Source organism: Heterocephalus glaber, unplaced genomic scaffold, assembly GCF_053883595.1.
Source record: "Heterocephalus glaber isolate CG9 unplaced genomic scaffold, H.glaber_assembly_v1.0 deba00000621, whole genome shotgun sequence".
NCBI classification, from domain to species: Eukaryota; Metazoa; Chordata; class Mammalia; order Rodentia; family Bathyergidae; genus Heterocephalus; species Heterocephalus glaber.
The window spans coordinates 34,881,917-34,954,005 of NW_028258153.1; the positions used below are offsets into that span (position 1 = coordinate 34,881,917).

General features: G+C 41.5%; 1 protein-coding gene across 1 annotated transcript; it reads right to left on the reverse strand.

Annotated features, from left to right (window-relative positions):
• Positions 1–26,831: 26,831 nt before the first annotated feature.
• On the reverse strand, positions 26,832–59,329 carry Diras2 (DIRAS family GTPase 2). Its single transcript, XM_004870057.3, has 2 exons — positions 59,186–59,329; positions 26,832–31,582 (listed from the first exon to the last, which is right to left on the reverse strand). The coding sequence occupies exon 2, from the start codon at positions 31,548–31,550 to the stop codon at positions 30,951–30,953; it is 600 nt and encodes a 199-aa protein (XP_004870114.1). The 5' UTR covers positions 31,551–31,582; positions 59,186–59,329; the 3' UTR covers positions 26,832–30,950.
• Positions 59,330–72,089: the final 12,760 nt, after the last annotated feature.

Genomic DNA, 72,089 nt, shown 5'->3' on the forward strand with positions numbered 1-72,089 from the left:
AGCAGCCTCCCTTTGGGGGCCATCTACGTATTAGCCATAACAAGTGCTGATTGAACTCAGGAACTTGGTACTGGGGTTGCATCCCCAGCTGACTTTAATTTTTTTAAAAAAAAAACAGGGTCTTGCTGAATTGCTAAATTGCCCGAGTAGAACTTGAAATTCCAATCCTCCTGTCTCAACATCCTAGGGTGCTGGGATCATAAATGTCTGGCTTCATTATTATTTTTAATATTATTGATAGTAGTAGTGAAATCTGAACAAAGGTTTAGAAAATATGCGCCATTAAAGGGACCCAGAATGAAAAGCAACAAGCATACTCCAGAGCCTTCCTCCTCACCTGCAAACAATACCAACATCTTATGCTTTCACTGAGGACTGGCTCCTATAACTCAAGAAAATAAAATGAACATATTCTGGTATTTTTGTAGAAAACTGTAATGGACCTATAATAATTATATGTTCAGTATGATGTTCAGTGTGATCATTTCAAACATGTATACAATCTGTAATAACGAGATAAGAGTAAGAAGCATTCCCATCTCATTAAACATTTATCAACCCTTTGTGTTGGGAACCTTTGTACTCCTCTTTCAAGGCCACGCCCCAAGTGACCCCACCTCTTCCCATCAGGCCCCACCTCTTAAAGGCTCCACCACCTCCCAATAGCACCACAAGATGGGAAACAAGCTTTTAGCACATGGGGCAGATCTGAGATCCAACCATAACAAACTTTGATTCAAACACAGTAAGAAAAATGTAATAACACTTATGAAACAATAGGAAACATGGACACTAATTGGGCTTTAATTATATGAATGGGTTATTGTTCACTTTTAGTTGTAATCATATTATTATGACTATTTAATAGTCCCCAATCATTTTACTGTGACTATTTAATAGTATTTCTATTTAAAAATATGTTCTGAAATAGTTACAGCTGAAGTGACCTACTATTTGTAATTTGTTATGAAATAATAGAGAGAGAGTGGAGGAAATGCGTGAGAATATAAATGAAATAGGATGGAACATGAATCGATCACTTTTTAAGCTGGTGATGGGCATAAGTGGGGACTTTTCTTGTCATATGTTTCAAATTTTCTATAAAATTTTTAAAGCCTTGAAAAAAGTACAAATGCTGATAATTTTCTTATACTTTCCTGCTTGAAATATATGGAATTAATAATAAGCAATAGTTAACAAGACAAAAGAAATAAAAAATAACAAAAATATAGCCCCCTTCTACTTTCTCTTTTCTCAGACATTTCCTTACTTTTGTAAAATAATATTTTGTGGAACGTTTTAAAATTTTTTAAATTACAAAAAAAAATCAAAATGTATCACCAGTGTCTGAAGAACCCTCCTTGAATAGGATGAAAAGGAAGTAACATTCAACCCCAGAAACATTGGAAATAAGTGGATTCTGTAAGACTAAAGGCAAAGAAACTACTCAGTCCTGCACTCTGAGGGAGAGAGCTGTTTTCCATAGCAGGTACTGATTGATAATTTTGATATTACTATCCATGTGCAACGGAATTGAACAATTATATAAAGGATGGAAGACCATAGGAGCCACTCACTCTTTGGACTCAGAGGTTACAAATAAGTAAGACAAGGAAACTAGAAACTAGAATGATGTTCCACTAAAAATGGTTTGAAGTTGCAGACATCAGCAGGTACTCACGTTCAGACTAATGTAGATGTGTTCATCCACGTGTGTACAGAGACTATAGCACATACATATACATCCTGGTTCTTTCAGCTGAGAGAGCCCAGAAGCAATAAAACACCTCTGGTAACAAATACTCCTAGTCCAGAATCTTGGTTTCTTGTGATGTATGCTGTTAAAAATAAATCAGAGCTCCTTGGAGAAATACTGATTCTAAAACAGGAAATACATGAGGTGAACCTGGAACAACTTGTGCCAAAAAGGAAGAAAATGTTCCCCCAAAAATGAAAATGAAAGAAAGAGAAAGGGAAAGAGAAAAGTTTGTCAAAGGGATATGTACCATAGTCAACTGAAGGAGCTGCCAACAGCTACAGCTGGTGGAAACTGAGCACAAATAGTGATACAGGCTTATATCTGAGAGTGTAAAACAATATACAAAGTCCACCCCAATGTAATTAAATGATGGAATAAAAAATAGAAAATAGACAAGAGCCCTATATGGTAGTATTTCAAGCAATTTCCACAGATAAGTCAGCCTTAAGGAGATTATGCTAGCTGTGCACCAACATGTAGGCTGCACTTGGTGACTTCTTAAGAGTTCAGAAAAGAAAGCATGAAAAGAATGAAGAAACAGAAAAGAACTCATGGTGAAAGAACTTCACTACCTCTGCCATGTGGCCAAGCTTCACATCAGTAGGGATATGTTATGTTGATAAGAGCCACTCTTGATTTGGTAAGTTGGTGTTTATTACAATTCTTATTTTAACAATTTAATTATGTGTATTATAGATGTGTAATTATATTTAGATATATTTACTGATCCAATAGCTTCGTAATGCACTGAAATCCATTTTCTCTAGCATATTGACTTTTTCTTTCTTTTCTCTCTGTCCTGCCATATCAATTTTGGGGTTTTATTACTTGTTATATTTTTTAGATTTCCAACATATACATCTATTTTTAAATGATACTTATTTTTTTAAAGATTTGTCTATATAACATGAAAATTTAAACCATGGCAATCACAATATTATTGTGGAAATATTTATGTAGAGCTACATGTACGGTTAGAAAATAATGTAAAAGAAATATGATTATTTTTCTTTCTTAATTTAAATCAGTATTTATTAAACATTTTTCCTAGCTTCTTTTAATTCTTTCCTCACTTACTCTTCCATCTTATGATACAATATTGGACCCTCTATCCTCTCTCCCTTTTTAACTGTCATACTGTCTCAGTAATTTCTAATTTATACAGGGCTTGCAAGCAAACAGTTACATTTACATATTGGAATACATCTTTGCTTTGACATTGGCTTTGTACATAGTTTGTAATAGAACTCTCAAAGAATATATTGTTTTCTCTCAACTTTGAGCAACCTTGTGGTTTTTATCCTTTATTAATTTTCAAACTTCTAATTGACATATAAGATTGTTCACATTTATATTTTAGAACCTATTTTTGCTGAACAGAAATCTTGAATAAGCTTGGAGATTGTTTGCTATATTTTTACTGCTGCTGTTCACAGAAGCATTTAGGGCTATCTTTTTATATGCTGAGTTATAAAATTGTCCTAGGAATGTTTGGGTGAGGGCCTTTCTTATTTTTATTCGATACCCATGTCATTTCAACATGCAAGTGCTACTTTATTATATTTAACACTGTGTTTATCTCACACTCTTGCTATTTATTGTTTTTTCCTTTCTCTTTCTAGAATTCCTGTTAGATGTGCACCAGATCCCTCAAGGAGAGTGCCTATGTGGCTCAGCTCTTTTGTTCAATTCTTCCCGTTCAACACCCCTGGGGAGCTTCGCAACATTTTTCATATCACTGATTCCCTGTCTCTCTGGATGTTTTACTTTGATCACTCAGCCTTTTTACTAATGTTACCAGTCTGGCAACAGTTGAATTTTCAAAAATACACTGTTATTCTCCTATAGTTCTTCCTTCACAATGACCTTTTTATTATTTAGTAATAATACCAGATCTGTCGAATCACTCTGAAAATGCTAACCTAAATGAGTTAAAATTTCCTTCCTCTTTCCTCAATTATTTCTTTCCTCTAGCAAAAATTTTTGTTTGCTTTGTTTTTTAATTAATCATTCTCATTTTTTCTTTCATCCCTGATGACTCTTGGTTCATGCTTAGTGCTTATAAATGAGAATCTACTTTGATTGCTATGGAATTTTAAATTTCTTTGCAATACTGGGGATTGAACCCAGGAGCACTCTGCCACTGAGCTATTCCCCAAACCTTTTTATTTTTATTTTGAGATAGGGTCTTGATAAATTGCCCAAGCTGGCCTCAAATTTTCAACCCTCCTGCCTCAGCTTGTTGAGTAACTGGAACGACTGGTGTGTACCACCACGCCCAGTGTGTTATGGATTATCTGAACTTCTTTTTCTAACATGAACATTTTGGAATGATTTTCTGCTATAGACTGAAGAATGAAATAGTATCTCTTAATATCACTCCTTTGTACCACTAAGGGTTCTATTTTCCACTCCACTCTTATGGATTTCTCTGTTGGCATTACTTGTTACCCAGAAGAACACTGAGCAAACCAGATTATTGGATGATATCTCTAATGACATTTACAAGATTTAGGTGTATGTCTTCTTTTATTAATTTTTTTCTCATCCTATTTCAATGAGCTCTGCTCTATTTTTTGAACATATTTTCATAAAATAAAGTTCCAAGAAAAACCTGATTCTGTTTCTCTATATAAAACCTTTTTTATTGTTTATATATTTTCCTTTATTCTTGAAAAAATCCTTTAGAGCTACTCCAGAGGTTCATTTCTAGTTGTTTTTAATCTAGAATTTAGTAAACTTTTAGAGCAATAGTCCTGGCCCTTTCTTTCTAAGTCATTTAGTAGTGTTTTATTACAAGTGTTCTGTTCTCTGTCTCTGAGGTTGCAGTCCCAGCCTGGCCTGGACCAAGGGGCACACTCCTTCCCCTCTCCCCCTGTTCTGTGTGTGGCCTCCATACAGCCAGGCCTGGAGGAAGAGCTTGGAATGATAGAGGATGCAGAGGATGCAACCTGAGGGCCTGTATTTCTTCATCTTGGGCCCCTCTCCCAGGTCTTTGGATAACTGCATTATTTATGCTCTCATTGTAGTAGGTCATTCTAGGAGTTGCATCTGTGATCACTGGCATTTTAAAAACTACGCAAACCTGCTCATTCCCCAAATCCTGCTGTGGGAAGACAACTCCGTTGTGTTCTAAAGCTTCTGATGACAAGAGAGGAACAAAGGCAGGGACAGTTTGGTGACATGGGCACCAAGGTGAGAAATGAGTAAGACTGCAGAAATCTCTGGGAAACCTTCATACTTGCACACACATCTGAGGACACTGTGGGGTTATTTGCATTTTGTACTACCCTAAAAAGCAGACGCGGGCCAAGGGAAATATATCCTTTTCATAGCTGTTTTCTTTTTCTCATGGTTGCATCCTGCTTTCTCCCACTTTAATATCCATGAAGTGGGTAGTGAGCTTCACTTTGATTAAACATTAATTTTAAAATAAAGTTAGATGTAATACATAGATCTACCCACTGAAATATGACCACATGTGCAGCTGTGTGCGTGGAGGCTGACTACACACAGCAATGTCACATTCTTTATTTTATTTTTCAAGACAGAAGTCTTGGTGTGCAATCTAGGCTTCCCTTGACTTACTATGTACCCCATGTCTGGCTTGGAACTCACCATACTCCTTCCTCAGCCTCCACAGTGCTGGGATTAGAGGTGTACACCACTACTCTCACCTGGTGTCACATTCTTTATGCCAAAAACCCTCTGTATGTTGACCTCAATCTATCTGTTTATGAGATAACAAACACGAAGTGAAACATAGAAGCAAAAAAGAAAAAGTAAACCACACAGAAAGCACTCCACAAAAGAGCAATAAGAACACTTCAATGAATACCAGCACAGGTTAGCAAAAGGGAGGGCAGGACAAGGCTGGACCACACAGAGTCCGAATGATGCAGAGTACTCAAAGGTAGTTTGAATACTCTGAGGCCAAAAGACAAAAGCAAGAATGTGTGGATCGCTAATAAACTCCCGATTTTAATGACTGCATCACACTAACTTTAGAATGGTATAAAATGATTAAACAACATGTGTTAAAGCTGAAAAGTATTCATTTCAACAAAAAATATGAAAGCAGTGCAGATGCTGCAAACCTGACCCTATTTCAATGACTATTTTTTAGATTACGTTAACTTGAAATAAAAGAGTTCAGCAAAGTCTTATGCTTCAATCAAAGCACCACAACTAACGTGCAGGGCTTGGGTGTTGGTGTGCATGCAAAGTATTCTCCCAGAGTCCGGCCTCAGAGGAGGTGCAGAGGTAATATAACCTCTGCTTTTGGAGTACAGACACAAAGCAAGAATAATGTGTGCACTTGATAACGAATGGACATGGTTGTGTGTAATATGATCATGATTCAGTGTGTCGTGTGTTGGAACAGACATACTTAATGCACTCATGTGAAATAAGGAAATATTTTCTGAATTTTGCTGCCTGCAACGTTTCATCACTTTTGTATGGCCAATCATTCTTAATTGTCATCATTTTTGTTATTACTCCTATCTCATAAGTCTTCAGCTGGCACTTGATTTAATGGAAACTTTATGAAGGCATCCTGCAAGAGGTCATGACTTGGATGAAGAATTCATGGGATAAAATCAATGATAGCTATGTTGCCAATGCACTATGAGAAGGCTACACGGATAGGAAGCAGTCATTTATAGAGAGCTCTATTGCTGGAGATGAGAGATTGGTACCAATGGTTCTAAAGGAAATAAAATTGCAAGAAATTCAAGCCAGAATTTGGGGTTTGAAGAGTTGTGATAATGTTCCAGAAGATATACGACTGTATTTGAATAAATGTAGACTTTCGTACATGAATAAATGCAGGGTTTTGGTACATAAATAAGTGAATAAATGTAGAAAAAATAAGACATCTCCGAAAATAAGCCTTCTTGCATCTTGTGAACCAAAAATTTATATATAAGATCTGGTCTTAATTTGGAGGAATATATAATAAAGCACACTGTTGGCTGTGTCTGTGGATGACTGCCACATAGGCCAGCAAACTGAGAAGGGGGAGACTCAACATAAATGTGGGTGGTACCAGCCAATAGGCTTGTAGCCTCTTGGATAAAAAGAGATAGAAGAAAGTGATCCCCTTTGAAGGAGCTCCAGTCTTCACCAGCCTCTGTGGACATCAGTCTCCAGGTTCTTCAACCTTCCAAGGCAGACTGAGACCAGCAGCTGTACAGTGAGCTTCCAGACCTCCAGTCTTGACTGGGGCTGCACTTTGATCCCTCTTGTTCTGTGTCTTCTGTTTTCTGGGGCTGAGCAGCTACTGGATTCTTTGCTCCCCAGCACACCATGACTGTGGTGGAGTCTTCTGCCTCTGATCCCCTAGACAGCAGCTGTGGACTCTTCCACATCTGAGCCTGTAAGCTTATTAAATTCCATACATAATGGTATATAGATTTTCTACTAATTCAGTTCCTCTAGAGATCACTAATACAAATATTTTAGTTTGTTTTTGCTATTAGTGAACACCTGAGAGTTGGTAATTTGTAATGATTAGGAAAGTATCAGCTCACAGTTCTGGAGACTGGGAAGCCCAAAACCAGAGTCAGGATCTGGTGATGGCTTTCTGGACATATGATCACATGGCGAAAGATGGAAGGGCAGAACACGGCCAAATTTGACCCCCCTCCCCCATGAAGGTGACGCCCTTCTGGGCCAAGCTCTGGGTAAGGGTCCTGCTACCTATCGCTATAATGGCAATTAAACTTCAACATGCATTTTAGAATACACATTTAAACCACAGCAAGGAGTGACACTTCTTGAATTGTTTCACATTGGTGTCCTTCTTACTGACCAGGTCACCTTCAGACAATCAAATTTGACAAGGCCCAGGGATTTAGTTCAGTGGCACCGTGTCTGCCTTGTAAGCACAAGGTCCTGAGTTCAATCCCCAGTACAAAAAAAAAAAAAATCAAATTTGACAAAATCAAGTTTTTCTTTCTTTTCATTTTCAGTATGTTTTACCTACAATCAAATAGGGTACAGAACAACAAAGTTGTTGATTTTGATAGTAGTGAGCAACAACTTGCCTCGTGGATCTATAGGATCTAAGATCTGAGAGCCATAGGACACTATCTATCATGTCCTGTGCCCCTGCTGTGGTGACATGTGTACATCTGCCAGCAATGTGAGGATGCTGGGCCACACGGGGCCACTGCTCTCCATGGCTTCCTCAATCCCTTCCCATCTGTGCTTCTGCTTTGTTGTTTTTGTGGCTTTGCAAAATCTCAAACTGAAAACACATCACAGCAGGGACTTGCTGCTTCGAATAAGAGAATAAAACCTGCTCTGTGTGTATCAAAATATGAACTATGGGAACTGAGAGCATTTTGCACAAATCAGCAATGACCACCGTTGCATTCCTATTTTGAGTTCCATGGACCTGTGCTTGATTCTTGATGAGTCAGGGCGTGGGTGATCCTGGAGGAGGCTCAGCACTGCGAGAGACCCTGCTCCTGAGGACTGAGACAGAGAGCTCCGCTTGACAGCGTTTCCCAGATACACAGCCACTGAAACCCTTTCACATTCCAGATACCCCATCCTGCAGAAATCCAGTCAGTGAACTCTGGGCCGTACTGATTGTGTTAAGTACAGAAAACCATCTTTTTCTGTAGACAGGAAAGACAGTGAGGTAGAGAGGGGATGGACGCCATGCTGAGGAAGACGTTCAGGATGACAAATGAGGACTGTGAAAGATTTTGACCTTCAGGAATCAAGTTTTCAGCACTCAGAGGGCCATTTCACTTTACTGAAACACTCACTTGAAAGGTAAACTGGGGAAGGAACTTTAAAATAGTTTATAATCAAGACCAGCATCTTACAGCACCATACTTCCTGTAGCACTCGAACCCCCACCTCACTGTGCACACCAGCTTATGTCATCAGTCATAGCCTCTCCCAGCCCCAACTAATGCTCTTTTGAAATGCTGTCTTTAAATCACCCATCTCATTTCCTAAAACCCTGTAGTCCTCTTTTCCTTCCACTTTCAGGGAATCTGACTACTGAGGTGGCACTCTCTAATGCTACACTATATCTAATAAAGTTAGCTTGACACCATCAACAGAAATTGTAGGAGTGATCTATGTTTGGAAACTGACTGCTGATATTTAGGGACTGTGAAGCCACAGTAGACCCCTACCATTAATATGACATCATACACACATGTGATTACTCACCATGGTTTAATAAATTGACATGTTCAAATGATCTTCACATTAGTCATCCTCATAATGCTGGAATGACCATGTATCCTATACACCCTAGGCCAGTGGTGGCGAACCTAGGGTACTCATGCTTCAGCAGGCAAGACAGAGAGGTCAGTGCTAGACCCAAGTCACCCCAGCAGCCAAGCATTGGATAGTCAGTGTTGGCACTTTGTGATAAATAAGTGGGTTTGGGGTTGTGGTTTGGGGTTTTGGTTTGGGCAACCCATCTCTAAAAGGTTCACCATTACTGCCCTAGGCTTTCAAGGCTCTCCCAGGACATGGAGAAAAACTTAGAAAAGATTGAGTCTTTTAACATGCTGGGCACTAGATGGGCATTCAAAGAAAAAGCACATGAGTCATCTCCTATCCCAGCCCAGCCTAGTTTTTGAAGCCCATTTTCACGGTCTATGTCTATCAGCCACAGGAGGAATGATGATGTGTATTCAGGGAGCCCAGAACACTCCACCCAGCTCCACAGTTTTAGCTGAATGCTCTCCTTGGTAGAAGGCTCAGGTGAAGAAATTGTTTCTATAGCAGTGTCTTCGCAATAAGGAAAATAGAAAGTTATAGCGGTGAGCGTTTACAAGTGCAGATGGGTGAGTGTGTCTGTGTATAGACATGCACATAGGAGATGGGAGTATACATCTCAACTCACGAAATCTTACTGAAGTTACAGAAGTGTCACAGTGGAGGCTAAATGACCACTGAAGCAAGATAGTTAACAATGATTGAAGTTTTGCTTGACTAGCATGTGATTACCTTTACTAAATCTATAAATTTGTTGATCTTTCTCATGTAATACAATACCAATTATCAACTCAGAAACCTTCTAATAATGAAAGAGAACATGCATGATTCATTGATGGTCTGCTATGTGCCAGAAAATTTGCAAATATGATCTTAAGTTGTCTATACCAGTACTTCTCAGAATTTAATATGCTTGAGAAATGCCTGGGGATGTTGTTAAAGTACAGTCTGATTTCATATGTCTGAACTAAGGCCTGTGAGTTTTGTGTGGGCTGGAACTATTCTGAGTCCTAATTATTGTGTGGATTATGGGGACATATGTATGTGTTCAAATTTATACAACTGTTTACCAAGATTAAGTCAGTTTGGGAAATAAAATGTAAAGTCACATACAAAAAAACATATCAATACCTCTTGATACGAGGCCCTGAAATTTCATAATTATCATGTGATGAACCTTCTGCAAATGTTCCTCACGAATCTACTTATAAGGAAACAATCCATTTATTGACAGGCATTCTACAGAACACCTGCCTGAGATTCTGCAAAATTAACAATACCAGAAAAGGGGAAAAACCCCAAAAGACTAGGAACTGCTCAAATTAAAGAAATAAATGCAGAGACCTGATGACTACATGTGAGGTGAGACCCTTGATCATGTTTCTTATGAGGTGGGGAGGGGAGCACAGCCCGAAGTGACAGTGTGTTGTCACAAATGCAGGAATCAGAGTGGGAAGTCTGTTAGGGACACATCCAACAACACTGCTAAGGCACCTGAATGCGACCAGCTTGCAGGGTACAGTGTGAGAATGTCCTTGTTCTTTACTTCATACTGAAATCCTGAGGGCCAAGGTGGCACCGTCTATACCTCCAGTGCTTGTGGCTTGGCAAGAGGTACACAGTGATGTGGGGACTTGGAGCTGCCAAAAGGTCCATCCTAGTGCCATCCACGTGGTATGCATCATGCTACTCTTGCAAATCATCAGAAGGCTTGGGAATTTTCAAACTAAGGAGCAGTGTATTAATTTCCTATGACTGAAACAAATGACCATGAATTTGATGATTAAAACAACACATTTGTTTTCTTGCAGGGTCTTTTGGGTTTCACAACAAAGGTGTCTGAGAGCTGGAATTCTTCTGGACTGTGGTGGATTAACTAATGGTCAACTTGGACCACCCAGCTGAATCGAGTCAGTGAGGTTCTGGGTGTGGAAGACCCACTTGAGAATTGTTGACAATGGCATAAAAGGAAAACTGGAGGGGAAGATTGTATGCTGTGGATTTTCCTGGAGAAGCTTGCTGTGGCTGGTTTTCCTGATACAAACTTGGCTGTTCTCATTGTCAGAAGAGCTCAGGTCCTCGATGTCACTGAGGATGGCTGCTGTTTTCTTCAGGGGAGCTCTGGTCTTTGCCAAGAGCATTGTTTCCTGCCTCCAGTACAGATCGCTCAGTCTGGTGGCACAGACCCTTCACCCCACTGGCTCAGACCTTCTAGCTTCCACCACTGGTGCAGATCCTCAATATGGACTTGCATGAGACATTCCCATGGACTCTAGGCCTCCGGCTGGACTCATAGAAGCCATTACCATGGGCTTTAGGCCTTCAGCTGACTTGTGGAGAACACTGCTGTGGGATCCATGCCCTCAGCTGGATTATTTGGATCTCTAGAGCATGGACAGACCTCTTACACTCCTTTGCATTTGACTTTTTGGGTTAACATTATAAAATAATACTATAAATTGTGTGTCCTGTACTAAATCTATTTCCTTGCAAACCCTGACTACAACACGAGCTCTCAAGGGGAGAGTCACCTCCTTGACCTTCCCTGCTGCTGGAAGCTACATTTTGGGCTACGAACTCTTCCATGTCACCTCTTCTCTCTGTTTTTTTTTTTTCTCTAAGGATTCTTAATTACCTGGACCCATCTGGATAACCCAAGACATTTTTCCATCTCAAGATTTGTAATTTATTCACATTTGCCAAGTCCCTTTTATCATACAAACCAGCAAGTCTCAGGTTCCAGAGATTAGAGGTAGACTCCTTTGAGAGACCAAGTTGGAAAATGAGTTTCTGGCCCTTGTGAAAATATTTAAAGGATGAAAGAAGACAATATTATGGACAGAATGATTGTACATGTGTAATAACATATCTGACCTGTTTCTCATTCCCATTTTTATTTCCTTCTGTAGTGAAGAGGAAAGGAACAGATACAAGCATTGTCAGATTTTGATGGGGTCGCCATGGCTGCTAATGGCACTCATTTTTTCCCTTCATGCAGCATAATGAAGCAGATAGTATGTAGAAAATGTTTAAAAGCCTATAATTACATTTTTCATGTAGGATTAGACAATGTGGAGACTAAATGTGTTTCTTTTCCTTCAGATGATCTAGAATTTCTCTTATTAAAGTGGTCGCACCCTCCTCCAACTAATTGATATGGCAACAAGTTTCAATATGAAGAATTCACTCTCCATTCTGGGATGCTGCTCCAGCATTGGTAACCACCTAGGACCTCCTTAAAACCACCTCTCTCACCTTCCCATATCAGGTGGTACCTTTTTAAATGGGAAATTAAAATGTCTTTCCTCTGTGTACTTCCTAGGGATATTGATACCTGCAGGATCTTGCTCAAAAGGACCTCCTTCTGCAAGCTTCTCTGATGAGACCTTGACCCTTCAATCTTGTCTGAATTCCCACTCAGATGCGTGCTGCACAAAATTGAAAATAACCTGAACAAAATAACTAGTCCATGTGCCAAAGCAGCAAGAGCAACTGACTATGCTGACACTATTTTTCTCATGTTGTATGGATCTCATTTCTTACTTTTGGTATAGAGGTTTTTGCATCCTTTGCTCTAAGTTCATATTTTCAGTACAAAGTATGAATTCCAAGCAGATAATGTATTAGTCAGCTTTCCTGTTGTGGGGACATAATACCCAACATCCAAAATTTAACAAAGGAGAAGTTTAATTTAGCTCACTGTTTCGGGAGATTCAGTCCACATTCAGCTGACTCCAAGGCAGAAACACCAAGGGGGAAAGGTGTGAGGAAAAATGCTGCTTGGTGCCTGGTAACCAAGAAGCAGAGCAGGGAAACGGTGCCAGAGAGGAAAGGCCCAGAAACACCAGGTAGGGTGCTTTATTAACCTCTTGGGCCACTTCCAAGCCAACCAAGTTGACAATTAATCTTAATTAGAATCTACACATAGAGGGATTAGTTCCCAGTACCAGTTGTGATGATTATTTTGGGATGTCATCTTGACTAGATTGAAGGATGCCTAAAGAATTGGTTAAACACATGACCATGTATAGTGTGAGAAAGATGGTGATCCTGTGACCATATTTTTAGGGAGGATTGGCATATGGGTCAAAGCACTCCTATCCTAGCTCCTGTTGGGAGGAGCACCCCAATAAGGGCACAGAGCACAAGTAACAGGATAGGAAATAAGCATTTGTTGTTTGAAGGAACTGAGATTCTGGGGGTGTTTGTTATTGCCATGTAACATAGTCTATCCTGACTGATGCAAATGAGAAGCTCACTTCTTAAGGACTATTTTAAGGATTATTTCTAGATTTATTTGCAGACATGAGGCAAAGAGTTGGTTTAGATCAATGAGCAGGGAAGAAGCTGTAAGAGAACATTCATCCAAGTATCATTCAGGGGAGACCAACTCTATCCACAGGCACATGAGGTGAGCAGTCAGTGCTCCGTTGCCTGAGGCACAGGTGGCTGCATTAGCCAGGGTCCATTTTCCTCCTGGGAGAGGAGAGAGAACATCCTCTCAGAGTCAGTGTGGGAAGCACACAGTTTGACCAAAACTGCAGCAAACACAAAGATTGCCCCTGCCTTCCTCCACTGCTTTTCAGCGGGAGACTCTCAAGCCACAAAGGATATGGAGGAGATGCGTGATGCTTAGTTTCTCAGAGAATTTGAATCAGAAAATGCTAGTGTTAAAATAATTATACAGCAAAATAATGAAAAGATACTTTCACCAAGAGACTGGAAAACTCATTGCTGCCTTATCCCCGATCAGCTTTTCTGGTGGGCTGGACTCTCCGAAGCTCTCCCTAGACTGGTTTCCAGACAGGAGAACACAGCCTGCCTGTTCCTTCCTCCTCTCTCTTACTGCAGCCCTCTGCACATGCTCTCTGCTTAATGGTGGCCATAAACTAATACCCAGTGCACTGGGTCCCTGATACAGCTGTTTGATTCTCAAACATTTGCATGCTGCTGAAAGGGCCTGGCTCCCTCCTTTACCGTCTTCATCCTTGTTTTTTGCAGATTACAAGTATACCTGGAGCCTAATCAAAGCAACACCGACACAAGTTGCAAGTGTTTCCATATTTTCATGTACTTAGGAACACTTCTTGTACCAGGTAATTCCTAGGAGAAAAATGTACTGGAAAGGTGGAGAAGGACACAACCAGGTCACCAAATGGCAACCAGGTCACCAAATGGTAACAAGGAAATTGTTTATCATTAGCAAGAAGGGAATGGAGACCAAGTGGCATCTGGTGCTCTGTGCAATAATGATATTTTGCACCAACTTGAAGGGAGATAATGATAATGGAAGAAACACAGAGCATCCTCAGCCATGGGTGCCACACAAGAGTAGAACTGCAGCCACTGAGACTGAATTTAACTGAAAGCACCCATAGAAGAGGGAATAAATCAGTTTCCTGTTAAGCTTATTATGCTAATTTGATATCACAGATTGCATATTTTCATTTGAAACTGCAGTGGCATCTGATTTTTAAGTTTTAGAGAAACTGTGAGCTTAAGAAGCCAACCAAGTTCCATGCTTCTATATATTAAGTGACTTGAAAAGACAAATAGTGCAGATCTCTGCCCACAAGTTCAGGATCATTTTCCTTTCAATGCTATCCACTCATTACTCAGATAGAGAAGTGTCATTGGGGTTGGGGTGGTGTGGAGTGGTCATTGAGATTTGGGTGACTGCAGAGGGTAAAAGAGGAAGGGGATAAAGCTCAGAGGCCAGGCTCTGCTGTGAGTAGGGCAGGGATTCCTGGGAAGTTCATGGAGATTCTGGGACAGCCCCAGAGCCAGGATAGGAGGTGAGGACGTCTTCTGTGACGGGACCTCAGCAGTGGCCCGAGCTGCTCAGTCAGGTGTCCTAGGTAATTAAAAGACATTCATCCCGTGGTATCTGTGAGGACTGGCTCCAGGACCTCCAAGATACCAAAGATAGATGTGCTCACAGCCTCCTCTATAAAATGCTGTCATGATTGCATATAACCTATGCGTGCATTTTAAATCATCTCTAGATCACTTACAATGCCTAATACAAGGTAAATGTTATGTAAATAAATGTTACATTTTATGGTGCAGAAAACAATGACAAGAAAGACGTCTGTATGCGTTTGATACAGATAATTTTTTTCAAATATTGTTGATCCAAAAATACAGGACTGGCTGCTGGGGGATGTGAGTCAAGTGTACAGTTGTGTAACAGGACAATGTCCCCTTGTCTCCCACCAGAATATCCCTGCAAAAGGGCAGCTGCAATAGCCAGTCTGGGTATTGAAACCTGAAAACTCGGACCATGAGGCAGGGTCTCTGAAGAGCTCCTGCCCAGGCAGACTGGCATGGGAGGTATCCTATCCTCTCCTATTTGGCTTTTTTCCACTGGCTGCCTGGAATGTGGCACTGATGCTTATACCATAGTGACCATTTTGGCCAATAACCAAGATGGAAAAGCCTGCAGAAATCCTGAGGGCCCCAGGAACTAAGGCTTCCCTATAACCCGAATGCAAGATCCCAAGGAAGTTCTCATCACTGGGGATTTTGGTCACCTGGAACTCAGCCATGGCCTTCAAGGGGAGGTGCTCACTGCCCATCACAGTCCCAGGCTGGTGCTTCACAGAGCAGGTGGTGCTGTTCACAAGGTAGCCACTGGCCCAGGCAGGCTGGAGGGCAACAAGACCCCCACACACACACCAGGAGCACCAACCAGAGGTCTCCACATGCGGGCAAGAGTGCCCCCCCTCCACAAACACTCTTTGCAACGAGCTCAGAAGGAAGGGATCTTCAGGGAAGGGTAAAAGTGGTTATTTCTAATCACCTATATTTAGTGCTTCCTGCAGGCAGCTATTTTGAGTTGTGTGTGAATGAAAGCGACAGCGGATTTTGAAAGAGTGTGGAAAGGAGCAGTGAAAATGTAACCTAAAAAAAGAAAAAGGAGAGCAAAGCAGTCCCAGACCATGTATTTTAGTTTAATTCTCACTGAGTATAGAAAGCATAGCCAAAGAAATCAAGGCTTCAAGTTTAAGATTAGATAAGGTGTAGACTGCAACTCAGCCCATCCAGGAGCTATTATCTCTGCATGAACAGAGTTGCTGCTGTGCTGCTGTCCATGTTGAGTGCTTGCTGAGCCAGGCCATCCTGAGTCCTTCACCTATTTGTGGTCTCGTTTAATCCTAAAAGATAGTGCCATAAATCCCAGCCACTGTGGCAGGCCCTGGCAGGCCACCTGTCCGCATCACAGCCCTGATTTGTGATTGTGATCTGTTCTCCACTGGGAAAAGCTATGCCACCTAGAGCAAAAACCAATGGCACTACTTTAAGATACTGCGGAGCTTGCTGCTTCCATTGTGACTGAGGAAAACCTCTCAATTAAGGGAAATCTTCAGTTAATCAAATGTTCCGGATAATTTAATTTCCTGGCTTAATTGAGCAGTAACTAGAAAAACTTTTCCATTAAAATGCCTTGTCCCAAAGCATATAAAGCACACTTCTTTGACTTTGTGAACCCAATTTAAATTTCCTTTGATAATTAAGTCACTGACTGCCTTGGGATGATTTCAAAAATCACTTATCATCAAGCAACACACACTGCTCCACGTTATGCGAAATTTTTATATCTTTTGCAGTCTTCTACTAATTAAGGCTACAGAGGACATCTCTAGGCATAAGATTATTTGTTTTATATTTTGTGTTAGTCTCATATATGCTTAAAGTGAAATGTTGGCCAACTGGGTTATGAAATATTTTACATAGTTCTAATGCTTCTAAGATCGTTACAAAGGGGAGTTTTCATCACGTTGCCACAGGCACTCAAGGTTATGGTCCTGAGAGCACCAGGCGACTTCAGCACTGTTGTCTGAATGTTATGGAGTGTAGTTGCCCAAGCCTACAGCCCATTGCTTCTAGGACTCTGATGAACAAAACAATATGAGATTTCATCAAGCACAAGACACCCTTCCAGGTCACACCCTCAGTGACCCATCACCAACCAGGCCCCACCTCCTAGAGGTGAGTTCAGCTGATGAACTCATCAGAGGATGAATCCGCCCATGAGGCCAGCACTCCCATGATCCAATTACCCTCTACATACATGACACTTGTAGGGGACATTTTTAGGTCTAAATCATAACAGACACTGTATTACAGTAACCCTTTTCTTTTGTGAGTAGGAGTATACTCTAAATAATGATAAAAAAGAATAATACAGTGAATACTTAAGCCAGCAATGTAGTCATTTATTGTCAAGTATTATGCATTGTGCATAACTGGATGTGCTGTACCGTTATGCTGCGCCAGAGGTGTGTTTACTTTGCACCAGTACTGCCACACACATGACAGGGTGCTGCCCTGTAATGTGATGAGGGCAACCCTATCACGGCGCAATAGGAATTTTTCAGGTCCTTTACAGTCTTATGAAACCACTTTCACACATGCAGTCTGCTGTTGACTAGAATGCTATGTGGCTCAAGACTGTCTATACTTTTAAACTCTTAAAATGTAATACTAGATAGTGGATTTGGCAACAAACTGGTAACTGGTGAGTTGAGAGATCAGCAAAGAAGACTCCAGGAGAGAGAGGGGTGGAATGGGTAACAGTGAACCAGGAGAGGAAGGAAGCAGAGGGTGGAGCCTCAGGGAGAAGAAACAGTACACTCCATACATTGCAACCAGTAGTGGGCTGGTGAATGATCAACAAACAGCTCTCCAGAGAGAGAAGCAAAACCCTGATGTAATGAAGGGCGAGTATCCCCAGGCAATGGCCAATGTGAGTTGCTGACTGAAGATTTGGGGAAAATGGGCACTTTCATCTCTTGTGAGCCAGTAGGGAGCTGACCCTTCACACCCCTGACTGTAAAGGCCAAGGGGTTGACTGCAGGGGTTGTGAGGGTGAGTGTCCTGGCTGTGGATGGGCCACTGTCCTCCACCCTGGACACCCAACCATCCAGACACTTAAAAGTCTTTCCATGGAAAACTGGGGGCCTACATTCCCTGTGAATGAGAGGAAAAATAGCCCTTGGCCAGGCAACAGCCGTACTCCACAGAGATAGAGGCCATGGTTCCTTTTCACGGAGAAAGAAGTGCTTGCTAGGACCTTCAGAGCATCCTGATGAGTTCATATGGTCACCAGATGTCATTACAGGGTGACTATCTTTAATTGTTCATCTCTTTCTGTCATGTCAGAAAACCCTAACTCTAAAGGAGTAACAGTTCCTCCTGAGAGACAGTAGGAAGTTGACTATTCCGGCAGACAGTCTGGGTACTAAGACTGAAAATAGGTCTGGAAAGGGAAAGGACCCTTGGAGGACCCTATTTTCAGTGTTTTATCTGATGTTAGCCAAGGAGCTTGAGATATTCAAAAGCTGAGGGATAACATTTCAATGGAAAGTTTCCAGTGAGTGTGTTCTGAATCTAGCCACTTGCTTCATTCAGCTTTAAAAAATGTTTGTCTCTTTTTTTTTGCAGCATTTGGATATAGTTTTAAATTATTTGTACTATGAGATTACCAAGTTTAGAAAATCATGAAATGCTAGAGGAAAGACGTGATTGAGCCACTTTGCCTTGTCATGATAAACTGATGCTCTGGCTGTTACCAGGGTGCCATGGGCTCCTTTTAGAGATTCTTTCCAGGTTCTTGTCCTTAACAAATAATTGGACAAAACAAGTGGAAAAGGTAGTGAGATCTTACATTTCCTACAGGAAAGAAAGAAGTACACTCTGCAGAGTGAACAGACCACTGTGAAAGGGAGTTTACACTGGTCACCATGCTCACAGCCGTAGGCTTTTGCCACTGCGTTCTCCAGGCTGACATCAGTTCTACCCCATCCTATCAAAAACCTGCTTGGTCTTGCACCAGAACTGAAGATAACACTTTCTGATTGGTGCCAGGTACTGGGCTTGATTGACAGGTCATGCCCACTTGTCTTGCCATGCTCTAATCTCCTGCCTCACAGTCATGACAGAGGTTGACAGTGTCATCGTGCCTTTTTATTTTACGTATTTTTGATATTTTTGTATCTAGGAGGCCTTGATGCTGCTGGAGGGATGGCCCCTCCCTGGGCTGGCCAGTTCCTAGAGATAGAAAAAGACTTCCCATTCCATGGCCTACTGTGTCCTCCCTGGGCTGTCAGATTCCCTCTCCAGAGCACTGTTCCGCTGCAGGCCACCCCAGGAGAGACAGCCCTCACATCCGAAAGCACACCACGACTCCCAGGATACTCAGCGCCTGGCCTGTCAGCCCTGCCTTGCCCCTAGGAGCCACAACAAAGGCCCTTGTCCTGGGCCCCATGCCCTTTCCTTGCCTCCTGGCTGGTCTGGGCACCCTGTGTGGCCTTGTGTGGCAGAGAACACCTCCTCATCTTAGCATCCATGAAGAACAAACTTTTCAAAGACAGGTATCTCCTGACTTGTTTCTCTGTGCCTAGATGATAATAAAATCCACATTTTGAAACAGCCAGCAAACTTCAGCGTCCACTTTCCCTTCTTAATAACAAATCCCCAAATCTAGATGAGTAGAGTATTATCTCAGTCTCTCTAGCCACTAGCCCTGTCCAAGTGAATAGGGTCTGTTTAGTGCTGCAGGATACATATGCTTTCCTTTGGGTCCATACTCCTGTAGGATGTCATAGCTGGAGTAACAGCAGCCATCTTGGGCCTTTAGGATGTGATATGCACCCTCATTCTAGAGTTATTTAGGGTGGAGGCACTAAATCATCTAATTCATATGGATAGCTCACAATCTGATGAAATCATAGAGATTTTTTTATATGACAAAAAATGAACATCTATTTTTTATAAATAATTATTTGAGATTTTACTGTCTACAACCAAACAGCCAATCACAGACTATGCACTATAGCTAATATAAAAACAATATTTTGACTTAAAATGATAGTGTAAGTCTGTCAAAGTGTCCCAAAAATATGTCACTTGATCATGTTACTGATGTGATCAATATCAAAAAGAAAGCAATTGAACTCATCACCTTTAATCCCCAAAACACGGTGCTAGTCTTCCCCTCTGAGATTCGGCAAGCTCAGTGCTAAAAGGTCCCCTGCTTTTCCCTTGTTTTATAATCATAGCATATTGACAAGCTGCTGCTGGCCATGACCTGATCATACTCAAAATTTTCACTATTTCCTTGAACCATAAGTCAAAAGCAGAAGCCATATGGCCAACCACCAACTGCTATGTGGGATAAAGCAGCACTCGATGTGACGTTTAGGTAGAACCTGTCCCTTCCCGTGGAGGTCATTGCTCATCTGTTTGCAGTCCATGTCACCCACTGGTGACAATCACTGATCAGACAGCAGGCAGTAGTGCACCTTTGTGTAGCTTGCATCCTTGCTGGCCTCTTCTGTTTCCTCTAATTGATTGAGCATGAAGCAGACTCTGGTATATTCCTCTCTGCTCTTTCACATCCATCCCATCCATCCCATGTAATGGCCAACAATAAAGCCATTTTAACCAAATGCTTGTTGTTCTTTCTCCCCAAGAATACTGTAACAAACTGTGGGCTTGGTTTTATAGGCTTCTCTCCAATAATGTGATTGGTTCACTTTCTGATACAAAAGAAAAAAGAAAAACCAATACTTAGGTTTCTTCGCTTCCTTTTGCAGCTTATTAATTTCGTACTTGAAAGCATTACTTTGCATTTGTCCTGTTTTTATTTTTTTAATTTTTTTTTTTCGGTACCGGGGATCTAACTCAGAATCTTGCACTTGCAAGGCAGGCGGTGGAACCACTGAGCTAAATCCCCGGCCCCGTCCTGTTTTTAAAAAAACATCTTGATCAGCTTACCTATGACAGAGCAAGTCTGATGAACTGATAGACATTCATGAAGAAAAATGCATTGTTATGAAATATCACACCCAAAATATCAAATCTGCAGATATTTTTTATCTTATTCCCTACTTTTATTTGTAAAGGTGGGATTTGAGGAGTAGCATTGCTGATTTAGAAACTTATGCTCATAGATCAGTCAGGGCCATGCACTGGAAGCGTCAGTGTTTCTGTAAGTGTCCTGCTGTTATGTTTGCCCTTCCTTTCTGCTGCAACAAAGCATGAATTAGACTCATGAAGGAAAAAGATGCAATTGAACAAAAATAAGAAGGTTCATGCAACACATGTGAAAATGTACCAACCAAGATGAAATGCCCAAGGTTAACAGGTCATCTTACATGGTGAACGTCCCACTACTCTGGAATAGCTGTCGAGAACCGCACTATTAGGAATGTAATGAGACTTCTGTAAAAGTTAATGAGTTTGCAAAATCTGTAGGAGAAAAATATCTTTTCATTGCCTTTTCCTTGAAAACTATGAAATACCTCATAGATTAGAGAATTGGCCAACATCATGAACTATACTGACCTGGAGTAAAGACAAGCAACTTCAGAATGCCTGCATACTCTTCATCCACTTATCTAACTGTTGTTCTCCAATTATTGCATAATTTCTGTAGTCTAATTCATTTTTGGCTAACAATAGCTGGGGCAGGAGGTGCTTGCATAGTATGTGCAAAGGCCCCTGGATTTCCTGGATTTGGTCCCCAGCACCAAAAAAATAAAATTGGTTTAAGTTTGGGAATTATTTGTTTTAAATAATCTGTCAAATAGGATAAATAACAAGTAGTCAGTGTCATGTTCTTAAGAACCTCAACCTTTATAGCACTGTATACATTTATATTGCATATATTTTACTTATTCATTTGTTATTTGAATTTTACAGTGGGAAGGTTTGACAAAAAGGAAAAGCTAATCTTAGAGAATATGCACCACAGATGATATTTTGGTCAAGTCAGGCTGGGTTTTGCCCAGATTTCCCTCTCCCTCTGGCTACATATCCATCCTGATGAGCAGGGAGCTCTGCTCTGACAGGGCAGCCTCCTGCTGGCTGGGAAGAGCAGGGCAAAAGAGCAACCACTCTGTGATATTCTTGTGGGAGGAAAGGAGTGCTCTGAGCCTCTCCCACTGGCCATGGCATGTCCTAGCCTAAAAGCAGCACATGGCTCTTCCTCTCAAAACTCTTTGGACAGAAGTAGTCAGATTCCACCCATCAACAAGAATGCCCAGAAGTGCAGTCCTGCTCTGTGTCCAGAAGTTCTTGGACACATGGGAACATCCAGAGAACTGCAGGCTCCCACCATGAGTGGTCAGATGGGTTTTGCTATTCACCCCACAGGTGTTCACAGGACACGCAGTGGTCCAGAGCAGAGTTCAGCTTGTTGAAAGGCTTCCGTGATGAAGTCGGGTTAAATAGTATGAAGTTAGTCAGGATATATACAGCAATAATTTCTGCTGAATGAAACATATTATAAAAGCCATATAGGTCAAGTCAAAAAGAATTTTGAGGAGGGAGCGAAGACTTCTGACTTAAATGAAAAGAGAAGTCTTCACAGAGGGAGTCATTTGAGGATAACCTTAGTACAGGAAAAGACTCTCATGAGTAAGAGTGGGCCAGGGAGACAGGAAGGATTTCCAAGCAGAGGACACAGTACAGTCCCATCGGAGCAGTGAGCTGGGACACATTCACGTTACAATCATGTGTCTCCCATTTTAGTGACAATGATATCTTGAACCCCATTTCTACTCCCCTGAGTCCCTGATAACACCCTAAGGTTGTAATGGGAGCACTGAGGATGCTATGTGTTATCTGACACTGGGGTGGTTGTATTACTGTGGTTGAGCACGGACATGCATAGAAAAGCACACCAAGAGATAATGAACACTTTGAGACATTCTTCCTAAAAGTATGCATTTGTTATTAAACAGACTGGCAAAAATATCATCCAAACTTTTGGCAAGAATTTAGAAGACATTTCACTTCTACTTTATATCTCTTTGTTGCTGCTGACAAAGAATCTTTATAACTTTTACCTTAATATTAAGAAGGGAATCACCTCCCTCCCTATAGAAGTCCAGCTGGAAAATGTTTTTATTTTTCAAGCTCACCTAACCACTTCCATGCTGCTTGAGGCAAAGAGATGATTGTGAAGAGTTATAAAAAGAAAACAATCTTAACAATAATAACTATGGTGATTGTGGTGACTATGATCGCTTGTTTACCTGATCTTTATGGTTTTGTAGCATGTTTAATATGCACCACATCATGCACCATGACAACAAAAGTTACACTAAGGTGCTCGAGGCAGATGCCAGCCTATGTGAGCCCATAATGGCTTGTGATAGAACAGGATGAACAAAGACCTCTGTTAGTTAAGAAAAGGTCAACAGAGAAGGAAAGGGAATATGAATGAGAACAATCTAGAAAAGTGAACCAATGGAGGCGTAAATGTTCATGGCCAAGTATGAGGAGCAGCATCAGCTGGGCAGAACCAGTGTGGGGGCCAAAGGAATCAAGTGAATACACCATGCCATTGCCACTGAGTATGGGTTGTGAGGAGCCTGGCCAGGGAGCACACAGTCACAGTATCCACAACAACAACAGTCATCAGAGGGACCGGAGCTGTTACCAGGAGTGGAACATGCACCGAACTGAGAGCACAAGGCAGACAGGGCCTGGGTCAGGTCAAGTGGAGGCACTCTTAATAGATGCTGGGGTTCACAGTCAAGACCAATGACGACACCTCACACCTTGCACTGGTGTGACTCCATGGGTAGTGCAGGCGGTGCAAGGTCTATGCTGGATTCAGTTTCCTCCAAGGTTGACCTTGGCAAATGCTATGCTAGAGGAGGATGGAGTTGGAAGATGGAGAAGGCCAAGGTTCACACCAATACCACCGATTTGCTTCCTGGAAAATATTCACTGAAGGGGGAATGATTGAACAAGCAACCCCTCCCCCACCTAGGGGACTGAGGGAGTTGGCAGACATTCCCAGGGAGACTTAGCTAAAGGGTGGGAGTGATTTTTACACTGGATTCCACGATGGCCTGGGGCCTTTTATTTCTGGAGAGGAATCTGGTATCAGTAATTTAAGAAACTCTTCCAAGTGATTCCAATGTGCAGCAATACTAGAGAACTAACGGATCTTAGCCTTGCTCCTCAAAGTGGTTTGTGGGCTTAACAGCACCAGAGAACCTGCTGCAAATGCAGAATTCTGGGCCCCATCCAGGCCAGCTGCCTCAAAGTCTGGAATCACAAGACCCTGAAGTGCTGTCTCATTTGCACATTAAAGATTGATGAGAACCTGCATGCCCTGCAATGGGGCATAATGGAACTTGCTAACTGTAATTATATCCAGAAATGCAAACCCCTGAATAATGCGACAATAACTATGGGGAAAGAGGGACAAGAATGGAAAGGGGACAAGGACTGTAGTGGAAGGTGGAAACTCAAGACTTTGACCAGAAAGCTGCAAAGAGACTTAAGAGAAATGGAAAGTTGCCAGTGGTTTTTGTATTTGCATAGATCGATTTTTGCACTGCAGCACCTTCTACACGGAATCCTCCCCAGACAACAGGTTTTTGTTTCCTTGAAAATTCCATTTGTGTTGAACATTTTTTCATATATTTGTTTGCTGCTTTTACTTCCTTGTCTGAGAAATGTCTGTTCATTTCAGATGCCCATTTCTGAACTGGGTCTTTGAATTTGGGGGGGTCTGATTTTTTCCAATTCTTTATATATTCTAGATAGTAGTCCTTTGTCTGAGGTACAGCTGCTAAAAAGTTTTTCCCACATTGTAGGTTGTCTGTTAGCTCTGTTGGTGGTTTCTTTTGCAGTGCAGAAGCTTTTTAATATGATGAGATCCCAGTTGTTGATTCTTTCTGCTAATTCCCGTGCTGCTGAGGTTTTGTTCATGAAGTCTTTTCCTATGCCAATGTCTTCAAGAGTTCTACCTAACTTATCGTCCAGCAAGTTTAGTGTTTCTGTCTTAATATTTATATCTTTAACCCATATCGATCACTCGTCATTTGAGAGATGCAGATGAAAACAACACTGAGATTCCACCTCACCCCACAACAAATAGCTGCTATCAAGAAATCAACCAATAACAAATGCTGGCGGGGGTGTGGGGAGAAAGGAACCCTTCTCCATTGCTGGTGGGAGTGCAGACTGGTGCAACCACTGTGGAAGTCAGTATGGAGATACCTCAAAGAACTAGGGCTGGAGGTCCCATTTGACCCAGCTATTCGCCTTCTGGGTATCTTCCCAAAAGAATTAAAAGAATCATACCACAGTGATATATGTGCATCCATGTTCATAGCAGCACAGTTTGTAACAGCTAAAGCTTAGAAGCAGCCCAAGTGCCCATCAACTGGAAACTGGATAAAGAAAATGTGGTTTTTTATAAAATGGAGTACTACTCAGCCATAAAGAATGAAAAACTAGAGGCATTTATAGCTAAATGGATGCATATTGAGGCCATACTCTTAAGTGAAATAAATAGGACACACGTGTGTAAATACCGAATAGTTTCACTAGTGTGAGAAACTGAAAGTGTAAACAAGGGTTAAAATGATTAAAATCAATAATTGATAATTTGAAATAGGAAAAAAGGTGCAAAGATGAAGGAGTGAAGGGAGGGGAAGGGGAAAGGAAAAGAGGGAAAGGGAAAACCATGAGAAAAGAAAAAAAAATGGAAATGAAATCTATGTAAATAGGGAAGGGCAGAGAGGGTGAAGGGTGCACAGGGAATGGGGGGGGAAGAACCAAGATGCATCATGTACAGGGACAAACACCCAGTGATAAATGTAAACGAATTGTATACCTAACATGTACCAATAAAAGAATTTAAGCAGGGTATCCCTAACCCTCAGGACTGCCCATCTTGCAGGTGTTAATGATTCCTATTTTGCAGAAGTGCAGATACGTTAGGATCCTACTCACAGTCACTTAGCCACTCAGTGGCAGAGTGAGGATTTTGTTTATAGTTTCTGGTCTGTGTTTCCTGAGTTTCAAAAATGAAGTTTGATTTCACAGTGTGGAGAAAGAGAAATAAAGGCCAAGTAGAAACCATACCAGAAACAATGCCAGGAGCTATCATTACAACCTCATTTAACACCCTGCACTGCGGAGGGGTGCAGAATTGAAACAAGTGGGGTTTGTCTCCCCTTCTCATTTGAGCCAGGTGAGTCCTTCTTGTCTTCCTTCCCTTTCACTTTTCCTGCTGAAATATCTGCCTCATTTTCACCTGGTGTCTGTGTAGAAAAGTAGCTCAGTTAGCTTCTGAGCGAAGCAGCAGCAGTGAGGGGACAGGCCTGAGACAGAGTTGGGTGATCAATCATGTTGCTGGGGATCGAAATGACCACAGAGAGCGACCTGGACTTTGGACCAAGAATGATTCTCAGGCAGCATGGGATGCAGCCCCTTCCCTATTAAAGGGAGCTGCAGCTACTCCCTGATAACCTCCTGAGTCATGAGGGACTTAAAATGCACAATAATCAGATTTTTGCTAAAATACCAGTTTCCTTTAAATCCTACATGTGAGAGAACTGGGTTGAAGAACCCAAGGTCCAATTGGTCATTTTACCCACCGCACTACCTGTGATAGGCGACTAAACAACCGAGCAATGCCTGTGCTCTGCTGATCTACGTGACTCTAGAACAAGAGACCACATAGGCACCCACTTGGAAATGGAAGAGATAATTCTTTTTATTATTTCCAATAAAACTCTCCCAACCTCCGCCTTTGGTTTGTGATTTCATTGCTCGACCTTTGAGGAAACATGAGCTCGGTACACGCAGTGATGAAAGGCCAGTGACAAAAATCTCACAGCATACCACAAACAAGCTGCCGTTTCCCACCCACGATGGGCACTGATCCAGAGATCCTCACAGGCTGACGATCAGCACAGGACAGCCACTGGCTGAGAGCAGTGCAAAGCCATCACAAACTAGCTACACCCTTGGGAAACATCACCACCCTGCAGCCAGAGCGTCATATCTGAGCTTTATTGTAACATGTTCCATCATTTTCAGAATATCACTGCAACTAGAAACTCATGTGCAAGGGTGATTTTTATAACCAGATAGTAAATAAAATATAATAGAGAATGGAATTATAACAATAGATATACCTTAAATATATACATGTTGATATCCCACATGTACAAAAGTCATGCTCTGCAAATACTTAGTCTACATACAGCCTTGTGGGCTACTGAATTCCAGAATGTGTCCAGGATTTACATGAGGCCCATGAGTTATGGGGATTTCCAGAGAGCTCGTGTAGGAGTAACACACTACAAATTTGGGAGGAAAAAGTATCACAGAGCAGTTTTTAAAAATATTTAATACATTTTTTGTTCTACAAAGAATGAACATTTAAATATTACAAACAGTGAAACAAATATACTACCTTATAGATATGTATAATTTACTACTTTATACTTCAAAAATGCAGGAAGATAAATTATATAATATATATAATTTTAGATATAATGAACAATTCAATATTGCTCTTATGTTGGTCTTGCTGCATTGTATGCATGCCCATGGCTTGTCACTGGGTGGAGAGGAGACCAGTAGGGACAGAAGGGAACTTATGGAGCTCCATCCTTAATCCCACAGTGCCATCTTCAAAGCAGTATTAAGAGTTTTTAACTTACTGGGGTTGGGTCAAAAACTTCCGTGCCCATGTACAATGTGGGATGTGTCTTCAAGAACTAAAACTCCAGGGCCAGGGATTTAGCTCAGTGGTTCCATCTGCCTCAAAAGCGGAAGAACCAGGGTTCGATCCCTGGTACCAAAAAAAAAAAAAAAGAAAAAAGAAAAAAAAGAAAATATTCCATATTTGGGGTGGGACCAAACAAATGTTGAAAGTCATCTGACCTAGTAGTACATACTAACTCTTCAAGCTCTGAGTCAGTTGGGCTAAAAGATGATGTTGAGATAACCATTGATATTCTTTATCTAGTTCATAGGAAATGACCTCAGAATGAAGCCCCAGAGTGGAGGCTTTCTTAGCCTCTAAACTCATGAATGAAACATGAAGGGATGAACTTTATCCTGAATGAGGTCTGATTCTCATTCATTCTTGTATTGATAAATCCCTAAATAGTTAAAAATGTAGAAAATGACTTCGAAGGACTAAAAGAAACCTTGGGTCATGATCAGTGGAAATAGGCCATTCAGTAGGAGGCACTCACAATAAAACCCTTACTAACCTGATAGTTGGAGGTGAAGATCATAGTTCACTATTAAGAGAGAACCCACCCCAATCTATACGCTCTGCGCTGGTCATCAGGGTGTGGCCTCGTCCACTTTGCTCATACCCAAAAGGCAAACTGATAATCTCTTAGGAATCAGAAACAACACAGTGACAAATAGGAAAAGATGTTGCAGAAAAGCCAATTGCTAGGTCTCACTGGAAATAGGAGCCCAAATGAGGGATTTAAAGAGAGCCCAGAACTGGCCACACCTGAGCTCCCTGCTGCTCCAAACCCAGGCCCCTCCTTTCTCGCTGTAAATGTACCCTTCCCGTAAAGCTGGAGAAAGGTTGTTCTAGAGAACTAAGATGGTAAGAACATGGGGCCAGCTGATTCTCAAAAACACCTCCTACATGTTAAACACATCACCAGCGGTAAATCCCCATCAACCGGTGACTGGATAAAGAAGATGTGGTTTTTCTATAAAATGGAGTACTACTCAGCCATAAAGAATGAGAAACTAGAGACATTTATAGCTAAATGGATGGACCTTGAGGCCAAACTCTTAAGTGAAATAAATAGGACACACATGTGTAAATACCGAATAGTTTCTCTGGTGTGAGAAACTGAAAGTGTAAATAAGAATCAAAATGTATAATAGATAATGTGAAATAGGAAGAAAAGGTCCAAAGGGGAAGGGGAAGTAGGAGGCCTAGGGGAAAGGAAAGAAGGGAAAAGAATAAATATGAGAAAAGGAAAAAATGGAAACAAAGTCTTTGTAAATAGGGAGGGATGGAAGGGGGTTGAAGGGAGGGCAGGGGAAGGGGAAAAAATAAAAACCGAGATATATCATGTAAAGGTCCAGATTCCCAAAGATGAATGTCATCATACTGTATACCTAAAATGTACCAAGAAACTTACGGTGGGGAAAAAAAGAAAATAAAAAATAATTGCCAAGAATGGAAAAGGGGAAGTAGGGAATTACTGTTTAATGAGTGCAGAGTTTCAACTCTGCAGGATGAAAACTTTCTGGAGATGAATAGTACAATTTTATGAATGCATTTAAGACCACTCAGCTTTGTATTTAACAAGGTTAAGATAGCATTTTTTGCGTTATATGAAACAAATGAAGAAGCAAATAAAGTCATTAAAGTTGAGCATCGGGGAAAAAGAAAAAATCACCTCCCACAAGGTAAACGTATTCAGCAGAGTTAAGATAGTGCTAAGAGGAGGAGACCAGACAAGGGAGGTGAACTAGGAAGGGCCAAAGGGAAGCAGCATCTACTGAGAGCACAGTGTGCCTCAGAGGACCAAGGTGACCCTGTGGCCACAGCAGGAAGCCGTGCGAAGAAGGAACCCTAAAGACAGAAGGGGCAGGAGGTGGTCCATGCAACTTCCCCAACTTGAGAGCTCTCCCCAGGGCTGGCAACGCTGCCCAGCAGACAAGAGGCCCTGTGTGCAGGCCTACGTGTGCTGCAGCTTCCTCTTCCTGCTGGGGGCACCAGGAAGGATGGCCAAGAGGAGGACGCGGCAGGCTGGCTGGCTGTCTTCTGCCAACTGAAGCAAAAGACTCAGGCTCTGCCAGTGGGAATTTTCAAGAAACAGAGCCCAACAAGGCTTCACGATGGCAGAGTGGTTAGAGGGCACGGGATTCGCCCAGGACAGAGCACCAGGCCTGTCTACAGCCATGACTGTCTGCCCTGAGATGCACAGGAACCAGCAGGGGCTATAACTGGGTTTGAAGAATTAAGGTTGTACACATCATCACTGGAAGATACTTGTTTCTAGGGGAAATACTGCATTGAACAGATCTTAGAGGACAAGTATAATAAACATGCAAGAGGCCTGACTCCTAATTAAATGCATTTCCAGGAGTGTATTTCCAATATAGATGGATCATCAAAAACACAGTGAACAAGTTGTGTCAAAGTACTTCATTAAGGTGCAAAATGTGGCACATACATGTTCGTGTCATTTAGAAAATGCGTGTGCTTCTGGTTGTCAGATGGCCTTTGTTGGATGCTACCCAGCTGGATACAGGTCAAGTTATTGAAGAGAAGAAATCTGTCTTAGAGGGAGAAAAAAGTTTAAAAATAGCTACTTTATTTGCTTTTATTTAAAATCTGAGGGCTGGAAGAAGACACAGCCCTCCCAGACCAAAGGAAAGAAACTTCACATTTCTAAAACCCTCAGTACAACACACAAGAACGTTATTGCGATGTTTTAATAATGTCACATTACCTTTACTCAAAAATGAAAGTACTTTCTCACACAAGAGCACACTGTTAGTGAACTCATCATTGCATGGGAAATTAAGTGCTCTACTCAGCTAAGAAGATGTGTGCTAACTAGATCTACAGGAGGTGAATCATCCCCTCGGGGCAGGAAAGGGGAATGGAGGGGGAATGCACATCCTGTGGGGGTCCACTTAGGGGAACCACTGTGTCCACTTGGGACCAGCTGGTCCTCTCACCCACCCTCAAAGATGCTACTGGCTTCTGGGCAGGGAGAGCTGCCTGGTGTGGGCCCACAGTTCCGGGCTAACATGCCTCAACACACACACAGGTGACCTGTGTCCCCTCCCCTTACCCTTCTTCCCCTGGGTCTAGTCCTCCCACCTCCTAATGGCCAAAGCCTCCCACAAGCGCAGTGGCTGGCACCTCTTGCATTTGGCCTGGGATCCTGAGCTGTTGGATTTTCTTTTTACTGCCTGGCAAGTGTGTGACTCCAGAGAGGGGTGGCCAATGGTGTAGTGGTGTGGACCGCCCTGGTAGGGACATGAGGGTGCACTCGGGCAGATGCAATGTGTCACACGTGGGCCTCAGACATGCTGCCCGGACAGGGAGGGTGCACTGGGAGGGGCCCGGCTGGGCACACAGCTCCTCCGCAGGCACAGGTGGATGGGGCCTTCACATGACCACACACTTGCCCTTTAGCTTCTCTTTCCTCTTCTGCTGCTTACTCTTCTTGCCGTCGATCTGGAGGCTCACGGTCCTGCGCTTCTCCAGGTTGAGCAGCTCCTGAAACAGCTCCTTCACGTTGTGGTTGAGCTTGGCTGAGGTCTCCATGAAGGCACACTTCCACGCCCGTGCCAGGGCCTCAGCTTCACCGCTCTGTACCTCCCGGCTGGGGCTCTCATCACACTTGTTGCCCACCAGCATGATGGGGATGCTGTCCACATCCCCCTTGATCTCACAGATCTGCTCGTAGATGGGCTTGAGCTCCTCCAGCGACTGCCGGCTGGTGATGGAATAGACCAGGATGAAGGCGTGGCCCTTGGAGATGGACAGCCGCTGCATGGCGGGGAACTGGTGGCTGCCGGTGGTATCAGTGATCTGCAGCGTGCAGATGCTCTTGTCACAGCTGATCACCTGCCGGTACGTGTCCTCCACTGTGGGGATGTAGCTCTCCCGGAACGTGCCCTTCACAAACCTCAGGACCAGAGAGCTCTTGCCCACGCCCCCTGCTCCGAACACAGCCACCCGGTAGTCGTTGCTCTGCTCAGGCATGTTGAGGGCTCCAGTTAACTGCAGGGAGATGCCTGGCAAAGGAAGCAGATGTGGAGAGAATTAATAATAATAAAAAAATTCAAAAACATCACTTAGCCTTCCTTTGATAGCTCTTTTTAAAAACAGAGTGATTAAGTTTGCTTTCACTCTTCCAGCATAAGAGCAATTCAGATTTCAACTACAAATTTCTCTAATTCTAAAGCCAGTAAGTTTGGTCAATCCTCAGTTTTGCATGAAGCAACCAATGTACTCAAGGGCTAACTGGAGTCAGTCTGTTTGTCCTTATTGACTCTGAGCCTGAGCATGTTGGCTCACACACAGATCCTTCGCCTAGAGAAAAGATGCAGAGTCAGACCAAGAGAGACCGAACCCAGGACAGGAAATCTCCACATCCCAGTCAGGCACCCTCTCTCTCTCCTCCCTTCTCTTCGCTCTCTTCTCCTCCTCTCTCCTTTCTTCTCTCTCTCTCTCTCCCTCTCTCTGCCCCTCTCTTTCCCTCTCTCTTTCGCCTCTCTCTCACAAATAATCTCAGAATGCCTTCAGTGCTTCACCTGAAGTGCTGCATATGCTCGTGAGAAGCGTGTATGACTTTTTTCTTCTCAAATACTAGGAGGGGGAACAAGGAAGAAGCGCTTCATATTTGAATGTTTATATTAACACATGAAACCCTCACCACTGCTTATCTCTGTTATACAGTGATGAAATTGGAAAAAGAAGGGATAGGGAATATAATATTCCTGCTATCACACAGCCAGTAAGGGACAAGGCTAGGATTCAAATCAAAAATAGTGTGGACACGGTGGCCACCCTTTAGCTCGACTGCAGAAAGGACTGGTCACAGGGCCACACGCATTACTCATGCCAGAGTACAGATGGACTTGGATAGTTGTTTTATACATTAAATGATTAAATGATTGTCTGTGCTTTATTTTTAAGAATTATAAGGATCTGAGACTACCAGTATAGCTCTATAAAGTACTCATTAGTGGCCATTAAAACTGAATAAAATGGGGTTTGTTTTATTGCAAACATCACTTTTTGTCTAAGATTTGTAAATATGTTTTATTCATTTGTAAACTATCAAATATCTTTCATCTTACCCCTTTTTTTTTGTTAAGGAAGAGCACATCATATTCAAAAGCAGAGAATTAGGGAACATTCATCTTCTTTAGACAAGTAATATGTTAATGTGAAACATGGAATTTATTCTCTTCTGCAGGCAAACATTGTCCTAACTTTTCAATTTCCTACTCTTAAAAGAACTGTGCTATGATAATCAGCACTGGTGAGCACAATTATTTTCAGAGTCCAGTAAAAATTATCAAACATAATTAATAACATGAGGAAGCGGGTTTGCACAATGAATACACCTCCTGGAAGAGGGAAAACCAGCTTAAGTCCAAGACTGCAAATCACCCATGTGTCCATCTTCTGATTTTGTTATGCACATTTTCCTACACGTCAGCTGAACGGAACACTCAGTTGTTCTAGCGTGCACTTTGGAACCCTAAACCTACCAAGAAACTGCAAAAGCAGGGGCCAGGGATTTAGACCAGTGGCACCGCACCTGCCTTGCAAATCCAAGGTCCTGAGTTTGATACCTAGTACAAAAAAAAAAGAAAGAAACTGAAGAAGCATGAATGGTAAGAGAAAAACTAAAAAGATAAAAGATATCAGGAAGTTCATTAACAAGAAAAGACTACAGTAGGAGAGCCTGTTTAGGAGTTTGATTAAGTCTATTAAATGCTCTCAGATAATAAAGATCAATCTAGGAGTGCAACATTGTGACAAATTGTCTCACAATTTAGATTTTTTTTAAAAAAAATCACAGACAAATGGAATCTGATCTAAAATTTCTCTCTGTATCCTCAAACTCTGTCTTTGCTAGGAAGGCAGTTTCCTCATTGTCTTGCCTACTATTACAATTATTTAGCTCCAGACTCTAGTGTAAGAATCTGGCTGGAAGAGAACACATCTTAACAAACTGCATACTACTGTCACCAAAAGAGCTCTTGGTCCATAGCATATGTTCTTTATGAGTTTGTTCAATATGTGGTCATATGTGTTCAGATGCTGCCACAATCAAGCTGGCAACCAAAACACAGAAAGCAAATACCAAACATAAAAACATTCATGGCTCCTGTTTCTCGTTTGTCCAAAGACATAAATATCTAGTGAGCTTTGGCTAAAGGCCAGGCTCTGGGCAAGGGGCCAGGAAACCACTGTGCAGAGACCTAAGACCAGATCTCTCCTCTGGAACCTAGACTCAAGTGGAACGGACAGAAATAAAAAAGATTACTTCAGAAATATTTAATGAATTATATCAGAAGCTGAAAGACAGAGGTCTGAAGGAACCTAATCTAACCTAAAATGTCAGGAAGGATTTCCCTAAGGAGCAGGGAACTGAAAAAAAAAATAGGAGTCAGGCAGGGGTGGATGTGTGAGGTTCAATGTGCATTTATGAGCTAAGGACGGGGCAGTAACTCCGTACTGGTCCTCAGACCAGTTCTTACCAAACTGTAAAGAATATTCTTCTCTCTGAGAAGCATTCATTTATTTCACCAGCATTTATGAAATACTTTCTATATACCACTTACCCACTGGAAGATCCTAGCAGTAGAAGGCAGAAAGGCACAGGATGGATACATTACATCCTGCATGGTAGACGCTATGATAAAGCTATAAACAAAGGCAGGAAAAGAACCCAGTGGGCACCTGATTCTGCTTGGAACCCAGGAAACATCTCACTGAGGGCTGGGATCTGCCACATGGAAAGGGACAAAAGGCCTGTGGGCCAGAAGAAATCACCTAGTAGAAAGGAAAACAGGCAGGAAATAAGAGTTGGTATTCACGGCACAGCAGGAAGCTGTGGTAACTGGCCTCCGGGGTTCAGTCTGAGAGAGCAGGGGAGTAGTGGTACCATCAAGATAAGCGGCAGAGGAAAGAAGGAGGTTTGGAGGAAAGGAGCTGCAATGGGGTCAGGTTTGTAAAATAAGGAGAGCAAGAAATCTGGTAGATGATTGGGTTTTTGTTAGAAACTCGGCCGAGAGATTTAGGTTAATGATAAATATTTGCCTATCAACCTTCCACAAACAGCTCTATAATATACAATCATCCCCCAGGGGTAGAGTATGGGGAATAAAGGAGAAGACTAAACGCCTGATTTGTGCTGCTAAGATTTGTACTAAAAGAATGTGGCAAGTTACTCAGGCTCTAGTTCTAAAATGGAGATAATAACCCAGCCTTCTTCTGCCATGGAGGGCACCTGAGACAATACCATTGTACACCCCACACAATTCCCACGACCGAGTTTCCTGGCTACCTTCACTCAGAGCCAAGCAAAGAAGAGGTCATAACGGAACAGCAAGCTGAGGGGTGTGGCCAAGTGGTAAGAAAGCAACAAAAAAACTCTAGGAGCAGGAAATGTCGAAAAGACTGAGAGGGGAGGGGTGTGAAGTAGTATTTAAAGGAAAATTACAATTATAAGGTAACTATAATTGCTCATTTAAAAAGAATAAAGTTCTCAAGTTAATAACCTAATCTTCTACCTTAAAATAAGGGAGAAAAGAGCAAACTCAACCCAACAAAAATCCAGGAAAATTTAGAGTACAGTGTAAAATAATAAAATAAAAAACAGAGAAATAGAGAAAGAAAAACCAATAAAACTAGAAGTTGGTTCTTTGAAAATGTAAACAAAAGCGATAAAATTTTAGCTAGATTGATTTTAAAAAGTGAGAAGACTCAAATTAGTAAAAGCAGAAATAAAATAAGAGAAATTACTACGGATCTTACACAAATGAAAGGATGACAAAGGATATAAGGGACTCTTATGAACCCTATATGCCACATGACAATTTAGATAATATACATGAAACAGATACAAATTACCAAAGCTGACACAAGGAGAGATAAAAAATATGAATAGAATTATAACAGGTAAGTAGATTAAATTAGCAATCAAGGAAATAAACTACTCACAAAGAAAATTCCAGGTCTAGGTGGCTTCACTGGTGAATTCCAGCCAATTTTTAAAGAAAAAAGATACTAGTTATTCAGAAACATGCCAAAAAAATTGAAGAGAAAAGAATATTTATCATTCTATAGATCTGGTTTTATTCTGATACTAAAGCCAAGCAAAGGTATCACAATAAAGCTATAGACCAATATCTCTTAAGAATATAGATGCAAAAACCCTCAACAAAATACTAAAAAAGCTGAACCTATGAATATATAAAAAGGATTATACAACATAACCAAGTGGGATTTATACCAGAAATGCAAAGTTGCTTTCACATTTAAAAATTAAATAATGTGATATACTACATCAATAAAATAAAAACAAACAATAAAATCCCAGCATTTGGAAAGAAATGAACAAAGTTATAAAAATTCAATGTCCAATTGTGATACACATACACCCAAGAATAAAAGGAAACTTCTTCAGTGTATTTGTCACCTTCTCATCATTGGGACAAAATACCTGACACCCATCAGTTACAGGAAGAGAAGTTAATTTGATTCACAGCTTCTGAGGGTTCAGTCCATGGTTGGCTGGCTCCAAGGCAGAAATGATATGGCAGAAGGGCATTTCTAAGAAAAGCTGCTTGACTAAAGCAGCCAAGGAGCAGAGAGAGCAGGGAAGAGCCAGAGCAAAGATATATCCTCCAGGGACATAGCCCATGGAACCACCTCTTCCAACAGCACATTCAGCTAGGCATGAATTAATCCATCAGTGAGTATGGCACCCTCAGCTAATTACCCAAGCCCCATCTTTGAACACATGAGACTTTGAGGCAACGTTTTTTTTCCCTTAAATTCTTTTATTGGTACATTTTAGGTATACAGTACATTTACATTTATCATTGGGTGCTTGGACCTGTACGTGATGTATCTTAGTTCTTAAGTTCCTAATTTTTTCCCCACTCCCTGTCCTCCCTTCACCCCCCCCTCCACCTTTCCCCATTTACAAAGACTTTGTTTCCATTTTTTCCTTTTCTTATAATTTTAAATTGAGCCCACAACATCAAGCACATTAAGGATGGACATACATGAAAAACCTGCAGCTTGCCTAACACTTCATGGTGAAAGACTGAATGTGTTTTCCCTAAAATCAGAAGAAAGATAAAGGTTTTTTTGTTCTTGCAACTTCTAGTCAACATTAGCAAGGGAAATTGAGCAAGAAAATGATAAAGTCATGCATACTGAAAGTAAAAAAGAAAACCATCCCAATCTGCACATGTCCTGAACTTGTGAAGGAATCCACTATAACACTTAGAACCAATAAGCCAATTCAGCAAGTTGTCAGAATCTGACATTCATATTTTAAAAATACTCTTGCAATAAACAATCTGAAAATGAAATTAAGAAAACAATTCCATTAACTGTGTAGAAAAGAACACTTAGGGATAAATTTAACAAAAAATATAAAACTTATACTCTGAAAATTATAAAATATTGTTGAAAGAAATTTAAGATCTTAAAAAATAGGAAGACAGTGTATGTTTGTATACCAAAAGACTTAAAATTGTTAAGACAATAACATTCCCTGAATCATCTACACATTGAATGTAAGCCCTAAAAATTTCCTACCGGCTATCTGTGGATATTGACAAAAATGGGACCAATATTTATATAAAAATTCAAGAGACCCAAAACAGACAAAACAATGTTGGAGAAAAAAGAAAATGAAAAAAACTAGAGAATATATATAAGCTAGAGGATATATACAAGCTAGAGTACATATATTTTGAACTCACTACAGGCTCAGATAAACAAGGCAGCATGGTACTAACACAGGATAGACATATAGATGAACAGAATGGCCAGAGTCCAGAAATAAACTTTAACATTCATAGTCAATTAACTTTGACAAATATCCTAAGAAAATTCAATGGAGAAAGAACATTCTTTTCAACAAATGATGTTCGATTAAATGGATATTCATAAGCAAAAGGCTGAAGTTGGACCCACTCCTTTTTACAATATAAGAATTAGCAAAATGAGCCTGGCGTGGTGGTACATGCCTATAATCCCAGCCCTCGGGAGGCTGAATCAGGAGGATAGCTGTAAATTCAAGGCCAGGATGAACTACACAGTGAGACCCTATTTCAAAAAAAAAAGAATTACAAAAATGAGTTAAAGACCTGAATGTAAGGGCTGAATGTAAAACTATAAAACTCTCAGAAGAAAATATGAGTATAAACTCTTATGGCCTTAGGCTAGAAAATGGTTTAGATATGAATAAAAAGATTAAAACTAGGTGAGTCACATTTCATTCCAAATTGACAGACACTGTCAAGCAACTACACAAGGACAGTAGGAATTTTTTTTAAATTATATATTTGATAAGGGATTAATTACAGATATATAAAGAACTAAAATTCTACAATAAAACAACCTATTTAAAAAAATGAGTGAAAGACTTGAATAGACATTCCTCCAAAGATATTACAAAAACGGTACATGAAAACACACTCAAGACCATCAGTCACTAAGAAATGCAAAATACTCATTGGGCTGCCAATAGTAACAATAAGAAGAAAGATAATAAGAATAAAGAAACAATAAGAAGAAACAAAATAACAAATGTCAGCAAGGGTGTAGGGAAAGTGTACACTGTTGGTCAAGAATGTAAAATGGACTTTATACTTCTTTGGAAAACATTCTCAATTCCTTAAAAAGTGAAACATAGCATTATCATATGACCCATTTCTCTCCTATGTGTATAGATACGCATGAGAAATGAACACATACACCCACAAAGAGTACATGAATTTTCACAGCACTATTATTCATAAGGGCCAACAAGTGGAAACCACACATATATCTATCAGCTATTGGATAAATCCAGTGTGGAACAGCCTCACAATGAAATATCATTCAGCAATAAAAAAGAATTGAAGAACTGCCCCATGGCACAGCATGGATGAACTCTGAAAACATTACATGAAGTGGAAGAAATCAGGAACATAAGGCCACACACATTGTACATGATTCTATTTATACGAAACATGAGGAATATGAAACACATAGAATTGCAAATATATAGAGGCTGCCTTGGTTCTAAGCTTAAGAGGCCCCTAAAGGCCCACATGATGAAGCTAGTTCCCTGGCACCTGGCACTACTGGGGTGCTGTGGGGCATCTAAGAAGTGGGGCCCAGGGGAAATCTTCAGGTCACTGGGATGCGGTCTCGGAGGGATGGTGGGGGCTGCCTCCTGGGTTTGTTCTGTCACTGCCTGGCCACGAGGGGGTCAGTTCTGCTCCACCATACACTTTCACAGAGATGGCCTCCATAGCCCCAGAGGGGCCACCAATCAGATGGATCCCTCCACAACTGTGGGCCAGTGTGAACCTTTCCTAAGTGCACAGTCTTGAGCATCCGCCATAGTAACACAAAGCTGAGAGGCGCAGATACAGAAAAGCCCTTCTGGGGCTGCCCAGGAATGTGGCAGGTGGGCCTCGGGGGGAAATGGAGAACGAATGACAATAGGTAGTGAGGATGGCTTCTTTTGTGACAATGAAAATGTCCCCAAATATGGGAGCATCCTAAACATCCACAATGGGAAGATAAGTGAGCCCCACTGTATTCACACAGTGAGAAACAATGCACTGAATGAATATATTCATACAAGGAGCGAAAAGAGCATTAGGAGCACAGCCTGAAGAAACCTGATTGAAAGCGGCAGCTGCCACTGGGTGAAGAAATGCTGAATATCTGGACGTGGGTGACACTCACACAAATGTGGACCCGTGCTGTTACATAAGATGATGATTTAGATTATTCTGAATGAGTTTTCCTTCAAAATTACCGTAGAAATGGAAACCCAAAATTTTAAAAAATCATTTAAAAAACACAAGGAATGTAAACATTATGTATGCCAAATATGCACAAAAAAAGGAAAGGGATCAAGAGATTGGTAGAAGAGTTGGGAGGGAAGGGAATGGAATGAAAAAAGAAATTAAGATGTGCTATGTACATGTACTAGCTCCACAGAGGAAATCTAAACACTATGTACCACAAACATCTACGAATAAACTAAAATAAATTTTTTTAAAAACTGAGAAAGGCCAATTGCCCATTAACTGGAGACTGGATAAAAAAAAAAAAATGTGTTTTTTTTTAATGGAGTACTACTTAGCCATAAAGAATGAGAAATTGGAGACATTTCTAGCTAAATGGATGCACATTGAGGCCATACTGTTAAGTGAAATAAATAGAACACACATGTGTAAATACCAAATTGTTTCTTTGCTGTGAGAAACTGAAAGTGTAAATAAGGATCAAAAGGTGTAATAGATAATGTGAAATAGGAGGAAAAGGTCCAAAGGAGAAAGGGAAGTGGGAGGAGTTGGGGAAAGGAATGAAGGGAATGGGATTAATATGAGAAAATGGAAAAATGGAAGCAAAGTCTTTGTAAATAGTGAGGGATGGAGGGGATGAAGGGAGGGCTGGGGAAGGGGGAAAAAATAAGAACCAAGAGATTGCGGAAAGGTGCAAATTTCCAATGATGAATGTCATTACATTGCATACCTAAAATGTACCCATAAAATTAATTTAAAAAAAAGAGAACTCTAATAAGGTTTGGTCTCAGACTACTCCAGTAAGTAGGGTACTAAGGTTGAGACATTGTGAAAAAAAAAATGGAAAACAAAGCTTTGATTTGGAAAGCAGGAATGAGATAAAGCCTAGTGAAGTTTTAATTAAGTGACATAGTGTGGGATGTGCAGGAAGAAGAAGACATGTGCAAAGGGTTGAGAGTGACGGAAACTGAAGCGCTGCCTAGAAACTAGAAAAGATTCATAAATTTATCTTTAAAGTGATTTAGAGATTAAGAAAAGGGGAAAGGATAATCAGTGTGAGGTCATGTAGGGATGAGATGGGAGGGAGAGTTCCTGGGTAAAGATCACCATGGAGCACAACGAGGACACAGGAGTCATGGGGACCCAGGTTATGCATGGCAGGTCTGTTTTCAAAAGGAAGAGGGGAAAGAGGAGCAGGAGGGAAGAGGGGGGAGAGAAGGGGGAGGAGCGAGGGGAGGATGAAGAAGGGGAGCAGGAGGGGGATGAGGAGGAGGAAGAGGAAAAGGGGCAGGAAACGCAGCAGCCAGAAATGATCAGCTTAAAGCTGGCCATTCCTACCCAAACCACCAAGTTTTACTGAGAGTAGAAGAAAGCCTTGAATGATTAATTGAATAAGCATTTATAAAAGTAAACTTGAGAACCAATACAAGATAACATAATGCATGTACTTGGTTTAGAAAAGTGCACGCAAATACAAAATGTTCTTTTATCCTTACCCAGGCCCTTGCCTTCAGCTGTCCTAGTTTCTCTTCTCAGAAATAACCATTGTCAAATAACCATTGTTTAAAAGAATGAAAAATCAGTTGTTTTTTGCTGTTCACCCTTAGAAATTTAAATCATACACTCATGACTTGAGTAATAGATCTTAATGTCTTGACATTGATTTGGGACCATATCTAGTCACAGTATTAACACAATTACATTCCTTCATGTCTTCGTCCATTTTCTGTTGCTATAATGGAATTCCACAGACTGGGAAACAGATGAAGAATAAATTTTCATCAGCTCAGGTTCTAGAGGCCCGAGGCCAAGGGCTGCATCAGGTGAGGCTTGTGAGCACTCACAGGGTCCTGAGGCTGCACAGGGCTCCACAGAGCAGTCCAGAGCGAGCACACAGCTCAGGTCCCTCCCTCTTTCTTATAAAGCTCCCACTGCCCTCATGGGGCTCCTCATGACCTCATCTCACGCCATGAACCTCCCAACATCCCCACTTCTATCAACACACGACCTTGGCAATCGTGTTTCCGATACATGGATACTGGGGACACACTCAAACCACGACTACTGCCTGATTTTTGTCAGTTGCACTATATTTTCAAATATATACCAAATTTGTGTTTTCTAGATATAATATTTGCAATGTCTTCTAAAGCTTAAAAATCAATATTCTGTGCTTTTCAGGTTGCCTCGACACCCTACCAATAAGAAGCATTCATAGAATTTTGAAAAATTTTTCACTATAAAAATAGACAGCAGCTTAGACTCCTGAGAGGCAAAGGTCATCTTCTTCTATTAAGCTTTGCTAACTGTGGGCTTGACTTTTTTTTCTGGTGCCAGAGATCAAACTCAGGACCTTTCACTTGCCAGGCAGGCATCCCCAGCCCTTAAACTTTGCTAACTGAAGAATTATTGTCTGTCAATGATATTTGGGTTTTATTTTTCATTCTGAAATTTTTTTCCCTAAATAACTCTCAACTACCAATTTTTTAAATCTCAATTTGTCCGTGTTCTTGAACCTACTGTATGTTTCGTTATAAACGTTACTGAAAATTTACTTTAGATGGCCCTATAGTTTGGATGTGATTTCAGTGTCCCCTGAGGTTCCATGTGTTGGAATTTAATCCCGACTGTGAGGAATTTAACCAGTAGAGACTTGTATGATTATAGTGTTTGGAAATTGGTGAGAATTAAATAAAGTTACTAAGGTGGAGCCACTATAATTGGATCCTAGTAACTTTATAAGAAGAGGGAGAGAGACCAGAACACACACAGACACACAACTCACACACATGTATGCAGAAAATCTCTGTCTCTTGCATGCTCTTTCTTATGCTGCCTCAGGACACTGCCAAAAAGAAAGTCAATCACCAGATGCAGCCCTTGGCCATGCACCTCAAGAAGCATGAGTCAAACCCGTTTTCTTTATAAAGAAGCTGCCTTGGGTATTCCATTATAGTAAGAAAAAAAATGGTCTAATATAGATGGTCTTAAAATTTCTGAGCTCGTGCCCTCTCCATTGACAGAATCTGTAATGAGTCAAACCAAACTGCAAGTCTTTCTTCAGATGTTAACAATTATTTTATTTTTAATCTTAACTTCAAGGCTGTTTATGTGAAATCCAAAGTCAACAGAATTCTCTTTCCTTTATAGAAAATCAGTGTTTTATTTTCCTTAGCTTTGAAAGGGTCAGAGTTTTCTAACCTTGGAGTTACAATGTTTAACGAGGATATATATAAAATTGCCTTTTAATTTTTTAAAACTTTATCTTGGGATGAAGAAAAGAGGAAAAAACCTGATTCTTTTTGCAGCTTGGGAAATTTTTCAACTTTTAAAAAATTACAACATCCTAACCTCTATTTTTCTGTCCTGATCCTCTATTAGATGATGACTTATCATACCTGTTCTTCATTCCTCTAGGATTTTCTCCCTTATATTTTCACTGGCCTTTCTGGTGCTCTGCTTTTTCTGTTTTCACAGAAGCATTTTCTTATCTCAGGGGAAATGACACCATGTCAAATTTTAATGAGAGCGCTCACTGAAATGTGCTGCTGCTCTTCTCCCCACTCATCTGAGATCCCTCTGGTTCCGTTCACTGTGGTTCTTCTCTGTCCTGTCCTTGGTTCCCCTACATGGCTTCCAGCCTCTGGTTTCCCATTTGAGTTACAGTGCAAAACGCTGGCTGGAGAGGAGGCTGGAATGGACTCTCCTGAGGATGCCCGGGTCTTCTCACCCTGAACAGTGAGGCTGTCTGGGGCCCTTTCGCTTTCCTTGTCTTGAACTTAGCTGAACTAACAGTCCCTGCGGTCTCCCACATCTCTGTAAACCTCACATGTGAACAGGCCAACAAAGAGAAGGGCCAGGGAAAGGGAGCACATTACCCACCTCAAAGTGGCGTGTGATATGAAAATGTGTGTCCATGAAGAACTCAAAGCCAAATCTTTGCAATACTGAAAATCAAGTAACAGCCTAGATTCTAGGGAAAATGAATTTTGATTTCCTGGGTCACAAAAGGTTTCTACTCAAGTATACTCTGGAAGGAATTTAGGTCCATGTGAATGAAATAGAAGGAACATCTCAGATAAAACAAACCCATAGTCTTTATCTGTATTATACCTAGAAATTATCTGTATCTGTATTATACCTAGAATATTATCTGTATTATACCTAGAAATAATCCCGTAACAGAGTTGCCCACTATATAGATGGATTCCACAATCACAGAGTCAACCAAACATGGATTAAAAATATGAGGGAAAAGTGTGTGTTAATACTGACTGAACATGTACAACTTTTCTTCTATTCCCTAAACCAGTGATGGCGAACCTTTTAGAGCTTTCAATGATCCAAACAGCCTGATATGGCACATGTGCCATAGGTTTGCCACCACTGTCCTAAACAATGCAGCATAACTATTTACATAGCATTTACCCTGCATGCATCAGGTACTAGTAAGTAGTCTAATGATGACTTAAAGTATACATATACAAACTCCACCATGATAAATGTGATCACTGTGTACTGTAAACATGTACTAATAAAAAATAAAAATATATAATGTTTACGTGAGGATGTGTGTAGGTTCTGTGTCAACAAAATACCACTGTGTACAAGGGACTTGGGCACCCTAACTGTTGGTTTCCTGGAACCTGCAAATATCCAGGTGTGACTGTGGCTGAAGCTCATGAAGCATTAAAGAATGGAAGAAGTTCCTCAGGGTAAACACTTCCAAATGCCTGATAATGTAGCACCACTGTCCTGCCAGAATCACCCCACCTCACTATGAGCTTAAAGGAACGTCCTGGACACCTCATTTGCCACAATGCTTTGTCCTCATGGTGACACTGAACCATTATTCACTTTAAGCAAATTCCACATTTAAAGTTCACACTTGACAGCCCACTGAAACTTATCAATAATACAAGGTGAATGAGTTAAGCAAAAATAGGGACTATTTCTGATATTACAACATGACTAATTATATTTTTTAAAGAAATTAATAAACAGCTTTCAACTAAGCATCAATCCTCTGGAATATATACTTGTCTAGGTAAGGTATATATTTTTATATACTTTCAGATTCTTGGTTTAAGTAAAGGTTTCTTTCATTACCTTCTTATTGGAATCAAAAATATGAAAGATTTATTTGATACTGGGAAATGCTTGACTGACTATGAAAGAGACATCCGTGGCTTGTCTTTCTCCATAAAAGCAAGACCCTCTTTCAGGAACTATGTTTCACAGTGTTTTAGGGACACTCTCCCTGCAAAGTCAAGGCAGGTGCCGAAGTGTGGGCATAGCCAGAGGGTCTCGGGTGCTTGTGACAAGATGCATAAAAACTGCTACAATGAAATAGTGGCACAGAATGAGGACCTTCTTGGAGTAGAAAGAAGATAATCAATTATTTTTAGGAGTTTCAACTCTAAGAGCCAAACAACTCCGTAGCTTAAAGTTTGTTGAACTGTGTCTGAAACAATTTCATTTGGGAAAAGTAAGAAGGCCAGGGTTCAAAGAAAATGCTGTTAGTGACACTTTTAAAACTCTCCAGATCCTGACTTTATTTTAGGCAATTTCTGCTTTATTCCTTTTCTTTCCATATGAGCAAAGGAAATAAAAAGAAAAATTATGTCATAATAAACAACACAGTCACCCCCAGTGAATACCCAGTGCAGCATGCTAATCCTTGAAGGGAAAGGAATAGTAAAACATGAAGACAGGTGGAGAGAAGGGCTTTGCACACATGGGAGAAAAGTGCTCAGGACAGTTATGATGGCTCACTGACCTACTGTGTGCAGCTCAGGGGCCTCATTCACTGTCAGCTGACTGGAACACAGGGCTTCATTCATGCATTTCAGTGGACCTATTTCTAGGGTTAGGCAAGTAAAACTTTACAAAATTGACAAGTGACTAGAAAAGATTTTTTTTAAATACCATGAATAATTTTGTTGTTCATGCTTTTGGTGTCGCATCTAAACATCCATTACCAAATCCAAGGTTATGAATATATTCCCTATATGTCTTCTAAGATTTTTAGGGTTTAATTATCAAATGTAGGTTACCCATCCATGCGGCGTTAACTCCTGTACACGTGTGAAGTTGGGGTCCAGCTGCATCCTTTTACGTGTGAATCTCCAGTGGTTCTATCTCATTTACTCACCGAGAAGTCAAGTCTTTCCCCACTGAGGGGAGCAGGACTTTTGAGAAAAACTAATCAGCTGTAAACACAAGGGTTTATTTCTGTAGTCTCAATTCCACCCTACTGATCTACATGTCTGTGTACAGGCCAGCACCATTTGGTTTTGTAGGAGGTTTTGAAATTAGGAAGTATAAGTTCTCTAACTTTCTTCTTTTTTTTAAAGATTATTTTGGCTATTCAAGATCATTCTAATTCTATATGAATAGATAAATTAGACTTCATCAAAATTAAAAATCCATTTGTGCAAAAAAGAATACTATTGAGAAAGTTATTCAAGAATCTACAGAAGAGGAAATATATATATTGATCTAGTATCCAGAATATAAAAAGAACTCTTGCAACTGAACAACAAAGGAACAAAGAAAACAACTAAAACATGGACAAAGATCTTAGACATTTCCCTAAAGAAGATATATAAATGGCCAACATGCATAGGAAAAGATGTTCAACATCATTACTCATTAGGGAAACTCAAATAAAAACTGCAATGGAGAACCACTTCATACCCACTTAGAATAAGTACTTTAAAAAAAAAGAAAATAACAACTGTTGACAAAGATGTGGAGAAATTGATACCTTTTGGCATTGAGGTGGGACTCAAAATTGGTACAACCTCCGTGGAAAAAGTTAAAAACAAAATTACCATATGATCCAGCAATTCTACTTCTGAGTGTATACCCCAAAGAGTGGAAAGCGGGGACTCTTAAGTACACCAGTGTTTACAGATGCATTATACCCGATGGCAGAGAGGCAGAAGAAACCCAAATGCCCATCGAAAGATAAAGACTGGATAAACAAAATGCAGTATATACACAGAAAGGAATATTACTCAGCCTTAAAAGGGAAGAAAATTGTAACACATGCTACAATACAGCTGACCCTTGAGAACATTATGTTAAGTGACGTCATAAGTCCGTGATAAAATGACAACTGATTCCACTTTCTTGAGGTATCTAGCATAGTGACTGAGTTCACAGACATACAAAGTAGAGTGAGGTTGCCAGGTGCTGGGGATGAGGGTGATGGGAGTGGTTGCTCGCTGGGTCTGGAGCTTCAATTTTCCAAGATGAAGAGCTGTAGACACACATGGGGTGGTGGTTGCACTGTTGAATGTGCTTATTGCCACTGAACGCTATGCTTGAAAATGTTAGATTTTGTGTTATGTAGATTTTACCATGATAAAAACCTGACTACAGTGTCAACACTTTTAGCAATAACAGCTAAGGCATGTAGGAAAGCTAAAACTCATGATGCGCACACAGTCTGCACTGCAGACATTCCTCTTTCATCAGCCTCATTACAAAATAAAAACAGTAAAGATCTAATCTGATCTCTAAGGCCCCCAGAACCTAATTTTTGAAGAAGATCAAGTAAAATGCACACCTACATCCTGGCCCTAACTGCACCTTGTACTGTTGATCGTATGAAACCAGCCCTCTTAGCCTTAGTGTCTCAAACTGAGCCCTCAGCCCTGGGCTGCTGGATTATCAGCTACCTGCTACTTGACCAGTGGACTCAATCAATGAAAATGAATGATTACAAAAGAATGTTCAACATCTCATCTACAATTCTGATACTAATTATAAATTGAAATGATAATACATTATATATAAGTTAAAATATACTATTTAAATTAATTTCATCTGTGTCTTTTTACTTGTTCAAATATGTTAACTGAAAAACACACAATGACTTTCTTGGCTCCCATGTTAGGACTATTGGTCTGCACTGTTCCATAACATGAAATAAACATTTTCCACAAAGTTTAATAGCATAATACTTAATCCAATATGTCACAAAATTTAACTGAACTTGGATTTACTGAAATTGCCTAGAATTCTTTTGAAGTTTTTTTTATTAATAGGGAAAACCTACAAACCACTGAAAAAAAAATTACTTTCCTGCTGTGGTAAAATATAACAAATAATAGGAGACAAATTCAAATATATTCCTACCTTAAAATCCTACAGGAAGATCTATGGGAAAAGAACTACACTGAAGGGGTAAAGAAACTAATACTAGAAGTTGCATAGAGGGGCAATTTGGGTAAACATACAAGTATTTTAAATACACCTCAGTCCATGAGTTAGTTGCTAGAATGATTCTCTTTTAATAAGATACTCTGGATTATATAGCTTTCTCTTAGTACATATTTGTGCATTTAATTCTATTGTCTCACTATCTGTCTTACTCAGGCCTCAGTGCCAGGAAGCAGGGATGACTGGGGTCATTCATCAGCACACTGGCACCTCCGACCCAGTGCAGAACACACTGAGTATTTGCTATGGAAATACATATTTTTGTGTGAGCCAACAGAGGAAAGTCTTACTGGGGAAAACAAATAAATTCTTTAAAGAAGTTAAATGAAAACAAAGTTATTTTTGAAAATATATGAAAGGAACCACTCATAGGATGGTAACGTCCATTGATATAAAAAATTCCACAGACAGGAACCAAATCAGAGAGAAATGAATTGACTATCACTCATCAGTACACTGTCTCAGCAACAGAGCTGAGGCCAAAAGTAGGCAGGAGCTACTGGATGTCATGGATCTGGAAATTTCATTTTTAACATATGGCAGCAAGAACTTTAAGATACAGTATAATTTTTCTAATGTTTTATATGGAGATGGGGAACAACCATGAGAATAATTGCTACCATAGGATGGTTCACTAGCTATCTTGCAGCAAAGAAATAAGAGTTGAAGAATTAAATCAAGTTACCCATTTTTCTTTTATACAGAAGAACGATTGTTCTACACTCATTCGTATTTTCCATTTGACAAGAGGCTTTTTGTAGCATGCCAAATAGTAGATATTTTCCAAAATTAATCACAATTCCTCCATCCTTGTAACATGAAGGTAACATTTTAAGCATGACAGACACAGTACCTACTTTGGAAAACCAATCATCCCAGAGAGAGAACATTTTGTGAAGAGATATGTAAACCTGATTAGGCCATTAAAATTGGCCCTACGTATCCATGGCCCTACACATCAGAGTCCGTGGATTCAGCCAATCTTGGATTAAAATTCTTCAGGGAAAAAAAACCTGTTTATTCTGAACATGTCAAGATTTTCATTTCCACGTCATTATTCCATAAACAATTAGTATAACAACTATTAATGTACCATTTACATTGTATTAGGTATTATAAGTAATATAGAGGCCATTTAAAGTATAGGAGTGGATGAACATAGTTTATGTACAGACACAGTTCTCCATTTTATATAAATGGGATCTGGGAATCTGCAGATTTGGGTATCCTCAGGGAATCCTGGAGCCAGTACCTCTCAGACACCAAGGGGCATGACTTTCCCCAAACAATGCATATATATCCAAGACTAACAAACGAAACACCTTCTCCTATTGGCAGAATTGAAAATCACATTTTTAAGTCATTATCATTCTGAATGCAAGATTTCCAAGGACATGGAATCCATTTGATCAAGACACATGAATGCAATACCTTTCAACTCAAGAATATATCAGGGCATGCGAGGTGACAAGAGGCCAGGGTAGGACTACATGAAAGGTTGATCTTTGAGCAAAGGTTTGAGAAAGGTGTTGGTTTGAGCCCTGTGGGAGCCTGATGAGGAAGTGCCCAGGCAGAGGGAACCACAGGTGCAAACACAGACACTTGTCTTCTGCCAGCTCCGGAGATGAGCAGGAGTGTCAAAGGAATGGGGCAGGGCTGGGCAGGGCCAGGCAGCTCTTGAAGAGCCTGTAAACACGGGCAAAAATGCAGCTTTAATTCTGAGAAGGACAGGAGGCCACCAGAGGGTTCTAGAGCAGAATGGTGACAGGTTAGGACCTTCATTGTAAAGGGTCCACTGCGAGGACCCTGGCAATAGAACAGCAGGAGTGGTGGCGGGAGCCCGGGAAGGAAGCTCCAGCAACAAACTGTAAGCATGCCAAGGACACTGTGCCCTGAGGTGGTGGTGGTGGTGGGGGAATGACACCACCTTCCATAGCGGCCTGGGCTCACACCTCCATCCTGGCTCCTCACCCTTCTGCTCAGTGCACTCGGTCCGGGTAACATCTGCTCTCACTACCTGAAACCTTACCCACACGCACAGAGCCCCCAACCACATCTGTGGTGGCACCTCTGCCCTAAGCTGCAGACTAACAGACCCTCGTCCTTCTCAACATCTCTGTGAGGGTGCTGTGACCTGGGAGGGAAGAGCTCCCCACACTACCCTGCACTAGTCCTCTACAGCTTCTTCTCACTTGGCCTGGCAACTCCATCCTTCCGGTTTCCCAGGCCAAGAACCCCAGAGTTCTCCTTGGCTCTGTGTCCTCTTCTACCTCACATATACTCTATCGGCAACGTTTATCAGAGATACCTTCAAAAGACACTCAGGCTCAACCAAGGTTCCCTTCCCTGTGCCCACGTGCTCTCAGAGCACTTTCTTTCTCACCTGGATTCCTGCAACAGCACCCAAGTGGCCAGTTCACTTCAGGCTCCAGTCACTCCAGTTCCCTCCCACCCCTGGCTCCAGAAATGCGTCTGTGTGCTCCAGCCCTGCCTTGGCTGCCCTGTCACCTGGGAGTAAGCACTACCATGCCCCACATGCCACTTCCCACCATTCTTGCCCTCGGTCACTTCATTCCAGCCACAATCATCTCCTCCTGGTCCTGGACACATCTACCATGTTTGTGCCTCAGAACCTTTGCACTGGCTGCTCCTTTTACCTGGATCATTCCCTCACATGCACATAAACAGGGATCACCCTAGCCTCCCACAGGTCCAGGTCAAATATGCCTTTTCAATGACAATGCCCTCCACTACCTTATCTTAAATTATAATCTCAACCTTAAGCCTGGTGGTCTGTAGGCTTCCTGGTTTATTTTTTGCAGAGCACCTATCCCTTTACAACATACTTTGTAACTTACTTTTTAAAATTTTGTATTTATTTCCAGTATATAAAAGCTCCATATGGGCTTTTTATTCATTCCATTCACCCCTGTCTCCCCAAGGCTTGAACACTGCCTGGCTCATTGGAAGTGTACTAAAAGAATTTGTTCAGCACAGGAGTAAATCTGTAGTTTACTTCTAATGAACAGGCAGGTAAGGACAAACCAAACAACTTCCCTGAAGCAAGCAGGTAGCACTGTAGGTAGAGATCTCGCACTTAATCTCTCTGGAGCCGTGACAGGACCCAGGTACCTGCAGTGGTTCTGGATGCCTCACTGGGCTGAGGAAGTCCGAAGGTGTGGTTTCCACATCGACAGCAGCAGGATGCTCCCACTGGTCCCTCTGCAGTGGGAGGGGACTCCCAGCCCCAAAGAGATCCCCCTGTGCCTGAGGACACACATTTAAGTAGAGCCAAAAGAGTGAAGTTACCCCTATGACACTTGACTCAGGAGGCCCATGTCCTTGATAAGCCAAGAACTCTTGGAGGTCAGAGGCCAATGGAGTGACAAGAGGCAAGCACACTACCAGCCATTCACCAATGAGTATGTACTTGTGCCTGCTGTGGGTTTTTAGGAAGGTTAGGCAACTATGCTGTAAGAAGGGACAGATGCCAACACATCTAGAATCTGCTGAAACCATCTCACAGTTCTTGGTACCTAAGTAGCTCTCAGTAGCCTTCCAGTCAAGGCCAAGCCACTGAGAAGCTTTACATGGACAAATAGGTCAATGTTGGAAAGACAAAAATGCCCAGCAAGGCACATTCTTTCATATCCCACATAGTATGAATTCAGGCACAGAATCAGGGTCGCTGTAAGGAGATGAGCTCAAAGAACAGATGAAGAGTGTTGACGAAAGAAAGAACAGGCATTAAACAGATACGAAATAGAGTCCATTTTGATTCAAATAAAAGAGAAAAATGTGCAGAAAAAAATCAATCTATGAAGATTAATTTGAAAGTCTGAGCTCTGAGTGGATTAGAAAGGGTTGTGGTTGAGGGCCAGATTCCATCCAGAAGCAAAGCACAATGATTACACAATAGGCTTCCTGCCAGGCTGTAAGAGAGAAGCATAAATCCGAGACATGAAGAAGAAAGAATGGTGAAGATGCTGAGCTAGCAGCCCCCGAGACATCCCAGGAATCCACATGGAATAGCAGGAATCAAAGGCTCTAGGCAAGCTTACCTTCCATACAGCTTTTGACCTGAGAATCAGTTGTTCCATTTTACAAATGAGGAAACTGAGGTTCTAGATGGTTAAAGCAACAGAAAATTGTCCCACAACTAATAAGTGGAAGGACCCACATTCAAGCTCATTATAACTGAGTCCTAACAGGCCTGGAAGAGAAAAAGACATAACGGTTTTGTGGGACCAGAAACAAGAGGTAGGTTTTGATGAAGGCAAGAAAGCTATCCAGAAATGTTGTATGTCCTGCAGGTTGTCTGTAGCAGAGTCTTCAATAACATATTATCACAGCTAGGCACAAGAATAATAGCAAATATAGGAGGCACACAAACGAGTCCAAATTGGTAGCAATTGAAAGAGGGGCTCTGGTTTCTAAAATGTGGGGAAAGAAGGTGTTTTCACAGTGACCTATAATACTGCCAAGCAGTATTTCAAGTCTATATCATATTCATTTGAAAAATGCAATGATGTCTATGGCCATACCACCATGAACGCACCTGATCTCATCTGAAAAATGCAATGATGATGTTAGGCAGTTTATAATGAATAGCTGTATGTTTTCTGGCTCATCAAGAATATTATGGATGCCACATAAGAGGTGCACACCAAAATCTGACCACGAACAAGAGTATCAAGTGGTCAAGATAACACATTTGGAAGAAAACACAGATTACACTTAGATCCTGGGATACCTAAATTATTATTTTACTATAGCACTAATACTAAGGGTAAATATGACCTGGTGATTCTAACAGAGGCCCAGCCACAGGAGACCAATGTCAGAGTCAGATCTCTTGTTGTGCTGGTCTTTGCCGGTATTAGAAGAAGTAATAAGGTGGTAAAGTGATGTTTTGTATTAACAGGTGGAAGATGGAGGGAAGAGCTTCACCCTCCAAGTGCTTCTTGGTCTCAGCTCTGATGAGTTTCTGGATCCTTCTGGAGAAAGTAAAGTAGGAAGGTGTATTTGTGTGTGGAGTGGAGCTGTGTCCATCTTTGTGTAGTGTGGAGCGTGGGTGTAATGTGTGTGTATGATGTAAAAATAAGAAAATGCACAGTTCCTCATTAGTATAGTGTCTAATTAGTACAAGTCCCACAATCATGAAATTTGGGTCCCATTGGCTGTCTCAGGGTTGTAGGGTAAGAAGCCTGTGCCCCAAACATAGCTCATGTTTCCATAAGGTAACAGCTACAATAGAACCTCGGATTGTCCTAAAGGACAGACATGGAAATCTCATGAAGAAAATTTTCCAAATGTCAGTGTAATAATGAAAATATCACAAAAAAATCAGCAATGCAAAAATCAACACTACTTCATGGTTTGGAAATGCAAAAAACATTTTTTGAAAAATGAAGTTGAATATTTTTCCAATATGTTAATGTAATGGCCACCCTATTTCACTTTAATTAAAAATGGCAACTTACTCAGCATGATTACTGTCTCCATTGCCATCAAGAATTCCTTGCCAAGAGCATAAATCACGTGGAAAAAGGCAGCTGGTAATGAAACAGCAAGCCTGTGAGTGAGGAGATGGGTGGTCACAGGTACTGACCAGCATGGTGATCTAGCACTAATGAAATGGTAGGTAGTCAAAATGAGATATCAACTGATAGCTACCCAGTCAGAAAGATAGACAAAGATGAATACAATAGTATTTCGTGTTGGTTTGTCTACATGAGGATACTTAGAACCATATTATGTTTTTATCAGGTGCCTGTTACTCTGCTAAGGGATGTCTTGCTCTATCAAAAGCCTTATACATAAATATCTCATCATATTTTTTAGTCTCTCTGTAGAAAAAAACCTCCTATAACTGGAACTGCTGGATCAAAGGGCATATGCATCTTAAATTTTGTATGGATTCCCCATTGATTTCCAAAATCACCACCAAGTTCTCCACCCTTATGGTATGAGTGTTATTTCCTCACACCTTGCCTAATACAGGGTATAGTCAAACTCTTTGATCCTTTCCAACTAGCCTCTGTTTCTCATTACTGATTTAATTGTGTTTACTTAATTTGGGTGACACTAAGCATATCTTCTCCATGTTAAAAGTAAGTGGTACACGTATCTTTGAAACCTGTGTGTTCTTGTCTCTGTTCAATTGTCTGTTAATTTGCAAGGATGGTATTTTAGGAGCCACCATTAAGACCTGCTGCTGGGCGTGATGGCACAGGCCTGTAGTCTCAGCACTCAAGAGGCTGAGACAGGCGGATCACCACAAGCTCAAGGCCAGCCTGGACTACATAGTGAGTTCAAGGTCAGCCTGAGCAACATAGCAAGACCCTGTCTCCAACCAAAAAACAAACAAACAAACAAACAAAAAAGATGTGTTGAATCAGAGTCTCTGAGTTCTGTTTATTTTCCATGGAATCAAATCCAGGGCCTCCTGCACACCAGGCAAGTGCTGTCACTGAGCCGTTCTCAAGGCTGGAGAGCTTGAACCCAACAAGTCCCTTCTCCAGGCATTAATGATGACAGAATTTGGAAAGGATATCAGATCTCATCTAAAATACGCTGCAAATATCTGTCCTTTGATGTTGGTTATTTTCCTCACAGAAATTTAAAATCTCTTTGTAACCAATTTAACAAAATGCCCTTTGTTCATATCCTAGGTTAGGATCATTCTTCTCCGAGATCACTAAAAATTCTCCCCCATTTACATTTTCATTCTTTATGTTTAAATATTTTTTCCAACAACCTAATTTATTTCCACATCTTGAAATTGTTGTGTAGGTATACAGAAATAATTTTAACAAACATTTAAAAGAGTAAAAGAACCACAGAGTGTTATCTGCGAGTGTCAAATGTAAAACTTATCTGGGAAAAGTTTTAAAAACACTTGATTATCATGACAGTCTGTGAAATTCAGGTTCTTTTCAAAATCTAGGTCACCCAGACATTTCTGTCACTAAGTAGTTCCAAACTTCTGTTGAAAACATTTACAAAGACCTTATTAATATGGTAATGTTAGTTTTATATTTTATCTTCTCCCATTAATTCTTTTTTAACTTTCAGTTAAATTTATTTTAACTGCTACTTTAATAAAACACAAAAATTTTATGCATTAACAGGGTAATGTAATATTCTGATACATGGGTACACTGTGTGATGTTTAAGTCAAATTAAACACATCTCTCTCCTCAATCATTCACTTTTTAGGGTGAAACTTTCCAAGTATTTTCCTGGAGATTTTTGAAGTGTGCAGTTCATTGCTGTTACCTATTGCGGCCCTCCTGTACAACAGCGTACCCGAACCCAGAACATCTTGCTCCCATCTAACTGTAGCTTAGTATCTATTGATCAACTCTTCAGCATCTCTCCCTCCCCGACTCTTCCCAGCCTTTGGTAAGCACCATTCGGTCTAAAAGGAGAACACCATGAAGTCAATAAAAGGCTGCAAAAGGGCACAAAAGTAAACAAAAGGAAGCAAATGCTTGGCCAGTCCTTTATGTCGCAGGAGATTTTTCCATAGAACCCTTCCTTTAAAGCTCAGGGGACTATCACACAGCCAAGGGGTAATGCACCAGCTGACTTTACCTGTATGTGTGACTGAGGTGGCAGGTGGCTGTAGGGTTGGGGAGATAACCTAAGTTTATTCAAAACAGCAAAACATCATCGATGGGATTTTTAATGAGGGTAGTTTTTTTTTATGTCATAGACAGCTAAGTAAATTCTGCCTGGGTTGGCTTTGGGTGCAGACACCTGGATTCTGATAACCTTTCTTCTTTGCTTAGTGTCACCTGCAGATAAATCCCTAAACTCAAAAGTCACAAGGGTGCTCCAATTAAAAAAAAAAAAGCAAGGATGACAAAGAAAAGTTTCTCTTCCCCCACCTCCGAGGACACCTTCGAGCTCTAATAAACTTCTGGACTCTTCTGGAGAAGCTGAAGAACAGTGTGTTTGTGTGTGGTGGATGCGGTATGCATGTGTGTTTGTATGAGGGGGGGGGTGTGTGTGTGTGTGTTTATTGTGGAAAAGTCTAATGGAAAGTTCCTGAATTCTCTCATTTCCACAGAAAAGTAATCATTTTCCAGACGTTCATTAGCTTTAGAAAAATACTGCCTTAAATTTCTTCATCCAAACCGTTCTTCTCTTTCATTCTCCCATCTAAGTTTGAGACAGCCCCGGAATGGAAACAGTGTCTACTGCCCAGCATTTCTTGACCACAGAGGCTGGGTGAAGAAACTAACATCTTTTCATTAAACTCATTAATTTCTATGTTTCAATAATGCAGTATTCATGGGTCTGTTACAAAGCATTACACCTCACCCAACTTTTACATACTAGCATCAAAATAAACAGACAAAAACTGAAAATACTTGCACCAGCAAAGGATATTACTAAAGATCTGTGGACTATATCCAGCCATACAGTAAATTATGACCTGCTAGCTGCTTATTGGTTCTACAGTGGGTTTGCTGCTACTTCCCCAGGGAATTGTGGAAGCTGAATGATCCTGATGGCACGGGACCTCTGCTGCTGACCTCTGTCACCAGCTACTGGGCTGGAGCTAATAAGGGGCAGGATGGTGATGCCCAGGATGCTCCTGTTCCCCTTATTTCTGCCACAATACCCCTTCAGTGGGCAAGCAAATCGGATCCACCAGTTTACTCTTTATAGAGTAACAGGAAGTATTTGGTTCTGTCCTTTGTTTGGCTGATAAAAAGGTAAATAATAGGTTCAAGTTTACACAACTCGTTAATGGCAAAAAAGGAACGGACACATGTCTCATACCAATTTGACACTATTTGTGTATTTATTTTTGGAAATATTTAGTTGGCAGTGGCTCCTAACATTTTAGCTGTTAAATCGCTCTGTCAATTGATTGACAATCACAAACTGTGCTGGCCAATATGGTAGCCATTAGCCACATGGGCTGCTGAGCATTTGAAGCACGATTAATTCAACTTGAGATGCCCTCTAAGTATAAGACTTAGTATGGGGAGAAGGAGGAAATATCTGATTGGTGTTCTGTATTGATTACATCTTTAAATGGCTATTGGCTTCTCTTTACCTTTGTGCTCTCTTGCACCCTTGTATTGGGTTTATATTGGTTTAAAGAAAATATGTTTTTAAAATTCACCCGTTTTCTTTTACTTTTCTTGTGTGACTCACAGGACACTTTAAATTATGCATGCGGCTCACATATTTTGGACAGTGCTGTTCTACAGAACACTTTGCTGCACTGAAGCCAGAGATACAAGGACTCTTTTCTGAATTTACAGAGGTGACAGCCAGGAAGAGAACAAGAGAGCATTTATTCCAAGCACTTTAAAGACTTCTTACCTGGTCAGTGAAAGGCTTGCATGGCACATGATTAAAACAAAAACATTATATGAAAACAATTATATGATTTAAAACTCATGTTTAAATACGCATGCATGTGTCAATAAATTTAACTTCTAAAAGAACATCAGCAATTTAACAACACAAAAACCATCATCTTCCCCTTTGATTAAGAGCAGCTGTTTTCCTGGGGAAATCATAGTCAAAACCAACTAATATCATAGAAATCAGTTCAACCCTGAAAGAGACATCTGTCCACACTCAATACTGTGACCAGAGAGACAGATGATCTGTGGACAGAGCCAGACTCCTTCCTGAGTGACAACAGGAGATACTGGCTGAGTTCAGACTTACAGGCCAGCACTTTCTCCCCTCCACCCCCACCCCGCCACCTCCCAGCAACCAACTGCTCCTCTTTGGCACAAAGAAATTCTTAGGTGCAGGAATGCACTGCTTTCATTTCTGGGAAATGATGGTTTTGCCTCAAAATCAATAGGTTAATTCTCAATATCTCAACCATGGCACCAAAATGAGAAGAAGAATGAGCAATATATTGTAATTATCACAGGTACAATTTCCTTCTGATAAAAAAAAAAAACCTTCATTATTTTTCAAACATTTTCATCATTTAGTAAGATGTGCATCAGGTACCCCTGAAATAATCTACTTCTAACGGAGCAGGGCATCTGTGTGGTGTGCAGGGTAGGGCTGGCACTCGAGAATGGAAAGCTGCCCTCAGCCTTCCTGTGCTGAAATGGCTCTGCTGCAGCTGCTGAGAAGTCCTTCCAGAGCTCCGGCTTCGATCTGTGTGTCTTCTGAGTCTCTTTTTAGGAACAATTCTATTAACGCAGTAATAAGAGTGGATTCTGGAGGCTCCCACAAGCAGCCCTCCATACATAATTCCCATGTGCAGGGACAAGTGAGCAGCTCTCGAAACGGCCCCTCCCTGGCACCCTCCTTCCCTGTGTTCACCAGGAAACATGGCCCCAGAACCCAGTTAAATGCCATCTATGAAGCAGGATCCAAAGGTCCCCTTGCTATCCTATCTTCTACTTTCCTGAGATGAAATGGGGTCTTCCTGTACCCCAGCTCAAAAGATCCCTGCAGAGTCAGGCACAGGATGGGTAGAACTGTGCACAATTTGCAATTTCAGGCAATAACAAAAAATAGTATGATTCCCTTACAAATTTGTTAAATTTATTCTAATTTTATCCTCCTCTTGTCTCTCCCTCCCACTCCACCTCTTCAAATCCAAATGCTACTGGAAAAGAAGCACATTTGGACTGATTTGGATATAAAATGCCCCAGCCTTTTATTGTTACCTAGAAAATATTCCTGAAAAATAATGTTTTCGAAGTTATTTTTAAAGCCAACCCAGAAAAGTTCTGATGTGCTATTGTAGATTCTCACAGGCAGGGCGAGTCCCTTTGAAAGATAACCAGGGCAGCTAGGTAAAAATTCCTCAGGAATGCAGGCTGTGCCTCTGCACGGTGGGACCTGAATTCCACCACTGAGAGCCACGCTGCATTTCTCCATTCAGGGCATGATACAAATGATTCTTCAGCTTCTAGTTTAGAAGTCTCCCAAGCCCCCATAGAAAGCAGATTGGAGTTTTAAGGGGAAGGAGCTTTCCGGGGAGCCGAGGATGCGCGGATAACCGCGCCGCGTGCAGCCAGCTACTCTGCAGCCTCGCCGAGTACTCGGCAGCCCCGTCACTGAGGGAAACTACAGCCTGACAACCAAGCCCTGGACGCAGCGCCTTGCCTGTCCTCCACTGGCACAAGGAGGAAACGCAAAGGAGCACCATTCTTTAAAAAGAGAAATCAAATATCTAGACCTGTGCCCCCCCCCCCAGCCCAGGAAGTATAGGAGTGGAGAATGCAAACACGCTGAGCCCGAAAGGCAAGCAGCCTTCAATGTGCTTTGCATTTTTCTCACTTTGGACCACATCTTCGAATGACTTTGTAAATCCATCAAATCCACTTCCACTCCACAGAAACGCCTGCAACCATAGAATTTTCCAAAACGGGAACTGCTGCTTTAGAAGGAATCCCTAGTAATGAGTAAGATACCGAGGCGAGCCTGGTGCTCACCCACCCCGACATGGACGCAGAAATCCAGCCCTCTTCCCTCCTGCCAACTCCAGTTTAAGCTACCGGCTCGCTGCTCCCTTTCAGGGGCTACCGAACAAAGCTCCCCGCCGCCCTGCCCCGGGCGCACGCGGCCCGGCCCCGCGAAGGAGGGAGTCATTACCTGGGGAGACCACGATCTGCTCCGCTCCGCTCCGCTCGGCGGCTCCGACTCGGCTCGCGCAGGACCGCGGCGGGCTCCGGGCTGCGGCTCCTCCCGGACTGGGCGCGCTCCTCCCGCCGCCGTGACGCCTCCGTCAGCAGCCGCGCGCCCCGCACCCAGCGCGCGCCCGCAGCCTGGCATCCGCCCCGCCCCGCCCCGCCCAGGCCTCAGCCTCGCTCGGCCTCGGAGCCGCGGCCCGCTCCTCGGGCGCTGGCCCCCGCTTGTCCCAAGCTGCAGTGGCCTCGATGGCGCTGGCCGCCTCGGATCGCCGAGCGGTGCCACTTACTGCACGCCCCAGGAACCGAGGAGGGCTGGGAAGCCTCTGAAAAGTCAGTGAATTAAAACAATTTCATTGAGACAACACCAGGTTCTTTTGTTTAAAATTGTTAGAAGGACCCACAGTAATCATTATTGGCCACCTAACCTTTGCTATCGGCTTCCAGATCCTAAATTAAAAAACTACTCATTTAAAAGGCAAACCAAAGGCCCTGCCCCATGGCCAAGGGCCCAGCGCAGGTGAACACACTCTAATTTGATGGGCCCTGGGACAAGCGCCCGGGGCAGAAAGGCCTTTTCACGGAGTGGTTTTATATGACTGTTTCAAGAAAATCACCATGTTTATTTTTGGACATGGATAAATAATTTCGTCAAAGAAGAGTTGATTGAAACGGATGAATCAGAAAAAAAAAAGATGGATGGCCAATAATTCTGTGGACATTTTTTAAATGTTTGAAACATCTACATTAAATTTAAGCTGCAAGGAGGGATTTCTCCTAATTATATCGCTCACCCTTTTGTAATAGTAGTTGTGCTAAAATTGACCAAATTAGTGTGCTACTTACCTGTTCTGATACCTTTTTCACTTACTATATAATTTTGAGCAGCATTGTTTTTTTGAAATTCATTTCCAGTATCAATTACCTGCCCTGCTCTTCCAGGAAATATGTTTATTTTTAAATAGTACAAATTATGTGTCTTGCCACTTACAGAAACTGATTTTGTTCACTAGTACAGCCTCATTCTGACCTTGATGCAATGGCCATTGGAATAAGAAAATAAAAATACAGCATTCTTGCGCCAAAGTCCTGGAACGCTGAAGCCAACAACCCAACCCGACTTTGCGCATGCCCAGAAGCAGGTATTCGTCATCCACGGCTCTATCACCAGGGTGTGTGGCGCAGGGACTGTCCCCAGGGTGGCCCCACGTGCTGACCACAGGCTCTGCTGCCCTTTTCGGAATTTGCAACAACATCCAGGCTAAGTCAAGATGTTGTCTTCCATGACAACTAACATGTAGTTTACAGGTTAAACTATAAAGTGGAATCTGAGTACTAAGCCGAGGAGGGTGAAAGATTAAAGAGGTAAAAATACCAAAGACAAAAACCCAGTCCTAGTTGGGAAGCAAGGAAAAGGAACTTGGAACTGGTAGAGGGAGCCAGCTGTCTCCTGCAGGTCCCACACTGCACTAGAATCCTTGTTTTTGCCGTGCGGCATCATTATTCCTTCTGGGAATGTGAAATCCGGGCCCCAGAAGCCCCCTTTCAAACAAGGAGCAACTCATTCAAAATGAATGTGCCATTTGCCGCAAACCCGAGCTTTTGTCAGCCAGAAGGAACAGATTGTTCCACAACTCTTCCTCTGACTTCCCCTTAATTTATGTCCTACTAAGAGTCTGCCCTGTTTGCCTCCAGACCAGGGCCCCCTGGCCTCTGGCTGCCTTTGACCATCAGCAGTGAGTCAGTTTCACAAGTCTCAGTTTCCCACCCAGGCATCTCACAGCTGGCTCAGAACCTCTGTGGGTGGAACCCAAGCATCCATATGTTAACATGATCACCAGTGAAGTTGCTGTGGGCTGAATGTTTGTCTCTCCAAAACTCATACATTCAAAATCTAACTACCATTGTGAAGGTCTGAGAAGGCGGGGCTTTGGGGAGGAGAGAGACAAGAATCCTCCTAAAAGAGCCAAGGGCCGCTTTCCTTCACTGTGTGAGGACACAGCGAGAAGGCACCATCTATGGGCCAGGAAACCAGTCTGGAGCAGACACTGAATCTTATGTTAATACATATGGATGCTTGGGCCCCACCCAAAGAGGGACCTCCAGAACTGTGTACGTGAGCATCTATCATCTATAAACTGCCTGGTCTACAATACTTTTTTCTTTCATTTTATTTTTATTACAGGTTTGCAGTACATCATGAATACATTTATTGTGGGTAGCTGGTACATGTACATGACCCATCTTCTTTCTCCTTAGGTACCCACCCCCTCATATCCTGCCTTCTTCCATCTCTTAATCCCCTTCCCATTTGCCAAAGATCTTTTTCACAGCAGCCTGGAGTAAGACAGAAGTCAAGATCAACAACCATTGTTCTAATATAGACCCTGTAGTCAAAGGAGGCCATGGATCTGAAGCATCGACATTACCTAGAAACTCACTAAAATAGCAGACTGAAAGCCAGGCAACCTGGTGCATGCTTGTAATCCTAGCACTCAGGAGGCTAAGGCAGGAGTATTGCCATAAGTTTGAGAGCAGCCTGGGCTACATAGTAAGCTCAAGGCCAGCCTGAACTGCATAGTGAGACCTATCTCAGAAATCAATCAATCAATCAATCAGTCAATCAATCAAACAGACTCTGAAGCCATGCCTATCAGATTCACCTGAGTGGTGAGAGCTTGTTAAAACACAGCCAACCAGACCACACCCCAGGTTCTCTGATTCAGTAGGTTTAGAGGAAAGCCCCTGGCAAATTGAATTTTGTGCGCTCTACCCCCAGGTGGTGTGAGCCAGGCAACAAATGGTAATGAGCTGCTCCGTGCTTAGGTAGAGGAAATACAACTAAGGCAAATAAGCATTTTCTAAGGCAAAGAAAAAGTAGCTCAGCTGCCGACCCAGTGTCACTCACTTTGAAGAAGCCCGGCCCTTCTTCGTGGGTTCATGCTTGCCCCCAGGACTTGAGTGGATTTGAGAAGGGCCCCTCAACCAGGTGCTCACTCTGCCTGTGCAATTTAGGGTTGTGGGAGCTTGCTCGTGGCCTTGGCCCACATTCTGAGTGGACAAATCCCTTGCCACACCCAGGCAGTTGGTGGCTTGAGGGGCAGAGGACCCTTTGTGCAACAGCCCTGCTAGGCAAGGGCAGCCCTTGCCGCACCCGCTGGGGTAGGGGTGTGCCGGCTGAGTCCCCATCCCTCTGTGCCCCCTGCAGTCACCTTCATACTCTGTGCAAACTGCACAGTCCCAGCCCTGCTTATCAACCCCACTTCCCCGCCTTCGATGTGAGGATCAGAGCCTCTGCTCGTGACTTGAGTCCACAGAGTACCAGTCCTCACCACCAAGAAGCCAAGCCGGATGCTAGAGAGACGACCTGAGCAAGCAGAGGCACAAGGAATGAACGCAAGCGTGGACTATGTTCTTCAAGTGTCTCATCCTTTTTTTCTGGGGACCGGAAGTCTCAGCTCCTGGAGTAAGTTACTAGAGATGCACACTGCACCTCCGTGCTGGACCTACTGATTAAGAAACTCTGAAGGTAGAGCCCAGCAATCTGCATTTTAGCCCGCAGCCAGGGTGAGCCTGAGGCAGAGCATAGTCTGAAGCTTACTACAATACAATTTGTAGTTTTTAAATTTTATTTTTGACAAATGCCATGGAAACATGTCCCCTTACAAGTTGTTGACAGGTACCTTCTGAAAGAGTGTTCACCCACACCCAGGGGTGTTTCTAGTAGTGAGGACTTCCGGATTCCTGTGATACGACAATCATGGGTTTCTTGTCTCCGCTACTGTTCCTTCTAAGGTTTTACCTCATAGGGTGGAGTTCTGGACTCTGCTCCTTATAGGACACCCCACTTCCCAGCAAGCCTGTCTGAAGTCTGGACGTCCCCTTTGTGAACTGGCCCAGGCCCCACTCAGCCTCCTGCTCCAGTTCCTAAGTCCATGCCCTTGTGATGGCTCAGCCTAGTCCAGAGAGCAACCAGGCCTCACCAGCTAAGATCTCAGTCATAAGTGATAAATGTTCTGTAGATATGGACAAAGGAAGCCCAAATCTGAGACTATAAAGGCTGCCCCTCACAAGGGAACAGAGAATGGAATTTTCCTTTGAGGTTCATCCCTGAGTTTATTGGCCCCCAAATAAGAGCTCTGACATTAGATTAGCCCTTCAGAAACAGCCCACATGGAGACAACCTTGGATTACTTAATGCATGGGAGTTCTCTTCCCTGTACACCCAGGAATGCCATCTTGGCAAGGCGGCTGTCATTGGCAGATGGAATTAGCTGAGAGCCTTTGGCAGAACCCCTCCAGCCACAAGGCAGTGAGACTCAGGCCTGAGTGATGGATGTGCAGTGTACTCCGCATCCTCTCCAGCAGCCGGGGTGATCTGCAGAGGCCCATATCAATGTGCTGCAAATGGAAAATCTCAGGGGTAGGTCTGCTTGCAGAGAACAAAGTGCCCAGTGTTATTCCAGTGGTTTAACCCTCCTCCTGTATTTTTAATCATCCCTCCGGCCTCTGTCCAATTGTGCTGGATGCTTTTAGGTCTGAGGAGGTTTGGGGCTCTGTTCCTCTTCTCCTCCTTTGATACCATGAGTGTTCCATGAAGGAGGAGTCACAGGGCTTGTTATCTGTTCTTAATCTTTTCAGCTGACCGAGCTGCCCAGATGCTAAAGCTGACATCTGTTCTCTGTAATCTCAGAGTTTCTCATCCCTTCCTTATATAAGGTCGACCTACTTCTCAGGGTCCATTCAAAATATGAGCAAACACATACAGATGGTTGTGTCTGTAACATGCAGCACTGTGCTCCCAGTGCTGTGTACATGCAGCCATCACCCCCTGTCCTTCGCCCCTCCCCTGAACTTGCATTGCATCCTCAGCAATGCTTTCCCTTATTCATAGAATCTCCCTGAGTCATAAGCTTCTTGCAGGAAGGGTCACCTAACTTTTGCTCTGATCAGAAGCTGCCAGCCCTTCAGGTCCCTGCTTTTCCTGTGGAAACTCCAGCCGCGATCACATTCTTCCTAATTCATGGTGGTTTCTCAGCCACATCATTCCCTGAGATCCTGCCTCCTTTTGGACTGTGCCACATGCCTCGCTTTGTCTCATCAAGATCTGCTCACCCTTTGAGTTTGGGGCCTTCTTTTCCACCTGGCTCCAGTGCCACCAGAATGTTACTCCATTTCTGTCCTCTTATTTTCATATCTCCCTGTCCTGGCTGACATGTGCTACACTACATCCCTGTCACCCCATAGGCACTGTGTCCCTCCCTCCGCATCACGCCAGGATTCTGGTCTCCAGCATCCCACGTCTGCCCTCCCACAGCCAAGTCCTCTCATCAGTAGGCCAAGATCTCAGCATCTATCTCTCCCATATCATCATGTCTCCCTCTCTGTTAGAGCTTTTTTTCTTAGTATGTTTGCAGCACATAATCATTACATTCATCCGGGAACTGGTACACATAAACATCACATCTTAATCATTTTTATTTCCCCTTCCCCTTCCCATCTCCACAAAGTTTACTTTCTTATTTCCCATCATCAATCTTTTAATTTGCTCTTTAAATTATATTTTGTATTTCTTATACAAGAAAAACCACGCAATATTTAACTGTCTGTGTCTGGTTTATTCCATTTAGCATTATGGTCTTAAGGTGCATCTATTTTCCTACAAATAACACAAATCTTCCCTTCTTTATGGCTGACTAGGACTCCATTGTGTATGTGTCACATTTTCTTTGTTATCCATTCATCTGTTGATGGACCTAAGAGACTTCCTTTCTACTAGATCTTTTCTATCTGCATATAAATAGCAAAAAAAAAAAAGTTTTCTCTCCCTTGCATTTATTCCCTCTGAAAAATAAAAAAGATTGAGGTTATCACCACAGAAGCCTGATCCTTCTGAATGGTCTCCCCTCAGCTCTGTGATCCCCCAGTCACTTCCCCAAGGGCCAGGAAGAACAGAGCAACCAAAAATTACTTGGAATGGAAGGGCTTGGGGGGCTGCAGATGGTCTATACAGCAAAGCTCAGAGACAGAAATGGGAAAACATGCTAGAGAGGTTTTAGGGAAAGAAGAGTTGGGCCTGAAATATTACCCTCATATTGCTTATCCCTAACTCACTAAAATCAAATTTTTACCCAAAAGAGAAACTCAGACACTAGCTATTGTGAACCTTTCTTGAGGGGGAAAGGGAAACAAGTAAACAATAAAAGATTGGCTCCAAACAATTAGGACATAAACAGATAAACTATGATAAGAACCCTGAACAACAGAGCTAAAGCTAAACCATAGAGGAACTGTGGTTACAGGATGATACAGAAATGTTATAAAATAGCACAAATTATATAAAAACATCATAGAGTTAACCAAAATCCAGGCATGAGGCATAATGAGAAGACGTAATAGCAGAATTCCTGCAACTTTCCTCATCTTGGTAGAGTCAGGAAGCATTACCAGATACTCTGACTTACAACTCAAGAAATCAAAGCTTACATTAATCTTATAAAGAAAATGACTTAACCATGAGAAGGACTAAAGAAACAGGTGACTTACAAACTTTCAGAAAAAATCAGAAACAGATAAGTATCCGTAAAACACAGAACAAATACAGATCAAAGAGCAAAAACATAAAACAGAAGCTTTCAAACAAAAATCACAAATGGTAGGGCTTAAGAAGGAAAATGCTTTTCATATCAATAAAAATACACACATTTAATGGCATATAATTATCCCATTCACTTTAAAAACTCGGTCAAGCCAATCCATAGCGCTCAGGTGAAGAGCACCAAGGAGAGCCAAGACATCCACTGTCTGGAGATGCAGAGAGCAGGAACCCAGCAGGGAGATGGTCCAGGCAGGGGAGGGGAAATGTGTCTCTCAGGGTATCTCTGAGCATCAAGTTGGTGTCACACACACACATGCACATGCACACACACGCACACAACAGGGCATCCACTGATGCATAGGATCCTGGATCACAGTGAGGCTGGGCCAAGCAGCCGTGTCAGCATGGAGGAAATCCAGGGGGCGGGTTCAAAGGAACTCGGGATGATGTTGAGGAGTCCAAAGGACACCTCCTTCTCTTTTCCTGCCCTGATATTTCCTCATGGTGAGCTCCTGCCACCCTCCATCCCCAGCCTCTCCTAATAAGCTCAGGAGCTGTCAGGTAAGTGCTCTGGGAAGAAATCATCTACTGTACCTTCAGGTGTTCCCACCTCAATCATGCAGGGGCCTGCACCCCCATATGCCAGGGCCATCTTCCTGACCAGCATAAGCATCAGGAAGGAGTATGAGAACTGCCCTTCTGAGCCACCTCTTTAGGCCAGCCTTGTCCAGTCACTACACAACCCAGTCACTGTGTAGAGGACTCCAAGATGCAGCAAAACCAAAAAGATGGACAGATCCAAGATTGCACAACTTATAGGGGACTCACTGCAGCTGTGTGGTCCCAGGTGGCAACAAGATGAAGGAATCCCCCATTGTTTGGGTCAGAGAAAGAGAGAGACTTACAAAGAAAAGAGATCAAAGAGGATATCAGCAAATGGAAAGACATCCCCTGCTCCTGGGTAAGAAGAACAAGCATAGTGAAAATGGCCATACTTCCAACACTGCTATAGAGATTCAATGCAATCCCAATTGAAATTCCAACAGCATACTTCACAGACCTTGAGAAAACAATACAAGAATTCACTTGGAACAAGAAGAGACCCAGAATGTCAAAAGCAATAGTAGGCAATAAAGACAAGTTAGGGAATATCACAATCCCCAACTTGCAAAGCTACTGTGATAAAAACAGCATGGTACTGCCAAAGAAACAGACCCAAGGATCTGTGGAACAGATTAGAGGATGCAGAAACAACCCCAGACACACTCAGCCATCTCATCTTCAACAAAGGAGCCAAACACCCTCACTGGAGGAAAGAGCCTCTTTAATAAATGGTGCTGGAAAAATTGGGTTTCAACTTGCCAAAGGTTAAAACTAGACCTATATCTCTCACCATGCAATAAATTAAAATCCAAATGGATTAAAGATCTAAATATTAAATCAGAAACACTAAACTGGCTGGAAGAGAGGTTAGGTAGAACTCTTGAAGACATTGGCACAGGAAAAGACTTTGTGAACAAAACCTCAGTTGCACAGGAGCTAGCACAAACAATCCACAAGTGGGATCTCTTCTTATTAAAAAGCTTCTGCACGGCAAGAGGAACCACCAACAGTGTGAAGAGACAACTCACAATGTGGGAAAAAAATTTTACCAGCTGTTCCTCAGACAAAGTTCTACTATTTAGAATCTATAAAGAACTTTAAAAAGTCAGACCTCCCAAATTTAAAGACCCAATCCAAAAATGGGCAGCTGAAATGAACAGACATATCAAATAAACATATGAAAAATTGTTCAACTTCACTGGTCATTCAAGAGATGCAAATGAAAACAATGCTGAGATTCCACCTAACCCCAGAAAGAATGGCTGCTATCATGAAATCAACCACTAACAAATGCTGGTGGGGCTGTGGGGAAAGAGGAACCCTGCTCCACTGCTGGTGGGATTATAGACTGGTGCAACCACTGTGGAAATCAGTATGGAGATACCTCAAAGAACTAGGATTAGAAGTCCCATTTGACCCAGCTATTTCCCTACTGGGTTTCTTCCCAAAAGAATTAAAAGAGTCATACCACAGTGCTATACGTGCACCCATGTTCATAGCAGCACAGTTTGTAGCTAAAAAACTAAAATTTGAAAACAGCCCAATTGCCCATCAACCAGAGACTGGATAAAGAAAATATGTATTTTTTAATAAAATGGAGTACTACTCAGCCATAAAAATGAGAAATGAGAAGCATTTATAGCTAAATGGATGGACATTGAGGGGATAGTCTTAAGTGAAATATATGACATACATGTGTAAAGACCAAATAGTTTTTCTGGTGTGAGAAACAATGTGTAAATAAGGATCAAAAGGTATAATAGATAATGTGAAATAGGAAGGAAAAGTCTAAATAGGAAGGGGAAGTTGGAGGGATTGGGGAAAGGAATGAAGGGAGTGGAATTAATATGAGAAAATGAAAAAATGGAAACAAAGTCTTTGTAAATAGGGAGGGGTGGAGGGGTTGAAGGGAGGGCAGGGGAATGGGGAAAAATAAGAACGAAGATAGATTATGTAAAGATACAAGTTTCCAATGATGAATGTCATTACATTGTATACCTAAAATGTACCTATGAAATTAATTTAAAAATAATGATTTCTTTCCTTGATTTCAGTGTGGGGCTGACTTGTTATTTCCCAAGTATTTTGAGACTTATCATAAGGTTATTTGGGCTATCTCTGTTTGCCTAATGTGATTGTGATGAATTTTCCTCTTAGAACTGCTTTCATAGTGTCCTAGAGGTTTCAGTGAGTTGTACATCATTGTTGTTAATTTCCAGAAATTTTAAAATTTCTTTTTGATTTTTTCTGTGACCCATTGATTGTTTAGGAGTATGTTGTGAATTTTCCAGAAACTTTTGCCTTTTCCAAGATTTCTTCTGTCATTGATTTCTATTTTCATTGCACAATGGTCTGATAGTATGCATGGGGTAATTTCAATTCTTTTATATTTACTTAAGGAAGCTTTGTGGAGTAGTATGTGATCTATTTTGGAAAAAGTACAATGTGCTGCTAAAAAGAATGTATACTCTGTTGTAGAGAGGTGGAATATTCTGTAAATATATACTAGGTCCATATGTTCAAGAGTGTGGGTCAACTCTGATATTTTGTGATTGTATTAGTGTTTATTTGATCTTTTAATTTCAACAGTTTTTGCTCCAGTATTTGGTGCATATATGTTTATCAATGTTATCTCTTCTCATTGGATTGCTCCCATAACTAGTATGTATTGACCTTCTTTGTCTAGTCTAATGAGTTTTAGGTTGAAGTTTACCCTCTCTGATATTAGAATTGCTACACTTGCTTTTTTTCAGGATCCTGGTGTATGAAATATTCTTTTCTATCCTTTAATTTTTAGGCTATGAATATCTTTTCAAATTAGATGAGTTTCTTGAATGCAACAAACTGTTGGATTCTGTTTTTATAATTCAGTCTGCCAATCTTTGTCTTTTAATTGGCGATTTGAGAGATATTACTGAGATGTTTTGATTATTTATTATCATTGACTTCTTTATCTGTTGGTGAATCCTTTGTTTTTCTCTTCCTGACACTTTTATTACTGCTACTCTATGTTTTAGCTATGTCAGGTTGGTAATTTCTCTCAAAAATATTTTTAAGTATTTTCTTGAGTGCTAATTTAGCACTCATTTATCTTTTGTGCTGTTGTTTTTCATGGAAGTATCTTATTTCTGCATCTATTTTTAAGAATCACTTTGCTGCATAAGATAGTGTGGATTGGAAGTTATTTGCTCTTAGGGCTTGAAATACTTTACACCAAGGTCTTTTGGACTTTAGGGTTTATGTTCAGAAGTCTGCTGTGATTCTAATTGGCTTACCTTTATACATGATTTTTTTTTCTCTGACTGCTTTTAAAAATTTGGGGGTTTTGCTGGATATCTGATAATTTCATAAGAATATGCTTTGGTGAGTTTTTCATCATATTTGGTGTTCTATAAGTGTTGCTTACTTGCATTTTAAATTCTTTTCTTATATTTGAGAAATTTTCTTCTATGACTTCTGTGAACATGTTAATAAATCTATCTGTGTTATCTTCTAGTTTCTCTCTAAGTCCAATTAGCCTTAAATTGATCTTCTTATTGTCATCTAGTAGCTGTTGGATAATCTTCTCTTGTTTTTTTAATTTTCTTTGTGGCCTTTTTGAGTACTTCATCATAATTCACTATTTTCCCCTCAATTTCAGATACTTTTTCTTTGCATTGGTCATTTCTGCAATTTATGAATTCTATAAAGTGTTTTATTTCAGGTATTTCTGTCTGACATCTTTTTCTAGGATTCTATGTCCTTATTGAATCTGTCATTCAAGTTTTGAACTATTTTTCTTAGTTCATCCAGTTTTTGCCTATTTCCCTGAAGTCCACGGTGGGCATATTGAGTGAAATTGCTGCAGACTTTTGGTTCATTTCCTCTTTGAACTCACCCATTTTCCTGATCCCTTCTCTGAACTTTTTGTAGAGTCCTACTACCTGGTATTATTTGCTTTCTTCTCCCTTTGTGACCACTTGTTCTGTCTTGGGAGAGGTAAGAGAACTCAGAGATTTGGGGATCTTCTTTTATATTTATATAAATCTTCCAAGTTTCCTCCAAGCTGGTGTACTTCCTCCTGGGATGGGCCTGACTCATTTACAGGGAGTATCTGGCCCACTCCTGGGTCAGCCCTTTTACCCTTTACCTGCTGCTAGTCACCCTCTCCTAAACCCTCGTCCCAAGACACCTCTGCACCTGGCAATGATGCAACAGCAGCTACAGTGCTCAGTTCTGGGTCCCAACTGGCAGCTGTCAGCATTCAGACGACTCCTCAGAATGTGCCCAGTCACCCAGGCCTACCGCACATGCACTCCCAGCTGGAGCATCGCCCTAGCCAAAGGAGCAGCTCCCCTGTGGGTCTTGCCAAATGGTTTGGCTCAGATGTGCTACAGCAGCCCCTCCCCTCCATGCCTGCCAAAGTCATCAGTGTAGATGAATTGGAATGCCGACAGTGAGCAGGGCAAGCAGGCTCATCCATGCCTGGACCTATGATGGCACTCTGGTCAGGACTTTGCTGCCTTATCTTGGGTTGGTTTACTGGCTTTTACTTTGGAGCATTCTGGGTAAAGCTCTTAATGGGACACATGCACCTGGCATGGTCTGCATTATGACAGAAAGATCTTAACCAATGGAGTGGAGCCTACATGGTCAGAGTGCAAAATGCAGAGTTTTGTCAATCCTGGAAAGTCTTTTCATTTTTGTAAGATATTTGAATGAAGTGTTGGTGTCTTCACCCCAAGAGGTGGCACCTAAGGGTTCTGAGGAAATGTGTAGACCCTTATGTACAGAACTATGTATAAACAACTTTTGTACATACATATAAGATAGATTTTTTGAACTTACACAGCTGTACATAAAAGTAGCAGGTATTAGTTAAGCCTGTGTCAACAATTAGGATTTTTTTCACTTGTACATTTGGGACTTTTTCTTTCAGTTGATTAAAGTTGCAAATGCTAAGTGTGTGAAAAAAATATATATATACATATTCTTCCTCTTTTTTATCCTTCTTTTTTGGGAGGATACTTGGGGGTACTACTGGTTGAGGACTAGAATAGTGAGGATAGTGTATGGTTTATATGGAGATTTTAAATAGGATATTGCCTCTCCGTGAATAATTTTCAACTTTGTATAGCCAATGAAAGTATTTACTCCTTCTGTTATTTACTTTAAGTGATTTAGACTCTATCTGTAAGTTTTGCTGAAAGAATTACTTCTGGTTATAACAGAATCAACAGATTCAATCATACATTTCTTTACGATGGTCCTTGCAGTTACACTTTGCCCTTTTGTCTATCCTCTATGCATATTATGACCATCTATCATGTATTATTTGTAGTTGTTCTGCAATGAGGTAGATGAAGTGGAGGGAGGAAAATGGAATGCGGTTGGGTGAGGAGTGTAAGACACTAAGGGGAAGATTTGAAGTGGGGGATACGGATCGATAAGAAAAAAAGTTTGATGTGGGGTCCAATTCTATTGAAGTACTTTTAGTTGAACTGAAGAGTTTTCAGAGGGGGGGCAAGGGTGAGATGTAGGAGGAAGGTGCTTTACTTTGTGATTGAGAAAAGCTATGTGGTTGTCAAAATCTGACAACAGGGCAGACAATGGGCTAGGTAAGATATGGAAGAGCCAAATGCTTAGGATAGGGAGGATTGAGAGCTCACTAGAGAAGATGGAAGTGACT

Bases quoted from the DNA above. Each gene is read 5' to 3' on its own strand.
- Diras2 (XM_004870057.3), bottom strand. From the start codon at position 31,550: ATGCCTGAGCAGAGCAACGACTACCGGGTGGCTGTGTTCGGAGCAGGG.